The 72,089-nt window shown below is 40.6% G+C and overlaps 1 protein-coding gene across 2 annotated transcripts; it reads left to right on the forward strand.

Moving 5' to 3' along the window:
- Positions 1–6,533: 6,533 nt before the first annotated feature.
- Positions 6,534–58,199, forward strand: LOC121454383 (solute carrier family 22 member 19-like). Of its 2 annotated transcripts, none has more exons than XM_041661685.1 (10): positions 6,534–7,081; positions 8,000–8,103; positions 16,461–16,615; positions 16,694–16,883; positions 20,221–20,344; positions 45,682–45,797; positions 52,202–52,416; positions 53,654–53,762; positions 56,461–56,664; positions 57,884–58,199. In XM_041661685.1, exons 1-10 carry the CDS (start codon positions 6,683–6,685, stop codon positions 57,942–57,944), a joined length of 1,677 nt encoding a protein of 558 aa, XP_041517619.1. In that variant the 5' UTR covers positions 6,534–6,682; the 3' UTR covers positions 57,945–58,199. The 2 variants fall into 2 exon arrangements, with proteins under 2 accessions (XP_041517619.1, XP_041517620.1); XM_041661686.1 differs by having other exon boundaries at positions 16,715–16,883.
- Positions 58,200–72,089: the final 13,890 nt, after the last annotated feature.

Genomic DNA, 72,089 nt, shown 5'->3' on the forward strand with positions numbered 1-72,089 from the left:
TTCGTCCTTGTTCTTGAAGTAAAGACATGTTCCATGCTCTCCACCTGCAATGCAAGCTCTGGTGAAAATAAGGTGGCAAATCCTGACACTTGGGATCTGTACCGTCCCTGGCCTTTCCTAAACCACAATATCCATTTAGTGTCCATTATGTCAACTCCAATTTGCAAGGCTCAAACTTACAAGGGATAAAGCTATAAACCCTAATCTTATAAAGGATACTAACTTGTTGTAAATTGATAAAGATAATTAAGACCTGCAAGTTAATGCTCAGTTATCTTATAAAAAGTCTAATTCTTTAATATATCCAGAACTATGCTCACAGTTATGCTAAGTATAAATGTATTTCATTTATAGAGACAAGCTCTAGTTACCTTTCTCTATATGTTTTCAAGGGTAAGCTGAAAGCAAGTAACTAAAAACAAGTAAAGTTTATTTAACTCAGGTATACTTAATAGATGATGGCCTTTAAACTTCTCAGAGTTCTGTTGAATGTGGTATTTAAAGTTTATAATAAATAACTTTCCCATAATAGAAATACCAGCTCCTAGTGGTGATCTTAAGGTCTCCGAAGGAGATAATGGGGGCACATATGACTTTACCTGAATTTTGGTAATACTGTGTTTTGTCTTTCACTAGTACTCTGCTCAAACTGTGGATACTGTTGGATTGACTTCTCTATTCTGCCTTGTCAAAATCAGGTCAGTTTTCTCAAATTTCTTCTCCACAGGAAAATCTCTCAGACCTTCTTGATCTGGCAGCTGAAGGCCAATGCTGTCCCATGTGGCAGCCAAAGATTTCTGCCTCCAGTGAAGCCATTAAGACGACAGGAGCCTAGCATAACTTTGCAGGTAGCACCTTATCTCTGTCATTTTAATTGATAATAAACCATTTGATTATACTTCCTGCTATAATTTGTCCTTCTCAGATCTCTGGTGATATTGATGGCTATATCATAAAGGTAGCTTTATGTTAACAACAAGATAACAAGCTCCTCTTCCAAGGCTTCAGCTGCCAAGTCAGTTCATTTCATATGGAAAAATAAGGCCTTTCCTTTCCTAGAGCTACTAGGTCTCTCTTGCTGAGGAAATCAGACAGAGACACAGTTTACTTTACTGGAAGACTTCACACTCAAGGAAATAACAGATTTCAATGTAAGTTCTTACTATTCCTTTACTTAAAGCTGTAAAAGCTGATTAGATTGGAAAAATGTTTAAAGTTATGAGGGTCTATGAAAATAAATGGAAGTTATAAATGTCTAACAAAGAGATTTCAGGTATGTAAAAATTGAAAAATGTTTCAGATTTCTTTCCCTCTCTGTGCTATTATTAGATTAAGACTTCTAAATTCACAGTTCCGATGTTAATCAATGAAGTTCTGAGAATCTATTAATCTAGCCCTGGTAAAGCACAGAGAAATCAGAGCTAAAAGATTCTGAAGTCTGAAAGTAGAGACTTTTGGTATAGTGGCATTTCTCTTGTATGTTAATGAATAAAGTTTGCCTGGGTATTGGAAAAGTAAAACAGTCACACTGGTCAGTCTTACAGACCAGCCGGCAATGACATACACCTTTAATCCCAACGGACACACCAGTTTGCCATAGAAATCAGGCAATAGTGGCAGATTGCCTGAATCCCAGAACTAGAGAGAATTATAAAATGGAAGGAGACAGCTCTCAGACACAATCTCATTCCGAGATTCCTGGAGGCAGGATGGCCATTTTTGAACTGAGGTTGAAGTAAGAGTCAGTAGCTGGCTGTTTTGCTTTCCAGGTCTTCAGGTTGAACCCCAATTTCTCTCTCTGAGTTTTTATTAATTGTGCTTTATTTTGGCACCTGACTTTTGAGGCATAAATTTACTAAAAAACCATTTGCCTAAGGCTTTTTAGCCACCAGCCCAGGCCAGAGTTGAGATTGGAATTCCAGCTCCAGGAGCTGGACCCAAATCTAGCCACCTGGGTTTGGAGAAAAACTAGTGATCCCAGCTCCCATCTGCCCCGGGCTTAGCTTCCATGTAAAGATGGAAAATACACAGAGAATCTGGATACTGTATGTTATTGTGCTGTCTTTGAATTGTTTGACAGCTGAGAAAGGAGCAATAGTTGCTAAAAATCATTTGATTATAAATGTTGCTGGATTAATCCAATTTATCTATTTTGAAAATGCCTTGACTTCAAAATTTAAATCAAAAGATATGTTACTTTGGAGAAGAGGTTTTGCTTTTGTTTCCACAGGAAATGAGAGTTTGTTGATTCATTCTTGGTTTAAAAAAATGAGATTTGATTGGCTGTGGATTAATTCTTGGTTTAGAAAAATAAGGTTTGATTAAAGAAGACCCCCTGAACAATCGCCAGTGGGATGGCCCAGATGATTCAACATTTCAGAGAACCTCTGTTGCCATTTTCTCTGAGTTCTATATCCAGAACAACCTCAAGACTGCTGGCTGAGATGATCCAGCCTCACTGAATACTCCAGTAAGGACTTGATCATAATCCTAAATTTTCTTTGGGTCCCCATAAGATTATCAGTGCCCCCCATCAGCAGGAAGTAGCCCAGAAAACTATGCCCACATTCCCCAAAAATGGATTATGGATGTTTGTCTTTATTTAATGTGTTGGTTACAAGTTGTTATGGATAATGGTCAGAAAAAAAGCTAAACAAAGGAAATTAGATTTAAGGTTTTTTGTTTTAAAAAGAGAAAAAGAGGGCTATAGATATGATAGGATAAAAGGGTAGATTGTTGAATCTACTCTGAAAAGAAAAAAGTGAAGCTATAGATATAATCTTGATTTGGAAAGAAAAAAAAAAGGCCAAGCGGGGGCAGCGCACACCTTTAATCCCAGTATTCAGGAGGCAGAGGCAGGAGGATCTCTGTGAGTTTGAGGTCTGGTCTACAGAGCAAATTCCAGTACTGACTCCATGGTTACTGAGAAACCCTTTCTCGAAAAACCAAAAAAAAAAAAAATAATAATAAAAAAAAATAAAATAAAAAATAAAAAAAATGTAAAAAGGGGGCTATAGATGTGAAAAGAAAAAGGGAGAATAGATATGATAAGATTAAAAAGGTAGATTATTGAACCTACTTTTAAAAAGCAAATATTTATTTTAAATGTTTTACATTGGATTGGACTTTTATATATTGTATACAAATTTTGAGATTAATTTTGTTAAAAAATGCTGTACATACATTTCTAATATTATTCAAGGTATTGTACCTATACAACTCATTTAACAATATAATGTAAATTTCTAGTTCTTGAAAACTATTATCACCAATTGTTCAGAATAATAAGGAACCATAGGTTAGTAGTTAATCACCTAGTATAAGCAAACTTATAGTCACATTTGGTATGTTTTCAAGGTCAAACAAAGATAAATTTTAGATAAGTCATCTTCAAACACTTCAGGAATCTACAGAATATGGCATTTAAGATGTTTAATAACCTAGGTTGTTGTTTTTTTTTTTTTTTATGACAGCGAAGACATATCTGCTCCTGGCAGCACCAATCTACTTCAGAGAAGATAATGGACATCAAAGAAACTCCACATGGAGTTTACTTTCTTTGTGGAAAAAGTAAGTTCCTGTGCAAGAAAATGCCCCTGCCTCGACTGCTGACAGTATGCTGTCCTAATTAGACAAGCAGGACACAAAATATCCTGCTTCACAGAAAAGTCTGTCAGATATGCTAGGCCTGTAGGCTGAAGATGGATGCCTCATCGTTGCAGAGGAACATTGGGTAACCGTCCAGGAAGCCAGCTGTTTCTGTCATTACTCACATTTTTTGGAAGTCACTTGCTTGCATTTCCTGCTTATTCAGTTAATATTATTTTCTTCTTGGGTCTCTGAGGAAGTTGAAGATTAGATAGTTATAGTTATAGTTTACCAGGTACAGAAAGCAAGTTATAATAGGAAGTAAATTAAGTACAAGACTTTGGATTTAATAGGATAGATATAGAGTACTTTATCTGAATTTGTCAAATGCACATGGACTAGACATTGTTGATATATTTATTGCCTGTATGTAGTGCATATAGTTATTGTATTTATTGTATATAGTTTTTCTCATATTAGTTATAAACAAAAAGGGGAAATGTAGTGGCATTTCACTTGTATTTTAATATTTAAAAATAATAAAAATAAATAAAACTTGCCTGGGGATCAGAGAACTAAACAAGCCACACTGACCAGCCAGCAATGACATATACCTTTAATTCTGGCAGCCACAATGACACGCACTTTTAATCTCAGTAGACACACTAGTTTGCCATAGAAACCAGGCAGTAGTGGTGCCTTTAATACCAGAAGTAGAGAAGATTATAAAATGGGAGGAGACATCTCTCAGGTTCAGTATCATTCTGAGATTCCTGGAGGCAGGATCACCATTTTCAGATTGAGGTCGAGGTAAGTGTCAGTGGCTGGCTGCTTTGCTTTTTGGCTCTTCAGGCTGAACCCCAATTTCAGTCTCTGAGTTTTTATTAATAGTGCTTCATTTTTTGTAGAGCAGAGAAAGTTTAGATACAAGAGAGTTTGTGCAAGGGCAGAAGTTGTACCATTGAGAAAATTGGAAAATCAAGTGTGCCAACTTTTGGCCATTGACTGGACTGTTTGGAGGCCCAGCTATTTTCACTAAGACAGTGAGGCTTTGAGTCTGAGGAGAAAGAGTTGCAAAACAAACTCCCCTGTAGGAAGGGTTTCTATACGCTCCAAGAGGGAGCTGAGAGACAGAAAACAGTGTAGCTGTAAGGGACAAGGGTTGAAAATAGGATCTCCACCCAAATATCGTAGGAGTCCAGAAAGATTTAAGGAAACTGTGGGACTGCAGCTCCTGTGAGAGGCAAGGAAGTTCCAGGAAGGAATGAGAACAAGGAGAGCAAAGGAGGTAAGTGTTGTGGTAATAAGAGTTTCAAACCAGGGCATCGCCAAGTGGACTGAGAAACTCATGAGAGAGAAACGTCTCAAGTCACACAGAAGAGATACCCCCTTCCATGTGATAGAGACTTAGTAGGGCAGAGGAGTGTCCTGGCACAGGAGTGTGACTTTTGTAGTAATAGTAGACAAGGCTGGAAGCTCCAGGGTGACACTTATCCAGCAGAGGAGGATTGGAGAAAGCAGCTGTAAAGTAGACTTGGAAAAGCTTTGGGGGAAAGTGAGGGTGCTAATGAAGGGAGACGGGTCAGTGTCTTAGCTGGTTTCTCATGTGGCATAGCACTAGAGAGCATAGAGGACTTGAGACGAACACATGGTTGGTGCTCCAGAGGGCAGAGAATAGACTCCAGGAGCCAGAGAGAGGATCCTTCCCCATTGGTTGAGGATAGGTGAACGGTTAGAGCAGGTGGATGGCAGGAACAACTGAAGTGGATGGAAGGAACAACTGAAGTGGATGGAACAACTGAAGTGGGCTCTAGAGTTTGAAGCCAAATATGGTGGGTGGCAGAAGCCGGAAAAAAATGATTCATTCATACCTGTCTTAGTGTTTCTTTTGCTGGGAAGAGACACCATAACCATGTTTTATAAAAGAAAACATTTAATTGTGTGGCTTACACTTCAGAGGTCCAGTCCGTTATCATCATGGTGGAACATGGTGGCTTGCAGGCAGACATGGTGCTGGAGAAGGAGCTGAGTTTTATATCTTGATAGTGACACTTCCTTGGGGAGCCATTTTCTTTCAATCCACCATAATACCTTAGGGGAATTAAACCAGCAGCTTGTTTCAGAGAGGCTGAGTCCCTTGAAAGGGAGTTCATTTATGCTACTCCTGTGGTTTGGGCATCAGATGAATAAAAAAATGAGGGCAGGACTGCTCCAAGGTATGGCAGAGGAGAAGGGTTTACCGTAGATGTGAGGGAGAGGGCAGCTGGAGGCACCTGGAAAGAGTTCAGACTGAATCAGGCCATGAGAGGAGAGAGGGGGAGAGCAAAAGAGAAGAGAGGGGGGCAAAGAGAACACTTGGGAACCAAGAGATCGAGATGGCTGAGTTGTGTAGGTATCAAAAGCTGGGGGAAGGGAAGTGGAAGCCAAGCCCCTGCAAGGAAGAGGTTTAGAGGGAGGGGTTTAGGGTGTGGGAGGAGCCACATGTACTGAGGGAGATTTGTTCTAGGTTTCTTTGAGACCTAACACCTTGCCCCTGCTCACCCTCCTACCATCTGAGCATATATATACAGTGGGAATTCATAGGCATTGGACCTGATGCAGGTCAGGTAGCAAAGGCCAAGAACTTTTCCTTAATTCCTTTGTTTGTATTAACTTAGCTTCCCAATCTTTTCGTTAATGACATTAGCCAAGATGACTATTGAACAGATCAGGAAAGTGACAAACACCTAACTTGTGAGTTTGGAAGATGCATATTCTGTAAAGGACTGCATGTTGTATAACAGGTTAGCGCTCATTTGTTTTCCCAGCGTTTGTAGATCAATGTCTACAGGTGATGATGGGGCAACGCACAAAGTTTCTCACAAAGTAAATCTTTAACAGACTCATTACAGAAAGCAACTTAGCAGAATGTTTCTCTTCGTGACTTTAGAGGAAGGAAGCAGCTAACACCTAACTCATTAGGGGATAGCTGCCCTATGCCTCAATGCAAAAGGGAAGAGGGGTATACTAGAAGAAGAGGTCAGGTTCTATTCTATAGTGAAACAAAACTTGTTAGAACCTTTGGATTCATCTTGAACATAGTCATTTGTCTTCGATGGCCTTTCAGGATCTCTTGGATCAAGTTGGCAGCCTGGGGAGATTCCAGATCCTTCAGATGACTTTCATTTTGATCAGCAATATCATAGTGGCTCCCCATTCTCTACTGGAGAACTTCACGGCAGCTATACCCAGTCATCGATGCTGGGTCCCTGTCCTGGACAATGACACTGTCTCTGATAATGAAAGTGGGATCCTGAGCAAAGAAGACCTCCTAAGGGTCTCCATTCCCCTGGACCCCAACCTGAGGCCAGACAAGTGTCATCGTTTTGTGCGACCACAGTGGCATCTCCTTCATTTGAATGGCACGTTCTCCAATGTGACAGAGACAGACATAGAGCCCTGTGTGGATGGCTGGGTGTATGACCAAAGCACCTCCCTCACCATTGTGACTGAGGTAAGTGACTTCATTTCCTGTCATAAGTTCATGATGCATGTTTAGTAATAGTATGAATAGTGCACATGTTTTGAGCTTAGATTTCATCTTTTAGCCAACATGTGAAATACATATTCAATAATTCTAATAACTTCAAAAAATGAGAAAAACTTATTCTCCTGGTTATTTCCCTAGACAGGATGGCTACAGTTTAAGGAATAATTCTTATGTGCCAAATCAGTTTAAGCAAATAATTCATGTGTTCTTTTATAGATCTTACAAGTCAGTATTTATTTTTCAGGTTTGATTTCAAATAAGAAATATTTAGGAGGCTGAACAAAACCATAATGGACTGTCTGGGAGTATGGCTCATTGGTAAAATGCTTGTGTGGCATCTATGAGCCCAAGTTTCAATCCCTAGCACCCTAAATACTAAATACTCTAAATAATCTCAATACTTTACCTTCTGTGATAGGGTAGAATGGGGGCTACGCACAAGGCTTGTGTTCCAACTTTGGTACTGTCAATATATCTATATCTAATGCATATCTGTATCTATATCTATATCATCTCTGTCCATCTGTTTCCATCCATCCATCCATGTCAGTGCCCAAGCTCTGCTCTCAGAGTGATGAGAGGCTGTGCTCAGGTATAGGATCCAGTACATTTTAAAGGCTCATCGCACTATATGACCAAGCTTGAGAATTTCTTAGCATGGGTTACAAGTCAGTAGTACAACCAACTAAAGTCCTAGTTACTAGGAGAAGATTCCTGGAGCCAGGTGTGTTTGAGAGCAGGATTGTAGAATTCAGGTGGTATTGAAAAGGGACAGGAGTTTAGGGGGTGCTAGAATGAGACTTGAGGGTCATACTGAAGCATTTTGATATAGTCAGAGTGACAGGTTATAAATCTTACTTTGCTGGTTTCCATATTTTTCAGTGGAACCTGGTTTGTGAATCTCAGTCAATGGACTCGGTAGCTAAATTTTCATTCTTGAGTGGTACGTTAGTAGGAAATATCCTATGTGGCCACCTAACAGACAGGTGAGTGTCTCTGGTTTATGGCTTTCTCTGTGTATGAGTATTTTAGTCACCTGTGAGTCATTCATGCATTATGAAGTAGCTATTGCAAATTAAATTCTCCTAGCTTTACCCTTTATCCTAGAGAACCATAAACACAAATGGAAATTTCAGTCAGTGTGATGAGTACTGTTTGAATAGAAGTCTATGTGTTGTGTGGATACAGGAATAGCCTCTCCATGAGATATGGAGATGTTTCAGGATGAGGGGTGGAGAGAGAGTGTCACAGCATGATTGAGAGATATGAGAAAGGGTCAACTATGGGAACGAGGCAAAGATGTTCAACACATTGTTTTTGTCCTATTTGAATATTCAGATATGGAAAACAGCATTGACACTCTTGCCAGGGAACTGTGCTTTCTCCTTCCTGGACAGTGCATTGAACATCGTGGTTCACAGAGAAGGGATATCATATCTTCATTTGTCAAACACAGTGGCGGAATGTCCTTTGATGCCTGCAGTGCTATTGGTGTGTTGGAAAGCTACGTCTGTCACTTCCGTTTTTGCTTCTGCCAAAGATTATTTCTAAAGGTCACACTTTCAGACATATGAAATAAGTCATCTAATGACAACTGTCATCACGGTTTATGGTATGACTTAGATCTGGTGCCTGAAAAACACTTCTTTTTAAACAGATGACAACTTCCGCCAAGCTTGTTGCTGCTTTTTTCCGTAGCAGAAGTGTCATACACTGGGCCCTCAGTAGGGAAGGCACGTAGCTTCCTTGTGCCTCTTTTATTTTAACTTTAAACGTTAGTATCACTGTGTTACACATAATATGCGTGTGTAAGCATGCATGCCACGACTTGCAATGTGGAGATGAGAGGACAACTTTCTGGAGTCAGTTTTCTCCTTCCATCTTTACATGGCATCTGGAGAGCATACTGAGGTTCCAGGCATGGGCTGCTAGTGTCTTAGCCACCAAACCCTCTCACTGGCTCTGCACCTCTTTTATGAGGTCACCAATTCCATTCATGAGGGCCCTATTCCCCCCCCCTTTTTTTTAAAAAGAGTCTCTTTTAATTGTTCTTTGGCAATTTCACAGTTGTCAGAATTCTATCTTTATAGCCCCCTCCACAAATCCTTCTCTCCCTTCATGTAATCTTAAAAGGAGTCATCATAGTGTTGGATACTGTTAAAATACTGTTAATTTTTATATATGTGGGTGTTTTGCCTGTATGTATGTCTGTGCTCTATGTGTGTGCCTGGTGCCATTGGAGGCCAGAAGATGGTGTCAGATGCCATCCAACTGGAGTTATATATGGTTGTAAGCTGCCATGTGGGTGCTGGGGATATAACCTGAGTCCTCTGGAAGAACAACTAATGCTCTTACCCAAGAGTCATCTACTCTGTTCCACATGATATTTCAAATAACGTGTGTCCATGTGATTCTTATCATCTCTCTCCCCCCCTCAGTCTCTATCCCCCACCCTGTTGCTGCTCCCTAGATTCTTTTCCTTTTCCTGTTCCATTGTCTTTTTCCTACTCTCATACTTTCCCATCAGCAAGTATTTGACCTCTTTTTCTGTTTTTTTCCCCCCAGGTTTTCCCCACATTTACCCATGTAGTAATATGAGCGGTGGGGCTGCGTCCCCAGCACCCCAGCCGCCTGCTAGCTTATGCCTCAAAATAATTACACGGACACTGTATTCTTTTAAACACTGCTTGGCCCATTTTATCTAGCCTCTTCTCTGCTAACTCTTGCACCTGGACTAGCCCATTTCTAATAATGTGTGTAGCACCGAGGTGCGCTTACTGGGAAGATTCAAGCCTACGTCCATCCTGGGTCGGAGCTTCATCGCGTGTGCCTCAGAGAGCAGAGCTATCACGTCTGCCCGGGAGAGGGGAGCATGGTGTCTCTGAGCTCACTTCCTCTTCCTCCCAGCATTCTGTTCTGTTTACTCCACCCACCTATGTTCTAACCAATAAAATGGGCCAAGGCAGTTTCTTTATTAGCCAATGACCTTCCTCCATCATACCCACGTGTTTACATATATGCATTATAGGCTATGATCCTTATATATGGGAGAAGGTGCAGTTTGTTCTTTCTGGGATTGGGTGACCTCACTTAGTATTATACTTTTTAAATCCACCCTTTTCCTGCAAATCTCATGGTTTCTTTACAGCTGAAGAATACCCACTGTGTGCAGGTATCAGCTGAAGAGTACCCATTGTGTGCAGGTATCAGCTGAAGAGTACCCACTGTGTGCAGGTATCAGCTGAAGAGTACCCACTGTGTGCAGGTATCAGCTGAAGAGTACCCACTGTGTGCAGGTATCAGCTGAAGAGTACCCACTGTGTGCAGGTATCAGCTGAAGAGTACCCACTGTGTGCGGGTATCAGCTGAAGAGTACCCACTGTGTGCGGGTATCAGCTGAAGAGTACCCATTGTGTGCGGGTATCAGTGAAGAGTACCCATTGTGTGCGGGTATCAGCTGAAGAGTACCCACTGTGTGCGGGTATCAGCTGAAGAGTACCCATTGTGTGCGGGTATCAGCTGAAGAGTACCCATTGTGTGCAGGTATCAGCTGAAGAGTACCCATTGTGTGCGGGTATCAGCTGAAGAGTACCCACTGTGTGCGGGTATCAGCTGAAGAGTACCCACTGTGTGCAGGTATCAGCTGAAGAGTACCCACTGTGTGCGGGTATCAGCTGAAGAGTACCCACTGTGTGCGGGTATCAGCTGAAGAATACCCACTGTGAGTCGGGCGGTGGTGGCGCACGCCTTTAATCCCAGTACTCGGGAGGCAGAGGTAGGCGGATCTCTGTGAGTTCGAGACCAGCCTGATCTACAGAGCTAGTTCCAGGAGAGGCTCCAAAGCCACAGAGAAACCCTGTCTCGAAAAAAAAAAAAAAAAAAAAAGAATACCCACTGTGTGCAGGTATCGCATTTCACTATTGATTCATCTGTTGATGGACAACTAGGCTGCTTCTCTGTCCTTGCTATCACAAACATTGCAACAATAAAATGAAGAGCAGTGTCTCTTTGGCACAGTATGGAGTCCTTTGGGTATATGCCAGGAGTTATATGATTGGGTCATAGGGTACTTTTAATGTTTTGAAGAAACTTGCCACCAATTTTCATATTGGTGGTACTAATGTGTACCCTTACCAGCAGTGAATAGATGTTCCTCCCTTCCCACATCATCTTCAACACTTGTTTTCAGTTTTCCTGATGATAGCCATTCTGCCTAGGGCATCCTTGCTCACAGTGAACAAAATCTGAATGGCCCCTCTTAGTACTCTCAGACCAGATAGTAATTTTCCAAGTAGGAGTGCTGGAGGCACAGAATTCTGGAGCAGGTTTGTAAGCTGCTCTTCATGGAACAGGGCTGTGTAATGTCAAACAAGTAATTTTGGTTGGAAGCAATATTCACTCATACGTCCCAAGTCTTGTGGTATAGTCATTGCTTTTTTTGTTAATTACTGAGAGTAATATTAAAAATCTCTCACTCCACTGACATATTTTTTCCTTTAACTTTGTGTTGTGTCTTTGAAAATACTATTTACATAAATGTAAATTTGAGATTCAGCATTATAATTCGTACTTTTTTTAATTGATTTTTATTTATTTATTTTTTTCCCATTCAAAAATTTACACTTCCTTTCCTCCTCCCATTCCCCTCGTACTCTCCCACTTTCCCTCCTCCCTCCCCCTCTCTCCTTAAGAGAGGGCAGGGAACCCTGCCCTGTGGGAAGTCCAAGGCCCTCCCCCCTACAGACCTAGGAAGCTTTGCATCCAAATAGACTAGGGTCCCAAAAAGCCAGTGCACGCAGTAGAAACAAGTCCCAGTGCCTTTATCAATGGCTTCTCAGTCAGCCCCCTTTGTCAGCCACATTCAGAGAGTCCGGTTTTATCACGTGCTTTCTTTTCTCAATGAAGACTCATTAAAATATTTATTCACCTTATTATTCGTGGATTGTTTTATTTTATTTATTTTAAAGAGGGTGTCTCACTGTGTAGCACAGGCTGGCCACAAACTATGTATTTCAGGGTGGTCTTGAAATCACAGTTCTCAGGTTTCCTAACTTAAAATTATTATAACAATTTTTTGGGTTAATACACTGTTCCCAACACCAGGAACACTGAGGAAGATTAGTGAGAAAACTGGCATCTGGGTATGAGGTAATCAGACAGGAGGAAGAAGAGGGATCAGGTCAAAAAACAAAGTTGGTTCCAGCAGGTTCTAGCTGGCTCCCACAGAGCTTCTCCCTGAGGAACATTCAAGAGTCACCTTTGCCTTTCCTTAGTCAACTTTGTGAGTCCTTACACTTTTATTCATATTTGTGCTTTTAACTGTAAAAGGTCGAATTGTGGGTCAAGACAGCTTCCAAGAAAACATCTTGCCAGGAAGGAAGACACCCGAAGACCACCCCAGGGGAGAGAGAGGGAACGTGGTAATTAAGACTACTAAGTTCAGATAGCAGTGGTAGACTTTCACACTGCTGCTCCTTTGAACTATGCTCCAGATAAACTTTGACTTCTGAACACAGTGTGAATTAGTCTTCCTTAGAAGACAACAGCCAAGATTGTTGGCGGTGGAGGGAACATGGGAGGATAGATGTCCTCACAGTGTCTCACTACATAGCCCACCTTCGCAAACTCTTTGTGTGTTCCAAAAATAGTCTTCAAATAATAATAATGTTAGTGCCTCAAGACTTGTGTCTATGTACTACCACACCTGGACAAACATCTGTTCTAAAATCTATTTTTGTCTAATATTAACACAGCCTCTCCAGCCATCATATTCTTGTAAGAATATATTTTTTACTAGTTTTTGAGAATTTCACATAAGCATATGACATATTTTTGTCATATATTCATGTTACCCTCCCCCTAACTCCTTCCAAATGCAGTCCCCATCCCACATTCCTAACTTTTTCTTCTCCCCATCCCCTTTGTAAAATAAGATGTTGGTTCCAATTTGTGCTGCCCTAGGTGTGGGGCCATTCACTGTGGAATGGTCCACCTGCTGGATGGAGTCCATACCCTTAAGGGAAAAAACTGAGTCTCCTTTCTTCAGAAGTCATCAGCTGCTAATAGCTTCTCAGTCAGGGGTAGGGACTTAGGAGCTCCTGCTGACTTGATTCGTGCAGGTCTTTTGTAGTCAGTCACAGCTGCTGAAAGCTGAGGAGTGCCACGTCCGTCAAGTCTAGAAGACTCTGTTTGGCTCCAATCTTTCTGACCTTTGGCTAAGAAGCGGTCTCTTTGCTCTGTCTTCCTCAGTGATCCCTGAGCCTTTGGGGGTACCGTTTTATTCCTACAGTTCACATGGAATATGTTAATTGATCATTTTTCTTCTGTTTCACCAAAGAACTAATTAAATTTAGATCTTTGTTTTAAATTGATTCTCATTATCTTGACCTTTTCATTAGAATTGTTAGTCTTTGATTAGAATTATTTATTAGTCTTCAAGAAATGTCACAGTGTAAAGTCAATCTTCAAAACAAAGAAGGGGGAAGAGATACCCTGATATTCCAGGGTTACACAGAGAAGCCCTGCCTTGAAAAACAAACAACCAAAAAACAAACAAACAAAAAAACAACAACAACAAAAAAAAAACAAACCCCAAACCCCAACAAACCAACCAACCAACCAGCACATAAACAAACCGAAAAAAAAAATTAACCAAAAAACCCAAACCAAAACAAACAGACAACTGCCCCCCCAAACCAAAACAAAACAAAGAGAATCTGAAATGAGGGAAGAAGTGCTTATATACACATAATGATCTCTTTAAATATCAAACATCTAATATCTCTCTATTAATAAGAGATCAGTCAGGTGTGTTCCATATTAGTGGTTTTCCTAATCTCTGTTAAACTCCTGACAAGAGAAAATTAAGAAAGGATTTTTTCAATTTAAAAATTTTTTTATCTCTTTGAGAGTTTTATATGTGAGTACTGTATTTATATCACTTCTTCACTTCCTCGTCTAGCTCCTCCTGTGTTTCTCAAACTATCTCTCAAATTCATGACCTCTTTTTAAAATTATTATTTTACATATGCATATACCCACATATAAATATAACCTATTGAGTCCATTTAATTTTGCTTGTTGTGTGTATTTAGGGCTGATCACTTAGGATTGGACAATCTATCAGGGGACTCATCCCTGAGGAAGACGGATTCTCCCTCTACCAGAAGCCATTAATTGGTTATAGCTCTTCAACTAGGGGTGGGGTCTTATGAGATTTCCTCCATCTGTGTTGGCATGTCAACTGGTGCTGTCATTGTGCTAGTCTTATTTAGGTGACCATATTCTTCAGATTTTTTGGGTACAGCTCCTGTTGTTTATAGAAGATACTCTCTCACAGAAAACATTCTGGTCCTCTGGCTTTTATAATCATTCTGTTCCCTCTTCTGTGGTGGTTTCTGAGCCTTAAGTATAGTGGTTGCATGGTAGATGCATTGGTTGGGGTTGAGCACCCCACAGCCAGTTGTTCTCTAAGGAAGGATGCTAAAAAGAAATCCCACAGTAGCTCATAATTGAGTATTATAAAGGGTTATTTATTTAGGGGTAGACTCACAGACCCCAATCCTCTGCAGGAATGGGGAACAGGAACTGAATCACGCCTCTGGAAGAGAAGCTGGATGCGCGCTTTACATCAGCATATAGAATATAAGAGGCCATGCCCAAGTGTGCGGGTAACTTAAAGGCTACTGGCTGTAGGAATTCCTACAACCATTCTCTGCATTTTGCTTTTGCACATGCTTGAGGGTACAATCATCGTGATGGGAAGACATGATGGGATGAAGGCTTGGGATATGGTGACAGGAGATGGAGGCTATCTACTAGCAAAGCACTGGTGTCAGGCTCTCTACTTAGTCTTCAGACGAGCACTTCCTCCAATGAGGCCCCATATTCCAAAGGTTCTAGAACAGTGTCACCAGCTAGGGACCATGTGCTTCAACACTCTTTTTCTGTTTGTTGGGATACCTATATATCTCTGCACTTTCAGTTCATTTTTCTAATTGCTACATGATGTTTCACAGTGGGAGTCCATGAAGACTGTCTTCTAGGTATGCACAACTAGGGTACCACCAAAGACTTGCCATTGAAGAAATAGAACATTTACCAGTTTTACAGATGGCTCTTTCCTATGAGAATACATATGATTTACATGATATACCTATTTATTGTTTGACTGACCAAGTTTTACCAAAACTGTCATTTTATCATTTTATCTAACACACTTTTTTATTCATTCCTTGCTCTAAAGTGAAGTACAAACTTAAGAATTAGGAATATGTTGTATAAATATGTTTATAATAGAATGTATAACTAATATCACAATGTAAATACGCCTTTGAGAAGAGCAGCTATAACAGAGTGGTTCAGCAGTTACCACACTCTTGTGAAATCAGTACACATGCTTTTGTTCAACTGATAGGAGAGGATTCCTCTTCCAGTTGACAATACAACTCTGAATTTTGACTTTCTGAATCTTTCTGTTTTGTATTTATTTGTTCTTCATCTGGCTTAATTATTTCTTTAGACCTTTGTACTAGTTCTTATGCCTGCTTTGTGACTTTTAAATAATCTGCACAAGAAAGTGCAATGTTGTTCCAGGTCATTAAATCCAAACTCAGCAGAGAGGGCAGTCCACCATCAAATATTCACAGATGCCCAGCACAGGAGTCCTGAATTCCAAAGTGCTGATTTTGATGGCAAATATGAAATACTATGTGTAATCTATACTTGTCTTGTCTGAATGTGAAGTATCACCCACAGAATTTTTTACCCCCTAAATGATGGAAGTGTTTTGGGAAGTTGTGGAACCTTTGGTTGTGGGGACTGACTGGTAGAGTTAATTTTTCCCCAGTAGATCCTGATAAAGATACCTAACCTTCAGGGTCAAGTCTGAACGCTGCTGCCTCGATCAGTCATCATGTGAGGAACTCTTCCATTCTCCTGCCACCATGGAACCACCACACCACGCCTTCTCTGCCAAATGTGTGCTATGTGGAACTCTGAGCCAAACCCAAACCCCTTTTCCATGGAGTGGGTTTTTACCAAGTATTTTGTCATAATAGTGGAACAAGTTACTGATACATGCTAAATGAATAATTTAGTAATAGGTATTTATATTATGTTAAAACTCCAATGTTCTACACTGTCTTATGGCTTGAAATAGTAGGAAAAATACTGGTAGCAAATTGGAGAAGAAGCTTTGGTTTATGCTGTTCACAAACACAGAAAGTAGCTTTGCAGGATACACACTCTTGGTTATTTTTAAGAATTATTTATCATTTTAAAGGATATTCAATTTGTATGCCAACGGCATTGTTCCCATAATCTAATCCTTCCTTTCCCTCAGGTTTGGGAGGAAGTTAGTCTTCATATGTGCTTTACTGCAAATGGCCGTCTCTGAAACCTGTGCAGCGTTTGCTCCCACCTTCCTTATCTACTGCTCACTACGTTTCCTGGCAGGAATTTCTTCCTCAGGTTTTACGACAAATTGTGGCTTGCTCAGTAAGTCAAAGCTTTTGTGGACAGTTTCCAAGCTTTGGTTTTGACCTGGATGTTCTTCCCAGCTTATTGGAAGTCAAGATTCATTTTCTTTTCTTTCAGTGATTGAATGGACAAAACCTGAATTCCAAGCCTTGACAACAACACTGTTAATATGTTCTTCAGGGATTGGACAGATGGCATTAGCAGGCCTGGCTTTTACTGTTCAAAACTGGCACCACCTCCAACTGATGATTTCTCTACCAATATTTTTCTTACTTGTGCCCACACGGTAAGAATTCCTTTTCTCTTTTGTCTTATGGAATTCTGGCATGACGATGCACATGGAATCAGGACAAAAGAAATGCATTTGTCCTTGGTCTGTACCCGACAGTATGTGCTGACTATGGATCTGTTTAAATTATTAATTTCGTATTGGTTTGCTTTTGTTATGTTTCATGCATATAGATATTAGTCCATTTCTTTAGATTTTCCCATTCAATGAACAAGAAATTTAAAAATATTTTCTTATGATTTTTCGAACATCGTTTGTATTTGTTATAGGTTTCTCCTTTTATTTCTAATTTTCCTTATTTGGGTCCCTTCTCTCTTTTGGTTAATTCAGCCAAGAGTTTGTCAACCTTGTTTGTCTTTCAAAGTTTTTTTGTTTCGTTTTCTTAATTTTGGTCCTGATTTTGGCTGTCTATTTGGGATTGGTCTGTTCTTCTTTTTCCAAGGCCTTAAGATATACCGTTAAGTTATTAACTAGAAATCTCTCAAATGTTTTTGGTATAGGCACTTAGTGCTATAAGTCTCCTCTTAGGACTGCCTCTCTTGAGTCCCATAGATTTTGATATGTTGTGCTCTTATTTTCATGCCGTCTTAGGAATTACAAAATTTCCTTCTTAATTTCTCCCCAGTCATCATTTAAGTTCCATGAGTTTGTGTGCTTTCTGATACCCAGCATTTCTTTGTGGTCAGACAGAATAAAGGATGTTTATTAAAGTTTCCCTATACTTGTTGAGGTTTGCTTTGTGTCCTAATAGGAAGTTGATTTTGGAGAAAGTTCCATGGGCGCCATTACAAAGAATATAAGGTGTTTATTGTTGGAGTGGAATGTTCTATAGGTGTTTATTATGCTCATTCAATTTTACAGTATTTCATGTTTTTTTTATTTAGGTTTTTACATATAAATAAAACATTTGAAAACATTGGAGGTGCAACATACATATTAGCGCTTACCATTTATAACATGCTTCTATTTTAAACAGAGTGCATGATTGTGTTCTTATGATAATACCCAGGAATCTGGGTTTGGAGTGCCTATTTCTGGGTTTGTGTCTTTTGGATTGGTGTGTTGTTCCTTGGTTTCTGTTTCTTCTCTGGTTCCTTGGCCTGTATGGGCTGTGGTCGAGTGGGGGTGGGGTGGGGAGGGGAGGTCTCCACTAGAGTTGGGGGCTGGACTTCTGGTGGCCCTCTGGTCAGGTAGGGGTTCTCTACTTGATTTGGGGTCTGGGACATGGTGACAAGGAGGAGATGGAGAATTGGGAGGGCACTGAGAGAATGAGAGAGGTCTGCAGGTGGGTGATTGGGATGGCCTCTTATTCTTTTACTTTTAAAACAATTAGTTTATTTTTTGCCTTGATCTGTCTTCTGGTGTGAGTGGGATACTCACTATCACTTTGGGATTTTAGATTTAATAGTGTTTTTTCTATAAAATTGAGCGCATCTGTTTTTGGTACATATATGTTTAGAATTGTAATAGCCTGTGGTGGATTGTTATCATTATTATTATTGATTTTTATTGAGCTCTACATTTTCTCTGCTCCCCTCCCTGCCTCTCCCCTCCTCTCTTCAACCTTCCCCAGCCTGGGCTCCACCGAGGTTATCTATTTGAATTAATTAATGAGTTTTTCGTTTCAGCATCATTTCAGCTTCTTTTTCCCCCAGTAATCTTACCTCTTCACTGAATTCTGTTACTCCTTATTTTATTTCTCTCTTTGTTTTTGTTCTCTTGGAGCATACTCACATATTATTTGAAGTGCTAAATATGGTTATAATCATTATGTTGAATTATTTGTCTGGGATTTTTTCTGGTCATTTCTATTATGATCATTATTATGGGATTAGCAACTTTTGAAAGAGTCATGTTGTTTTGGGTTGAGTGGGGACTGAAGCAGCTGGAGAACTTGGTTGGTTGAGTGTTTTTTTATTTCTTCCTTTTTTGTTCAGATTGCCTTTTTTCTTTTACTAGATTGTGGGCCCATATTTCGATATGGCACAAGAGCCATTAGCCTGGTCCGAGCTGATCACGTAGCTCTGCAGACAAGCTGTCTCTGCCCTTAACAAAGGCCAGGATGCCTGCTCCTAGCTTCTTTTGTTAAAATGTGGATTACCTGAGAAGAGATGTTTGACTGAAGCTGATGACTTAGGAGTTCAGATGTTTGGTGCTTCCTTCCTTTTGTAATTGGGAAGGTGTCTTATAGAGATGCTAATTCAGGGCCTACCTGACTGCTAGGCAGACGTGACTTGAGCCCAGGCACCTGGTTGCCTAGGTGATGGCGTAATGTGTTTTCCCCCCTCCCCGCTCAATTTGGTGTGGGTATATAAAATGTTTGGAGAATAAACGCGGATTCTGGCCTTTTCCATGATGGCGGTGTAAGCTGTATCAGTTCTTTTCCTTGCGACTCCGTTCCTGCCGGGTTAGGGAATTAGGGAATTTATGTTGGACCCTCAAGGGCTCCGACACTAGAGCCACGATGTTCAGGAGAGGATTAAGTCTTAGTATGTCTGAGATGTAATTTTCTCCTTCAGATTAGTGCAGTGAGCTTCTGGCCTGCCAGGATGGGCCTGAGCAGGGGAAGCTGGGGTCCCCTACTTAATGCAAGAGGCTATGTGGGTTTAGCTCCCAGAACAAAATCATACCTTTCCTCCTTTAAAATTACTTAAAAAGTGCTACACTATTGGATCAGCAGAGACGGCATACTTGGTTAGAAATGACTGTAAGGGATCTGACAGGCTTGATACAGTGAGAGGAGTTCATCAGACAAAGAAAATCTTCTGTCAGACCCATTCATGCAACTTAAATCTTCACAACACACCAATCAACACCGTAGCACTGATTATCCCATTATATAAATGAGAAACTTAATCAGATTCCTCTGTAATGAGTGGTTAGATGCCATCAGGTGCTTGGTGTAGGAATGAACACACTTCAAATGGTATAATTACTGTGTACAATTTTCCAGAGGTCCTTAATTTAGGAAAACATTTTATGAATAAATGCTGCCTGCATTCTAACAGGGAATCTGGGAAAGTACTTTATAGGTGTCCCTTATGTTCCATTTCGGTGAACCGCATGTAAATTTGCATCCAGGTCATGGCAGGGAGACCAACATGACTCCAATTCTGCAGTCCGGAAGTACAGGTGTACTACATGGATAAATTGTTTTCTAGTACCAGATAACATAGGATTATATTTACTGCTATAACCATTATATTTTTTTATATAACCATTATATTTACTTCTATAACTGTTAAACTAATAATAAAACTATCCAAGGACAAATGTGGTACAAAAAAAATGACCACATGAAAATTAATTTTACTTTCAACATCTTCATGTGCAGGTGGATGTCAGAGTCAGCTCGGTGGCTGATTGTGACCAACAAACTTCAAAGGAGCTTAAAGGAACTTAGAAAAGTCGCACACATAAATGGAATGAAGAGTTCTGGAGACATCTTAACCATTGAGGTGAGCATAATGGCAGCTTGTTATGACACAAAGAAAGCACAAGCCTGATCAAGATGCAATATGCCACTATTAAATATATTGCATACATATATTTCATTCAAAAGGGACTTTTGCTTATTGAATTTAATTTGTAAAAACTTATCCACAGGATTTTAAAACTTTTTCTTAGCTTATATAATTATACATAATGATGAGCATTGTAACATTTTTATATATATGTGTTACATATTTTTCATATTTGTTGATTGCCTTTGGGTGGGCTACTCAGTCTAGGGGTTGTAACCCACCCTGCAATCAGTTATTCCAGGGTCACGGATGTTGTTCTTAATTCCCGCGGGTTAGACGAGGGTTACACGAGGAAAGACACAGACACGCGGCGCTCCCACGTGGGAGCACTTTTAATGGAGGAGGGACAACAAACAGGTGGGGAAGGGCGTGCAGACACGGTAGGAAAGGCGGGGAAGAGAAGAAGGGGCGAACTTGTGACTTGTTCTTGCTTTTAACGGAGGATGCAAAGGCTTCTGGAAAATGTGTCCCGCGCTTGCGTGCGCTGGAGTCCAGAGGGATGTTGGGAGTTGTAGTGTTGCAAGAGAACAACATTTCACCCTTTTGGTTTGATTAAAAAAAAATTGGGGGACCTTAAAGGGTAGGGAATGGGGGCGTAGTCCAGTCTCTCATGGCTGCTTTCTGCTGGCTTTGGGCGTTGAGGGGTCCAGGGAATGTCCGATTATCTTGGCAATGTCCCATTGGCGTTTGCGGTCGCTGGTGTAGTTGGTCACTGATGTCCAGGGTTGCTGGCTGGTGTAGTTGGTCAATGATGTCCAGGGTTGCTGGCTGGTGTAGTCGGTCACTGATGTCCAGGGTTGCTGGCTGGTGTAGTCGGTCACTGATGTTCGAAGTCCTGGCTGTCGTCTGAGGCGGCTGATTGAAGAAATCTGTGTGGCTTTTCCTGAGTAGCTGGGTCATCATTAAGATGCTGGAAGGCAAAAGTTGCATTAGTAAAAGGAAAAAAATTAAAAGAAGGGGGGGAATTTTTGGGGAGCTGGGGTGAAGAGGGGGGGGGAGAGGGTCTTAGGATGTCCGGGGTTAAGAAATGATAAAAAAAATTAAGTGATACTTATTCCTTTGTGTTTGATCCGTTGGGCTGGCATCCCGGAGCTTAAGGAAACTGTCTTAAAAGAAATAGATTCTAACCATACATCTCTTAACATTTCAGGGGCCACTGCTGCAGTCAGCGGCTGGCCTGTTACGTAAAAGAGCTTTGTAGAGGAGAATCTGCTTACCACTTGCCTTCGTATTTGATGGGGGTACCTGTAACGACAGCTAGACGGTTATTTATGAATTTAAAGAAGGGAGGGTGTGTTAACACAGCGACGGATCGGGACCATTGTTGTCCTTAGACTGTAGTAGGGGGGCTGAATCTGGCGTCCTTTGGAACTTAAGAGTACAGGGTCCGGTTTGAGTCACCGTGTATGAAGGATTATCTTGAGCTGTGGAGATAAATGGTTTAAGATGTGACAGGTGAATCCAATGAGGAATTCCTTTAAGCTTGGCAGCTGTGGGAGTTAAAAGAATTACTTTGAAAGGGCCCTGCCATTTAGGGGAAAGGGTGAAGGGCGCTGGCCTGGGGGTGAGAGTAATACCTCATCCCCTATTTTAACTGGCGGCGGACATGTATTAGCACATGGTCGAGGTAGTGAGTGATCTGTGAAGTCCCATAGTAGTGAGCGTAAGTGGAACAGGAGGGGAGTGAGCAGGTGGTCAGGAAGGGGGGAAGTCTCCGATGAGAAGCCGGGGGTTAAGACCGGCCGCCCATACATGAGTTCAAAGGGTGAGATGAGGAGGGGGCCCCTTGGAAGGGCTCGGAGTTGGAAAAGAGCTAAAGGCAGGAGCCTTACCCAGTCGAGGTGGAGTTCTTGTGACATCTTAATGAGGGCTTCCTTTAAAGAGCGGTTAGTTCGTTCTACCTTACCTGACGACTGAGGATGGTACGGTATATGAAAATTCCAGGGGATCACGTGGCAATGATTTCTGGCCTTGTCATTCCTTGAGTGGTAGATCTTGAAGGCCATCTCCAGGATCTGTGCCTGTGGAGTTAAGGGACCCTTCTCCAAACGTCTGAGCTTCGCCTTGATGTCTGAGTAGGACTGGTTGACAAAGTGGGACATCAGGAGCTGTCTGCCCTCATTGGATTCTGGATCCATGTTTGTGAACTGTAGCATAGCTTTGGTGAGACGGTCAAGGAATGCGGAAGGATTCTCGTTTGTATCCTGAAATATTTCTGCAAGTTTAGAATAATTCACTGGTTTGAGAGCCGCCTTTCTTAATCCCACCAGGAGGCAGGTTAAGAATCGGTCTCTGGACAGAATGCCCCCGGGGGAGTTGTAATCCCAGTGGGGTTCCTGTTCGGGCACCGCCTCTGCACCGGGTGGATGAGAAGGCTGGGTCTGGTGTACTTCGTCAGCATGCAGTCTCGCCTGCTCCCAGACCCGTCGGCGTTCCTCAGGAAGCAAGTTGTTAAAGAGAATCATATAAATATCATGATAAGTTAGGCTGTAAGATTGGGTTAAATATTGAAACTCTTTTGTGAAATTAGTGGGGTTAGCCGTATACGACCCTAGTAGCTTAGAAATATGTGAAAGTTCCGATAAGGCGAAGGGGATGTGCACTCGAAGTGGGCCCTCGACCCCAGCTACCTCTCGTAAGGGCAGAACGGTAGCTGGTTTGGGTTGATCAGGGTCTGCTGCTGCGGCAGCGGCTCGCGAGCGCGTAAGGGGAGGGGTGAAATTAGGCGCAAGGCGGCCAGTGGGGTTAGCGCCTGAGGGGGTCTTGGAAGACCGAGGCAGAGGGGTGGGGCGGGGAGGTGAGACGGAAGAATCCGAAGTCGATTCGGCCCGCCTGCTGCGCCTCCTGTGACGGGAAGAAATTGTTAATTGTCTTCGCAGTCGGGTTCTGCTGCGTGAGAAGTTAGGTGAAGCTGGATCGGAAAGGTTGGGATATATGAGACGGGGGGAATGAGATTTTTTGGGGGATTCAGAGGAACGGGAAGGCAACCCAGAAGGATGTTTACGCGGAACTCCTGGAGACCTAGGAATGAAGCGTTTAGAGGCGTGGGGAGAAGGTGTAGGTGACTCCTTTTTGTACCTAAAAGAAACTTTTGAAGGAGGGGGGATAGAGGAGGTGGCCCCCGATTGGGCAGGGCGGGAAGGAGTGGTCCCACGAGGTCGGGGAGGCGGGGGGTCATCAGCGGGGTCCATGGTCGGAGCGGAGGGTTCCTGGAGGGAGGGTAGAGCCAAAAACATGTGAGCCGGTGAACAGTGTGACGAGGTAGATGGGTCAGTTTTTAGAGCCATATAAAAGAAGGCCATCACGTACATTAATTCCTTCCATTTAGCTGACCGGTGACAAAAATTTGCCAGCTCCCGCAGAGTGTCAGGGTCAAATGATCCCTGGGAAGGCCAGCGGATAGAGCCTTGTAAATTGTATTTAGGCCAAGTCTTGGAACAAAGCCGTGTTAACTTGGAAAGTTTTATGGAGGGAATGAGGGCGTGGGGTTCGAGAGCTTCCAGAAGCTGCCCGAGCGGGGAAGATGGGGGGATTGGTTTAGAATTTTTTGAGCCCATGGCCGAAGTGCAGCCCAGCCGCAAAAAGGTACCAACAGAGTACCGCGAACACGGCAAGCCAAAAACGCAGGCGTCTGAGCGAATTTGGGGCGTGTTAACACTTAACTGCCCCGACCCAGCAACCGTACGGGAGAGAAAGTCCCGGCTGAGAGGAGGCGATTAAGCTCTTTAGGGCACAGGGCCCGGAGGTGCCACAAGGAGCGGCCCGAAAGCGGACAGGAAAAAAGTTAGAAAAAAAGGAAGAAAAAAGAGAAAAAGCCCGGAGCACCGAACTCTGGGTGCGCGGACTGAGCGTTTCGGCCGAGGGCAAAAAACCGGGGGAGGCGGGTTAGCAACCTAGCCCTAGCCCGAGGTGCGCAAAGAAAGCTGGCCGGACAGTCTTTGAACGCCCCAGGGGGAAGGAAGTGAACCCGGGGTAACTCACGGATCAGGATGAAGCGGTGGAAATGGCCGTGGGGAACAGGTGGCGGTGAGCGAAGGCTGTTGGTTCTTTAGACCTTGTCAGTGAAACCCAGAGGCAAAAGCTTCGGGCACCGGACGGAGAGGTCTCCGGGTCGAGGCGGCGGCACCAAAATGTTGTTCTTAATTCCCGCGGGTTAGACGAGGGTTACACGAGGAAAGACACAGACACGCGGCACTCCCACGTGGGTGCACTTTTAATGGAGGAGGGACAACAAACAGGTGGGGAAGGGCGTGCAGACACGGTAGGAAAGGCGGGGAAGAGAAGAAGGGGCGAACTCGTGACTTGTCCTTGCTTTTAACGGAGGATGCAAAGGCTTCTGGGAAATGTGTCCCGCGCTTGCGTGCGCTGGAGTCCAGAGGGATGTTGGGAGTTGTAGTGTTGCAAGAGAACAACAACGGATAGGCACTACCTGGAAGATAATGGGCTAGGAAAGCGGAATGAGGCTAAGCTAGAATTCTTGTCAAAGCCTCCCTTTATTAGAGACGGGGTACAACTTTTATAGGGTAAAGAGTTGGGGGGTGGGCGCAGGGGCCTGGGCTCTTGCCACGTGGTTCATGTTGGTCACATGGTCCGAGTTGGTCACGTAGGCAGGAGGTTGTCTTCGGTCAGGTCACTGTAGGCCAAGAAGTCACTGAGTTGACACACCTAGATCTCTAGATAGTTTGGAATGTGGGGTGGGTTCCGCTAACAGATAGCTCTCATTAACAGCCAATTTGGGTGTGGGGTAGGCTCTGTCAATAGAACTATTCCTAACACAATTAAGGGTGTGGGGTTCTCTGCAGACTCCCCAGGGTGATGGTTCCTGTAATGATTTTAGGAGGAAATTGGCTCCTGACACATATTTATCACTAATTGTTCTTATTCTTCTTTCATCCCCACTCATCCCATTTCTCTTCTTACTCAGTCCTTTTATACTTTCATGTCTTTTTTTGTGTGTGTGGGTGTGAACCAAGAAGTTAAATTAGGGTTAGCTATCGAAGCAGGGATGATATATTATTTACAGGACAGTGAGTGACTTCTAGTGGCTATTCCATTGAAGAGAATGTCTTTCCTCTCCCAGACATCATTAACTGACTGTCAATCTTGAGGATGAGTAGGCATTAATGACCCCTTTCATCTAGCAATGGCCAATGAGTCCTGAAAAAGGAGAATGGCCTTACAAGCCTCTCTACTGTCTACAATAGAAAGTTGCCTGGACCGTCTGGGCTGAGCAAGGTATTCTCCACAGGGAATGGGCTCCAAAGAGACAGTTCATGCACTAGGGATAAATATTGGTTTCACAGCTAGTGGCCTCATAAATAGCTCAGGTCACACAGCTGTCACCCACATTCAGAGGGCCTAGTATGGTCTTATGCAGCTCCCCTGCTGTCAGTTCCATTAGCTTGGGTCAGCCGTTTCTGTTGGTTTCCCCATCATGACCTTGGGCTTTTTGCTAGCAATATCACTCCTCCCTCTCTATGGCTGAACTCCAGGAGTCCAACTTAGTGCTTAGCTGTGGATCTCTGCATCTGCTTCCATCAGTTACTGGATGAAGGCTCTATGATGACAATTAAGGTAGTCATCAATCTGATTACAGGGGAAGGGCATTTTAGGTACCCTCTCCACTATTGCTTAGATTCTTAGCTGGGGTCATTCTTGTGGATTCCTGGAAATTTCCCTAGTGCTTGGTTTCTTGCTAACCCCATAAGGGCTCCTTCTTTCAAGGTATCTCTTTCCTTGCTCTCCCTCTCTGTCCTTCACCCAGCTCGATTTTCCCAATTCCTCATATTCCCCTCCCCATTCCTCTACCACCCTCTCTTGTCGCCCCACATTGTCACATTACTAAAGAGATGTTGTCTACTTCCCCTTCCCAGGGGATCCATGTATGTCTCTCTCAGGGTTCTCGTTTTCTGTCTTCTTGGGGGTTGAGAACTGTAGGCTGGTTATCCTTTGCTTTATGTCTAATATTCACTTACTGTGAGTGAGTACATACTGTGTTTTTCTTTCTGGGTCTGGATTACCTCACGGAGAATATTTTTTTCTAGTTCCATCCATTTACATGCAAATTTCAAGAATGTCAAAAATTTTTTTTTAACCGCTGAGTAGTACTCCATTGTGTAAATGTACCACATTTTCTTTATCCATTCTTCAGTTGAGGGGCATCTAGGTTGTTTCCAGGTTCTGGCTATTATGAATAATGCTGCTATGAACATAGCCGAGCAAATGTCCTTGTGGTATGAATCTTCATCCTTTGTCTATATCCCCAAGAGTGATATTGCTGGATCTTGAAGTAGTAGGGGAAGACTAGTGCACTACACTACATTTTTAATGGTTAAATAAAGAGCTAAAAGATTTATTTTCAGTAAAATTATGAATAGGTCATTTTTTTAGATTTTATTTTTTAAAAAAGAAAACAAACGTTTTTCATTTTACAAAATCAATCGTAGTTTCCACTCCTTCTTCTCCTCCCATTCCTTCTACCTTCCTCCCTGTCCCCATCTACTCCTCAGAGAGGACAAGGCACTTTGCTCCAAGGAAGGACCAAGGCTCTTCCCACTATATACAGACTGAACAAGGTATCCATCCAAAGAGAATGGGTTTCAAAAAGCCAGTACAAGCAGCAGGCACAAATCCTGATGCCACTGCCAGTGGCCTCGCAGTTGCCCCAGTCATACAACTGACACCCACATTCAGGGGGTCTCGTTTGGTCCTATGTTGGTTCCTTCCCTGTCCATGTAGAGTTGGTGAGTTCCCATTAGCTCAGGTAGACTGTTTCAGTGGGTGTACCCATCATGGTCTTGACCTCTTTGCTCATATTCTCATTTCTCCGACTCTTCAACTGGACTTCGGGAGCTCAGTCCAGTGCTCCTCTGTGGGTCTCTGCCTCTGTTTCCATCAGTTGCTGGATGAAGGTTCTATGGTGACATTTAAGATAGTCATCAATCTGACTACAGGACAAGGCCAGTTCAGGGACCCTTTCCACTATTCCTTAGGTTCTTAGCTGGGGTCATCCTTGTGTATCCCTGGGAATTTCTCTAGTGCCAGGTTTCTTGCTAGCCCCATAATGTCTCCCTCAATCAAAATATCTCTTTTCTTGCTTTCTGTCTCTGCCCTTGCTCCATCTCGACTATCCCATTCCCTCAAGTTCTCCTCCTCTTCCCTTTCTCTCCTTCTCCTCCCCTTCTGCCCTCCTTTCTTCCTTCACCCCCATGCTCCCAATTTTGTTAGGAGATTTCATCTATTTCCCCTTCCCAAGGGGATCTATATATGTTTCTCTTGTTACTTAGCTTCTCTAGGGTTGTGGACAATAGGCTCAATATCCTTTGCTTTATAACTACTATCCTCTTATAAGTGAGTACATACCATGTTCATCTTTCTGGGTCTGGGTTATCTCACTCAGGATGTTTTTTTTCTAGTTCCGTCCATTTGCATGCAAATTTCAAGAATGTCATTGTTTTTTACTGCTGAGTAGTACTCCATTGTGTAAATGTACCACATTTTCTTTATCCATTCTTCGGTTGAGAGACCATCTAGGTTGTTTCCAGATTCTGACTGTTATAAATAATGCTGCTATGAACATAGTGGAACAAATGTCATTGTAGTATGATTGAGCATCCTTTGGGTATAGGCCCAAGAGTAGTATTACTGGGTCTTGAGGTAGGTTGATTCCACTGATTTCCAGAGTAATTGTATAAGTTTGCGTTCCTACCAGCAAAGGAGGAGTGTTTCCCTTAGTCCTCATTCTCTCCAGCATAAGCTTTCATTGTTTTTGATCTTAGTCATTCTGACTGGTGTAAGATGGTTTCTCAGAGTTATTTTGATTTGCATTTCCCTAATGGCTAAGGATGTTGAACATTTCCTTAAGTGTCTTTTGGCCATTTGTGATTCTTCTGTTGAGAATTCTCTGCTCACATCTGTATCCTATTTTTATTGGATTATTTGATATTTTGATGTCTAATTTCTTGAATTCTTTTTTTTTATTGAGAAAAGGAGAAAAAAAAACAAGTTTCTACCTCCTCCCAGCCTCCCATTTCCCTCCCCCTCCTCCCCCCCTACGCCCCCTCCTCCCACCCTTCTCCCCCTCCCCCTACTCCTTTCCCCCTCCCTCTCCAGTCCAAAGAGCAGTCAGGGTTTTCTGCCCTGTGGTAAGACCTAGGACCTCCCACCTCCGTCCATATCTAGGAAGGTGAACATCCAAACTGGCTGGGCTCCCACAAAGCCATCACATTACGTAGGATCAAACCCCCGTGCCATTGTCCTTTGCGTCTCATCAGCCCTCATTGTTCGCCATGTTCAGAGAGTCCAGTTTTATCCCATGCTTTTTCAGTCACAGTCCAGCTGGTCTTGGTGAGCTCTCAATAGATCAGCTCCACTGTCTCAGTGGGTGGGTGCACCCCTCGTGGTCCCGACTTCTTTGCTCATGTTCTCCCTCCTTCTGCTCCTCATTGGGACTTTGGGAGCTCAGTCCAGTGCTCCAGTGTGGGTCTCTGTCTCTATCTCCATCCATCACCAGATGAAGGTTCTATGATGATATGCAAGATATTCGTCAGTATTGCTCAAGGATAGGGTCATTTCAGGTTCCCTATTCTCAACTGCCCAAGGAACTAACTGGGGACCTCAGCTTGGGCACCTGGGAGCCCCTCTAGGGTCAGGTCTTTTGCCAACCCTAAAGTGGTTCCCTTAACTAAGAATTGTGCTTCCGTGATCCCCTATCCAACCTTCCTTTATCCCAATCCTCCTGCTTTCCCAAGGCCCGACCTCCTTCCCTTCTAACTTTTCTCTCCCCATCTCCCCTTACCCCCAACCCACCCCACCCCAAGATCCCAATTTTCTCCCCGGCAATTATATCTACTTCCCTTAGCCAAGAGGATAACTATATGCTTTTCCTTGGGTTCCCCTTCTTACTTAGCTTCTTTAGATTCACCTATTGTAGGCTCCGTGATCCTTATTTATGGCTAGAAACCAATTATGAGTGAGTACATCCCATGTTCATCTTTTTGGGTCTGGGATACCTCACTCAGGATAGTGTTTTCTATTTCCATCCATTTGCATGCAAAATTCGAGAAGTCATTGTTTTTTACCGCTGAGTAGTACTCTAATGTGTAGATATTCCATACTTTCTTCATCCATTCTTCCATTTAAGGGCATCTAGGTTGTTTCCAGGTTCTGGCTATTACAAATAATACTGCTATGAACATAGTTGAACAAATGCTTTTGTCATATGATAGGGCATTTCTTGGGTATATTCCCAAGAGTGGTATTGCTGGGTCCAGTGGTAGGTTGATCCCGAATTTCCTAAGAAACCGAAACACTGACTTCCATAGTGGTTGCACAAGATTGCATTCCCACCAGCAATGGATGAGGGTACCCCTTCCTCCACAACCTCTCCAGCAAAGGTTATCGTTGGTGTTTTTGACTTTAGCCATTCTCACAGGTGTAAGATGATATCTCAAAGTTGTTTTGATTTGCATTTCCCTGATTGCTAAGGAAGTTGAGCATGACCTTAAGTGTCTTTTGGCCATTTGAACTTCTTCTGTTGAGAATTCTCTGTTCAGATCAGTGCCCCATTTTTTAATTGGGTTAATTAGCATTTTAAAGTCTAGTTTCTTGAGTTCTCTATATATTTTGGAGATCAGACCTTTGTCTGTTGCGGGGTTGGTGAAGATCTTCTCCCAGTCAGTAGGTTGCCTTTGTGTCTTAGTGACAGTGTCCTTTGCTTTGCAGAAGCTTCTCAGTTTTAGTAAGTCCCATTTATTCAATGTGGCTCTTAATGTCTGTGCTTCTGGGGTTATACATAGGAAGCGATCTCCTGTGCCCATCTGTTGTAGGGTATTTCCCACTTTCTCTTCTATCCTTTTCAGTGTGTTCGGGCTGATATTGAGGTCTTTAATCCATTTGGACTTGAGTTTTGTGCACGGTGAAAGATGTGGGTCTATTTTCATTCTTCTACAGGTTGACATCCAGTTGTGCCAGCACCATTTGTTGAAGATGCTTTCTTTCTTCCATTGTATACTTTTAGCTCCTTTATCAAAAATGAGGTGTTCATAGGTTTGTGGGTTAAAATCCGGGTCTTCTATACGATTCCATTGGTCGACTTCTCTGTATTTATGCCAGTACCACACTGTTTTCATTACTGTAGCTCTGTAATAGAGTTTGAAGTCAGGGATGGTAATGCCTCCAGAAGATCCTTTATTGTATAGGATTGTTTTGGCTATCCTGGGTTTTTTGTTTTTCCATATAAAGTTGATTATTGTCCTCTCCAGATCTGTGAAGAATTTTGATGGGATCTTGATGGGGATTGCATTGAATCTATAAATTGCCTTAGGTAGAATTGCCATTTTTACTATGTTGATCCTCCCAATCCAAGAGCAAGGTAGATCCATCCATTTTTTGGTATCCTCTTCAATTTCTTTCTTCAATGCCTTAAAGTTCTTGTCAAATAGATCTTTCACTTCCTTGGTTAGATTTACCCCAAGATATTTAATGCTGTTTGTGGCTATCGTGAATGGTGAAGCTTCTCTGATTTCCCTCTCTGCTTCCCTATCCTTTGTGTATAAGAGGGCGACTGATTTTTTGGAGTTGATCTTGTATCCTGCCACATTACTAAAGCTGTTTATCAGCTGTAAAAGTTCTTTGGTGGAGTTTTGGGGGTCACTTAAGTACACTATCATATCATCTGCGAATAACGAAAGTTTTACTTCTTCCTTTCCAATTCGAATCCCCTTGATCCCATTATGTTGTCTTATTGCTAGAACTTCAAGTACTATATTGAAGAGGTATGGAGAGAGTGGACATCCTTGTCGTGTTCCTGAGTTAAGCGGGATGGCTTTGAGTTTCTCTCCATTTTATTTGATGTTAGCTGTCGGCTTGCTGTATATAGCTTTTATTATATTTAGGTATGACCCTTGTATCCCTAATCTCTCCAAGACTTTTAACATAAATGGATGTTGAATTTTGTCGAATGCTTTTTCAGCATCTAATGAGATGATCATATGGTTATTTTCCTTCAGTTTATTTATATGCTGGATTACATTGATAGATTTTCGTATGTTGAACCAGCCCTGCATCTCAGGAATGAAGCCTACTTGATCATAATGGATAATTTTCCTAATGTGTTCTTGGATTCGGTTTGCCAGTATTTTGTTGAGGATTTTTGCGTCGATGTTCATGAGTGAGATTGGCCTGTAATTCTCTTTCCTGGTTGAGTCTTTGTGTGGTTTTGGTATCAGAGTAACTGTAGCTTCATAAAAGGAATTAGGTAATGACCCTTCTGTTTCTATATTGTGGAATACATTAAGGAGTATGGGTATTAGCTCTTCTTGGAAGTTCTGGTAGAATTCCGCATTGAAACCATCTGGTCCTGGGCTATTTTTGGTAGGGAGGTTTTTGATAACAGCTTCTAATTCTTCGCGACCAACAGGTCTGTTTAGATTGTTCACCAGGTCCTGGTGTAACTTTGGTATATGGTATTTATCTAAAAAAGTGTCCATTTCTTTTACATTTTCCAGTTTTGTGTTATACAGGCTTTTGTAATATGATCTGATGATTCTCTGAATTTCCTCTGTGTCTGTGGTTATGTCCCCCTTTTCATTTCTGATCTTATTAATTTGTGTATTCTCTCTCTGCCGTTTGATTAGTTTGGATAGGGGTTTATCAATCTTGTTGATTTTCTCCAGGAACCAGCTTTTTGTTTCATTGATTCTTTGGATTGTTTTCTGTGTTTCTATTTTGTTGATTTCAGCCCTCAGTTTGATTATTTCCAATCTTCTACTCCTCCTAGGTGAGTCTGCTTCTTTTTTTTCTAGAGCTTTCAGGTGGGCTGTTAAGTCTTCAATATGTGCTTTCTCTGTTTTCTTTAAGTGTGCACTTAGTGCGATGAACTTTCCTCTTAGCACTGCTTTCATAGTGTCCCATAAGTTCGAGTATGTTGTTTCTTTATTTTCATTGAATTCAAGGAAGACTTTAATTTCTTTCTTTATTTCTTCCTTAATCCAGGTATGGTTCAGAAGTTGACTGTTCAGTTTCCATGAGTTTGTAGGCTTTCTGGGGGTAGCATTGTTGTTGAATTCTAACTTTAATCCATGGTGATCTGATAAGACACAGGTGGTTACTAATATTTTTTTGTAACTGTGTAAGTTAGCTTTGTTACCAAGTATGTGGTCAATTTTCGAGAAGGTTCCATGAGCTGCAGAGAAGAAGGTATATTCTTTCCTCTTTGGGTGGAATAATCTATAGATGTCTGTTAAGTCCATTTGCTTCATTACCTCCATTAATTCTCTAATTTCTCTGTTAGGTTTCTGTTTGATTGACCTGTCCATTGGTGAGAGAGGATTGTTGAAGTCTCCTACTATTAGTGTGTGTGGTTTGATGTCTGCCTTGAGTTTTAGTAATGTTTCTTTTACATACGTGGGCGCTTTTATATTCGGGGCATAGATATTCAGGATTGAGACTTCATCCTGATGAATTGTTCCTGTTATGAGTATAAAATGTCCCTCTCCATCTCTTCTGATTGATTTAAGTTTGAAGTCAACTTTGTTAGAAATTAGTATGGCCACACCTGCTTGTTTCTTAGGACCATTTGCTTGATAAGCCTTTTCCCAGCCCTTTACTCTGAGTAGGTGCCTGTCTTTGTGGTTGAGGTGTGTTTCTTGTAGACAGCAGAACGTTGGATCCTGTTTTCGTATCCAATCCCTTAGCCTGTGCCTTTTTATAGGTGAGTTGAACCCATTGACATTAAGTGATATTAATGACCAGTGGTTGTTAACTCCGGTCACTTTTTTAGTAGTAGGGTTTGTGTGTTTCCCTTCTTTGAGTTGCGCTGGTGAAAGGTCTCTAGATGACTGAGTTATTGTGGGCATTGTTGGACTCCTTGGTTAGTGATTTTCCTTCTATCATTTTCTGTAAGGCTGGATTTGTGGCTACGTATTGTTTGAATTTGTTTTTATCCTGGAAAATTTTATTTTCTCCATTTATAGTGAACGAAAGCTTGGCTGGATATAGTAGTCTGGGCTTGCATCCATGATCTCTTAGTTTTTGCAGTACATCTATCCAGGACCTTCTGGCTTTCATGGTTTCCATAGAGAAGTCAGGTGTAAGTCTGATAGGTTTACCTTTATAAGTAACTTGGCCTTTTTCCTTTGCGGCTCTTAATATTCTTTCTTTATTCTGTGTATTTTGTGTTTTGATTATTATATGGCGAGGGGATGTTTTTTTTTGATCCAGCCTATTTGGTGTTCTGTATGCTTCTTGAACCTTCATAGGTACCTCTTTCTTCAGGTTGGGAAAGTTTTCTTCTATAATTTTATTAAGTATATTTTCTGTACCATTGTGCTGCACTTCTTCTCCTTCTTCTACTCCAATTATTCTTAGGTTTGGTCTTTTTATTGTGTCCCAAATTTCCTGAATGTTTTGTGATGAGAATTTGTTGGTTTTGCTGTTTTCTTTGATCAGTGTGTTTATTTTTTCTATGGTATCTTCAGTGTCTGATATTCTCTCTTCTATCTCTTGTAATCTGTTGTTAGTACTTGTTTCTGTCATTCCTGTTCTTTTACCCAGATTTTCCATCTCCATTCTTCCCTCGGTTTGTGCTTTCTTCATTGCTTCCATTTCATTCTTCATGTCTTGAACCGCTTCCCTAACCTGTTTGATTGCTTTTTCTTGTTTCTCTTGGTTTTCTTGCGTGTCTTTGAGTGATTTATTCATTTCCTCTACCTTTTTGTTTGTAATCTCTAATTGTTTATGGCAGTTTTTCACCTCCTATTTAAGGTCCTCTATTATTTTCATATAGTTCACTTTTGAGTCGATTTCTTCTATTTCTTCAGGAGTAGGGTGTACAATTCTTCTTATTTCGGGATCCCTGGTTTCTGGTGGTGTCATGTTGCCTTTCAGATTGTTGGAGGAATTCTTGTATTGGCGCCTTCCCATCTCTTCCTTCAAATGGAGCCAGGAGAGGCCTGGTCTCTTGGTCCAGACTTTGCTGTGATTGACTCTCAGGGTATCTCTTCAGTGTAGAAGCAGGAACCGTTCCCGTCCAGATGGGATTCCTCCTTAACCGTCCTGATGGGATTCCTCAGCAACTAAACAGGGCCGCCGGTAGCCCAATGATCCAGGGCCAACAGGATGAATGGAGCAAGGGGGGGGGGGTATCCAGGAGCGCGCAGGAAGCCTGGTGCCGGAGCTGAAGGTGCCTGGCTCCCTTACAGGGGACCCTGAGGCCTGCCCGGCTGGCAGGCACTCACCGCTCTGGGTGGGTCGCCTTAGTTTAGGAGCTTAAGACTGTAGTTGAGCACTGGTCCTAGCATACAGCGGGGCAGGGTTGGGGAGGGGTGCTGGGTCGTGCGAAAGAAAGACAGCCCTGCAGAAGGAGCTGGGGGAGGGGGTTTGTGCTCTCTTCCGGGACAGTCCGCCCGCCCCTGGGTAGCACACACTCCTTGAATTCTTTATATATTTTGGAGAACAGTCTTTTGTCTGATGTGGGGTTGGTGAAGATCTTTTCCCATTCAGTAGGCTGCCTTTTTGTCCTTTTGACTGTGTCCTTTGCTTTACAGAACTTTCTCAGTTTCAGGAGGTTCCACTTATTTATTGTTGCTCTCAGTGTCTGTGCTACAAGGGTTATATTTAGGAAGTGGTTTCCTGTGCCCATGCATTAAAGGCTGATTACCACTTTCTCTTCTGTCAGGTTCAATGTGGTCAGATTTATATTGAGGTCTTTAATCTATTTGGACTTGAGTTTGGTGCATGGGGATAGATATGGATCTATTTTCATTCTTCTACATGTTGACATCCAGTTATGCCAGCATCATTTGTTGAATATGCTTTTTTCCCATCATTTATTTTTAGGTTCTTTGTCAAAAATCAGCTGTTCACAGGTGTGTGGATTAATTTTCAGGTCTTTGATTTGATTCAATTGGTCAACCTCTCTGTTTTTATGCCAATACCAACCTGTTTTCATTACTGTAGTTGTATAATAGAGCTTGGTGTCAGAGATGGTGATGCCTTTGGAAGTTTCTTTATTTTACAGGATTGTTTTGGCTATCCTGGTTTTATTTTTGTTTTTCCACATGAAGTTGAGTATTTTTCTTTCAAGGTCTGTGAAGAATTATGTTGGAATTTTTGATGAGGATTGCATTCAGGGTATAGATTGCTTTCGGTAGGATTGCCATTTTTATTATGTTGATCCTACCTATTCAAGAGCATGGGAGATCTTTCAATTCTCTGGTATTTTTTTCAATTTCTTTCTTCAAAGACTTAAAGTTCTTGTTGAACAGGTCTCTCACTTCTTTGGTTAGAGTTATGCTATTTGTGGCTATTGTGAACAGAGATATTTCTCTGATTTCTTTCTCAGCTTCTTTATCATTTGCACATAGGAGGGCTACTGATTTTTTTGAGTTGATCTGGTGTCCTGCCTCATTACTGAAGGTATTTATCAATTGTAGGAGTTCCATGGTAGTTTTCGGGGTCACTAATGTATATTATCAGCAAATAAGGAAAGTTTGACTTCTTCCTTTCTAATTTGTATTCCCTTGATCTCCTTATTGCTACAGCCAGAACTTTAAGAACCATGTTGAATGCATATGGCGAGAGTGGACAGCCTTGTCTTGTTTCTGATTTTGTGGAATCATTTTGTGTTTTTCTCCATTTAATTTGACGGTGGCTGTCAGCTTGCTATATATTGTTTTTTTAATTATATTTAGATGTGTTTCTTATAACCCTGATCTTTCCAAGACCTTTATCATGAAGGTGTGTTGGATTTTGTTGAATGCTTTTTTTAACATCGAATGAGATGATCATATGTTTTTTTCTTTCAGTCTATTTATATGGTAGATTACATTGATAGATATTCATATGTTGAACCAGCCCTGCATCTCTGGGATGAAGCTGACTCGATCATAGTGGATGATATTTTCGATGTGTTCTTGAATTTGGTTTGTCAGTATTTTATTGAGTATGTTTATATCAAGTTCATGAGGGAGATTGGTCCGTAATTCTCTTTCTTGGTTGAGTCTTTGTGTGGTTTTGGTATGAGGGTAACTATAGCCTCAAAAAAAAAAAAAAAAAACAGAGTTTGGCAATATTCCTTCTGTTTCTGTTCTATAGAACACTTTGAGGAATATAGGTATTAGCTCTTCTTTGAAGTTTTAGTAGAATTCTTCACTGAAGCCATCTAGTCCTTGGCTGTCTTTTGTTGGGAGACTTTTTTTTTTGATGGCTGCTTCTATTTCTTTGCTGGTTATAGGTCTATAAATTATTCACTTGGTCTTGATTTAATTTTGATATGTGGTTACTATCCAGAAAATAGTCCATTTTTTTTTTTTACATTTTCTAATTTTGTGGAATACAGGTTTTTGTAGTATGACCTAATGATTCTCTGGATTTCCTCAGTGTTTGTTGTTATGTCCCCCTTTTAATTTCTGATTTTGTTAACTTGGATGGTCTCTCTCTGCTTTTTGATTAGTTTGGATAAGGGTTTGTCTGTTTTCTCAAAGAACTTGCTCTTTGTTTCATTGGTTCTTTGTATTGTTTTCTTGTTTCTATTTTATTTATTTCAGCCCTCACTTTAATTATTTCCTGTTGTCTACTCTTCCTGGGTGAGTCTGCTTCTTTTTTTCTAGAACTTTCAGGTGTGCTGTTAATCACTAGTGTGAGATTTCTCTACTTACTTTATGTAGACACTTACTGCTAAGAACTTCCCTTTTAGCATTGCTTTCATAGTATCCCATGTTTGGGTACTTTGCACCTTCATTTTTGTTGAATTCAAGGAAGTCTTTAATTTCTTTCTTTATTTCTTCCTTGACCCAGGTGTGGTTCAATTGAGCACTGTTCAATTTCCTTGAGTTTGTAGGCTTTCTGTAATTAGTGTTATTGTTAAATTCTAATTTTAAACCTTGGTATTCTGATAAGATACAGGGGCTTATTCCAATTTTTTTGTATCTGTTGAGTTTTACTTTGTAACTGAGTATGTGGTCAATTTTAGAGAAGATTCCATGATGTGCTGAGAAGAAGATATAGTCTTTTGTGTTTGAGTGGAATGTTCTATAGATGTCTGTTAATTCCATTTGAGTAATGACATCTTTTAGTTCTCTTATTTCTGCGTTAAGTTTCTGTTCATTGTGGAGAGTGGTGTGTTGAAGTCTCCTACTATTAGTGTGTGGGATTTGATGTACAATTTAAGCTTTAGTAATGTTTCTTTTACATTTGTGGATGCTCTTGTATTTGGGACATAAATGCTCAGTATTGAGAGTTCATCTTGATGGATTATTCTTGTTATAAATATAGTGTCCTTCTCCATCTCTTCTGATTGACTATAGTTTGAAGTCTATTTTGTTAGATATTAGAAACCTGCTTGTTTCTTAGGTCCATTTGATTGGAAAATCTTTTACCAACCCTTTACTCTGATACAATGTCTGTCTTTGAAGTTGATGTATGTTTCTTATAACAGTAGAAGGATGTATCCTGATTTCATATCGATTCTCTTAGCCTGTGTCTTTTTATAGGTGAATTGAGTCCATTGATATTAAGAAATTTTAAAGAACAGTGATTGTTAATCCCTGTTAGTTTTTGGTTTTAGTGTTTGTGTGTTTCCCTTCTTTGGGTTTTGGTGGTCTGAGGTTATCTGTTGCCTGTGTTTTTGTGGATGCAGTTAGCTTCCTTGGGCTGGAGTTTTTCTTCTAGTACTTTCTGTAGGGCTGGATTTGTGGAGAGGTATTATTTAAATTTGGTTTTGTCATGGAATATCTTGTTTTCTCCAACGATAGTGATTGAATGTTTTGCTGGGTATAGTAGTCTGGGCTTGCATCCATGGTTTCTTAGTGTCTGCAGCACATCTGTCCAGAACTTTCTGGCTTTCCTGGTTTCCACTGAGAAATTGGGTGTAATTATGATAGGTCTGCCTTTATATGATACTTGTCCCTTTTTCTTTGCAGCTCTTAATATTCTTTCTTTATTCTGTATGTTTTGAATTTTGATGTAGGGCCATATATTATACAGGCCCATATGTCTACATTGTATGGTGGCCAGACTCTCAGTCCATAGTTTGCACCTGCCCACCCAGAAGGGGGTCACTTAGCCTTTACAGACAAATTGTCACTATCCCTAACAAAGGGACAGTATATGCTAATGTTGTTCTGCTCCTTCTTTGTAATTTGGAGGATGCCTGGGATAGAGATGTTAATTCAGCCTCCATGACAGAGCTGGCATACAGAGCAGGAAGATAGGAAGATAGGAAGATGTGACAGAGCAGGCATAGATAGGTGTGGAGGTGACCTTAGACATTCACCTGGCTTCCTAGGAAACAGAATGCTAATGAATTTCCCCCTCAGTTTTTGTGTTGGTTTAAAAGCTGTTTGGAGAATAAATGCTGGGAGAATTTTTCAGGATGTGAATTTAGGATTTCATTAGGAATCACTGAGAATCTCCCTCCCGATAAAGCCATGTGAGTTGTATCTTTATTCCCAGGCCTCCCCGCTGGTCTAAGAGATAATTTATGTTGGGGATGGACCCCAACATTTTGATTATTATATGGTGAAGGGACTTTTTTTTTGATCCCTTCTATTTGGTGTTCTTTAAGCTTCTTATATCTTCATAGGGATGCCTTCTTTAGGTTGGAAAAGTTTTCTTTTATGATTTTATTGAATATATTTTGTATGACTTTGAGCTGGATTCTTCTTCTTCTTCTTCTTCTTCTTCTTCTTCTTTTCCTTCTTCTATCTCTATTATTCTTAGGTTTAGGTTTGGTCTTTTCATGCTGTCCCAGATGTGCTGGCTTTGTGGGAGCCTAGCCAGTTTGGATGTTCACCTTCCTAGATATGGACGGAGGGGGGAGGACCTTGGACTTTCCACAGGGCAGGGAACCCGGACTGCTCTTTGGACTGGAGAGGGAGGGGGAGAGGAGTAGGGGGAGGGGGAGAATGGTGGGAGGAGGGGGAGAAGGGTGGGAGGAGGGGGAGGGAAATGGGAGGCTGGGAGGAGGTGGAAACTTGTTTTTTTCCTTTTCTCAATAAAAACAAAAAGAATTTGTTGGACTTAATGTTTTCTTTGACCAATGAATCTATTTCCTCTATAGTATCTCCAACACCTGAGATTTTCTCTTTCTTCTCTGTATTCTGCTGGTTATGCTTGCCTCTGTAGTTTCTATTCATTTATCAAGGTTTTCCATTTCCAAAATTCCCCTGGTTTGTATTTTCTTTGTTGTCTCTATTTCAGTCTTCAAATCTTGAACTGTTTAAACTGTTTACTTCACCTGTTTGGTTGTTTTTTTCTTGGATCTTTATTTATTTATTTAGAAATTTATTGATTGCTTCCAATTTCTGTTTTTCTTTTCCTCTATTTCTTTAAGGGAATTTTTCATTTTCTCTTTAAAGGTCCCCATCATCCTTATAAAGTTATTCAAAATTGTTTTCTTCTTCTGGGTTAGGATGATCAAGTCTTCCTGTTGTGTGACCACTGGGCTCTGGTGTCACCATGTTGCTTTTTAGGTTGTTGAATTAATTCTTGCATTAGAGCCTACCAATCTCTTCCTCTAATTGGTACAAGCAGTGTTCTTGCCTCTTGGTCTAATCCTTGCAGTTGCTGTCTGTATCTTTGGGAAATGTTCTTAGTCTGCTCTGTACTGTTGCTGTTTTTGTCCCAGGGAGCTGCTGAGGTTTCCTTTGGCTTGCTCTCTTGGTCCACTCTCTTGTCCTTCTCTTGTAGTTTACTCCCTTGGTCCACTCTGTGTCATCACAGCTTGTGCTTCAGAGTTCCTCTCTTGGTCCTCTTTGTTTAGTTGCAGCCTGTGTTACAGAGTTCCTCTGAGGTCTCAGGGAATAGGAAGGTTTGGGGATGGAGTGGGTCTTGTAAGCCTATCTGAAGGAAGCTTACCTGCTGGCTGGCTAGAGAAGCTGAGATAGGCAGGGTTCCCCTCCCCGCCCCCCCCCCCCCCCCCCCCCCGTATGGAGGACCTAGAAAGTACAGTGCCCCACTTGGTGAGTGGTCATTCATTTTTTGGTCATCTCTGTGTAGCTGCAGCCTGTGTTTCTATGGATTGATTTTTTTACTTAGCGTGTAGTTTTTTTTTTTCTCCCAGCATGCACAGAGGAGGATATCAGGTAACTAGGCAACCTATGTAAACAGTCAGGGGGAAGTTAATGGCTCTTGATCTGATAGTACATTCACAAGACACTGCAATTTTTATGGGCCTAGGTCTGGAGTTTATACTTACTGTTCTAAGTGGTAGAAACATAGAGGAGACCCAGTCCTCTAAATTATCAGTTCCAGGGTATGTTGTTATCAGTTGTTCTGATTGTGGGCATTGTGGGTCTTTCTCTGGGTTGTAGTTAATTATCCCTTCTGCTGTCCTTGAGAGTAAAACACAAGCAGTAAGTTTCCTGAACTAAAATTACCAGTAAACTGAGGTGAAGGTGAGTGTATGAAGTTAGGATTGTTTTAAAGTGAGGTAAAACCAGGGCAAGCTTCTTTTCTATCTGAGCAGCTATGAATCAGCAGCTTTGGGCAGGTAGTGATTCTATGTCATTGGATATCTGAGAAAATCTTAAATGGGATGCTCTTGCCTGGACCCTAAACACTGACCAAATGCCTGCTGATTGCAATAATTGCAGGAAAGTGTTGATTGCCTTGGCAGGTTACTTAGTCTAGGGTTAGTAACCTGCCTGGCAGTTCAGTTATTCCAGGGTCATGGAGAGGCACTATCTGGAAGATAAATGGGCTAAGAAAGAGGAAGGAGGCTAAGCGGGGTTCTTGTCAAAGCCTCCGTTTATTAGAGATGGGGTACAGCTTATATAGGGTAAGGGATTGGGGGATGGGCACAGGGGCCTGGGCTCTTGCAGCGTAGTTCACGTTGGTCACATGGTCCGTGTTGGTCACGTAGGCAGGAGGTTACCTTCGGTCAGGTCACCTAGGCCAGGAAGTCACTAGTTGACACACCTAGTTCTTTAGATAGTTTGGAATGTGGGATGGGTTCCGCTAACAGATAGCTCTCCATTAACAGCCAATTTGGGTGTGGGGTAGGCTCTGTCAATAGAACGATTCCTAACACAATTAGGGGTGTGGGGTTCTCTGCAGACTCCCCAGGGTGATGGTTCCTGCAATGATTTTAGGAGGAAATTGGCTCCTGACAGGAAAGCAGATCTCTGTGTTTGCCTAGGAGAGAGGAACAAAAGTCTGACAATGGGAAATTGTTTTCACATATAGCTAGAAAAATGTGAGCAGTAAGCCCCCAAAGCATAGGGAAACAGTTCTGAACTGTGGAAATTAATTCTCAAAAATGTAGCAGAAGGGGAGTCAGCTATAGTGAAAATCTACAGCATAAACAAGTCTCTTTATTCATAAAACAATAATGCCAAACACCTTGCCTTTTGGTTTAAAACCTTTACCCAAAGCCCCTGGTTCTGATGAGTCCTTGTGAAGAGAAGACTGATCAATTATTGTATAATGTTGTGGCTTGTAGTACGTTCTCATTCAGATTACCACACTTCCTCTCTAGGGGCTATAATGTGTACAGCTGTGGTTTTCACTAAGGTTTGATGTACCAGATAGGAGTTCTCTCCTGTGGTACAGGCCTCAACTCCATTCAGATTGTCTTGTTAACTCCATGGCAGTGATACCAACATTGCACAATCAGACACACCCTCCCTGGCATGTTATAGTATGGCGCAAGTATTTACAGCTGAGTAAACTGTTGATGAAAGTTGTGCAAAGATTTGCATAGCACTTTCCAGTCCTGTGAAAGCTTTCTTTGGGGAGAGAGTTTCCAGCTTAACTTTAGCTTGATTTATCTATATCCTGGTGGCAAAGTATGTGGTCTATTTAGTAATATATTCATACTGGTAGTTCTGGTAAGAAATTATAAGCAATGGTATGGTTAACTTGACAAGATCTAGAATCACCTAGGACACAAATCTTCAGGCATATCTGTGAGGGTGTTTATATTAGTTTAGTTTCTGAGCACAGCTCTGAAGGATCATCTCAATTAGGATGAACAAGGAAGACCACCTTAAAAAGGGCATCATCACCCTGTGGGCTTGTGCTCTGGACAAGATAAAAAGAAGGAAGCTAGAAAAGTGTATTGAAACATTTATCTAATTATTCTTTATCAATAAAAAACCAGGAGTCAGGTGTTGGGGTAAGGATCTAAATGATAAGAGAAGTGGTAGAGAATACACTAGTGACCTCCTGTCTCTTCTCTTCCTCCATTTAAAAAGCCTGAGATCCTTTCTCAGCCCTGCCTCACTACTTCAAGTCTCCTATCTGTCCTCAGTCCTCCAGAACTTCTATGGTTAATTTTTTTTAAATATATATTTATTTATTATGTATACAGTGTTCTGCCTGCTTGTGTGCCTATACACCAGAAGAGGGCACCAGTTCTCATTACAGATGGTTGTGAGCCACCATGTGGTTGCTGAGAATTGAACTCAGGACCTTTGGAAGAGCAGGCAATGCTCTTAACCTCTGAGCCATCTCTCCAGCCCTTCTATGGTTAATTTTGATCAGCTAGTGGTTAGCTCTGCCCTCTGACTCAAAGCAAACTTTATTGTCAGAATGAAATCAAAATATCACAAATAGTATACTAGTTACTTTCTGTTGCTGTGACAAAATAGTTTATTTGATTTATGGTTCCAGAGGTATAGTTCATAATGATGGGGCAGGCACGGCAGCAAACACGCATAGCAGCAGGAAGCAGAGAGTGAATTGGAAGTGGAGTGAGGTTATAAACTTCTAAAACCTACCCTCAGTGATATACTTCCTCCAGCAAGAATCTACCTCCTAGAGGTTCCATATCATCCCCATAGAGCATCAACTGGGGACCACGTATTCAGCTATATGAATCTATCGTGGGCATTTCTCGTTGAAATTACCACAGTCTGCTCTCTGAACTCCATGGGTTCATGGTCATATCATAATGTAAAATTTATTTAGCCTAACTTGAAAAGTCTCCTTAGTCATTCACAGTCTTTAAAACTATTTGAAAGTCTAAAGGATAAACTCAAGAAAATCTCTTTCCTATGACCCCCTATTAAAAAAATCAGATCAAGTCACATAGTTCTAACATAATGACCCATAATGTACATTCCCATTTCAAACGGGAGAAATGGGAGCATAGCAAAGAAACACTGGACCAAAGCGAGACCAGCATCCAGCAGGACAAACACCAAATCCTGTCCACGTCCAGTGTCTAGATATTTAATTTCAAAGGATATAGATTGGCTTTATGATTTTAGACTTGCCACCTGCAACATACATCTCTTTTAGGTTTGTTTAACTCCCTGTGTTCTGCTCTCCTCGGCAGATGTCTCATGGTCCTGGCACTGGCTACATCTTGGGGTTTCCACTGAAACCCAGGCTTTCTAGTCATAGCTTTATGCAAAGGACTCTGAAGGCCTCCTGTTCTCTAAGAAACTTCCTGTGGTGACTCCAGAACTGACACACATTGCTGGCCCCACTGGCTCTCTGAAACCACAGAGGAAGAATCCTTGACCCCCTCACTCTTGCTTTTTTAATGCCTCCAAAACCAGCTCTGTGTGTATGATATTGCTAAATTCGGCTGTGCCAGCTTGCGATGTACCCTGGCCATACTTGGACTACAGCAGCTTTTTTATGTTGAAACAAGTGTTATTTCTCTTAGTCCTTCTCCTTTCACAAGCTGGAAGCTTAGCTGGTGGGGTCTTGCTCTTCAGCTCATTTCCCACTGTTCAAAGAAGAGCAAGAAGAGGTTCTTCAATGGCTCCAATCTCCTTAACAATTATAGCCTTTCTTTAAACACATGCTTTGGTTGCAAAGCATCCTAGTGATCTTTTATTTTTTTCCTCTGCAAACTTTACATTTTACATTTCTTTCTGCTCTACTTGCTCTTTTTCACTGTAGACCTGCATAAGTTTTCAGTAATAAAAACCACATGGCAGACTCAATATTCTGTTTTGCAACATTCTTCTAAAGAAATTAGTCTATTGGTTGTTAATTTAATTCAGTGGTTCTCAACCTTCCTAATTCTGCAGTCTTTTATTACAGTTCTTCATGTTGTGGTAAGCATAAGAATATTTTTGTTGATATTTCATAACTGTAATTTTGCTACTGTTATGAATCAAATGTAAATATTTGATGGTCTTAGATGACCCCAATGAAAAGATCATTTGAATTTCAAAGGGGCCATGACCCATTTGTTGAGAGCCAGTGATTTAGTCTCATGCAGATTCTCAGGATACGGTCAGAAAACAGCCATATTCTTTGTCAAAATTTCATTTCAGAGGTCTGTAGCTCAGCTGCTAATATTGTTCTCCTCTGAAACCTCGTGAGTTGGGTCTCCAGCCATCTGCACTATTCTCAGCACTGCTGTCTTCCAGACTCCTGTTAGGACAGCCTGGTAAGAGCTCTGTTTACAGCAGTAGTAGCATTTGTAGTCCAGAGCTCCAAAGTCTTTAACGTTCCTCCAAAGAACAACATGGTCAGATTCCTTAGGGCAACAACCTACTCTCTGGTGTCTTCTGTACTCGTTACTTTTCTGTTGTTGTTATAAAAATATCATGACAAAAGAAACTTCTAGAAGTTTACCCGAGCTTACAGATCCAGAGGAGAATGCATAGTGGTAGAGGAGGCATGACAGCAGAGAGCTGGAGCAGAAAGCGGAGAGACAGTATCTTTAACCGCAAGCAAAAATCAGAGTGTGCCAACTGGAAGAAGGGTGAGGCTGTGAGTTCTCAAAGCCCTTCCACCTCTGAACAGTGCCACTGACTGGGTACCAAGTGTTCAAATACTTAAGCCCATGGGGAACATTTCTCTGTCAAAACACCATAGACCACAATCTAAATGAGTCTTTACTTCCTGATCTGTGTCTGATGGACACCCTGCCTTCAGCGTTCCGAATCTATCTATACTTCCTTGCTTAATATACCTTACTGAAGAAGTCACTTGAATTTCTTTTTTTTAATATTTATTTATTTATTTATTTATTATTTATACAGTTAGCCAAAAGAGGGTATCAGACCTCATTACAGATGGTTGTGGGCCAACATGTGGTTGCTGGGAATTGAACTCAGGATCTTTGGAAGTGCTGGCAATGCTCTTAACCACTGAGCCATCTCTCCAGCCCCCTTGAATTTCTTTAAGATGTCCTGGGTTCACATTTCTCACAACTTTTATAGCTGACCCTGCTTCTTTGATGTTTGTATTTGTCACTAGACAGAAACAATAACTATTGATCTAGTTCCCCGCAGGTGCCCAGTATACCCACAGTGTTCATCATTTTGTGACAACTGAACAGTTCATTCATGTTGTTGTTGCAGGGTGTGAGAACCACTATGAAGGAGGACCTGGAGGCCTCACAGACAAAATCTTCTCTGTGGGACTTGTTCCGTACACCCATCCTACGCAAGCGAATGTGTCTCCTGTCCCTTGTGAGGTAGGCTTTACGTAGTGCCTATTAAACTAGTTTGAAGGTAAATTTCTCACTGATATATTCGGAGATAAAGATGAGGGATTTCTGGAGCTGGAGGTAGTCAAAGCGTTTTGAACAGGAGCATGGACTAGTTGTGCAGTGAGGAGTGTGTTCATCCAACCACCTATTGAATTTAGCACTAGAGACTGATGCTGAGAACTTTAGTCATGGTACAAACTTGGTCCCTGAGTATGTTGGTTTGTCTGTTTTAATTTCAAAATAGATAAAAATCTCAAAATTAAGGTGCATACATGTGAACATCTCAGTGAATACATACAGTTATATAACCCTCAACCAGCTCAAGATAGAATAAAAATTCTAAAACTTTGGAAGGACTCATTATGTATCCCACAAACTCTACTATACCTATCAGCATACAATGATTTTATTATGACTATAAAATTTTATTTATTTGCAGTAAATATTCCAGAGAACAAATTATAAACATGCACAGAAAAACTAACAAGCACAGCCATTCTCTGTGGAGAGAAAGAATAGTTTAATAAAAAGTTCTTGTCCAGCTAGCTGCTTTGGACAGTAGAAGATAGAAGCAGCTGCAAAAATCTTATTTTTCTATGGGGTGATGGCAAGAGGAGGCTGCTCAGGTGGTTAGCTAGGGGAACCAGGAGGTTAGCTTGGGGATTCTGTCAGACAGATTAAGTGCTGAAATTTTGGTCGTACAGCTTTTACAGCTTTTAAAGGCTTTTGAGGCACACTCCAGGTTTCTGTTTCCTAGCAAACCCCAGCTCAGGTGGGAGCCAAGTCACTGCCATCAGCTCTGCAACTTCGGAGGCTGCTTTGGGGAGCTAACGTTCCAGCCTTTTGTTGATGATAAAGCAAAATTGTTCTCTGACGACTTCCATTTGAGTAGGGACATTGGCAAAGTGGGCCTGGAATGTTGGGCCAAAGCAAGGGGTCAAAACAAGCAGGTCATGGTATGAAACCTGAGGGAATTCTGGGTCACTGAGCAATGGGTCTGTTAATTCATCCTTTTCTGAAAATAATCTGAAGAGACAGGGGGCAACTGTTACTCTGACTAGGATAGAGGTCTGAGGGCTGAGGAGAGGCTTGAGGCAAGAGTTCAAAGGAAAATGCAGTGATGGTCCTGCATTGGAGTCTGTTCCCAGAGGTGCAGGTTTGTGTGTCAGTTCATACAGGTTCTTTCTAATTTTATTTACTCTCCCTCTCTGTCCCACCCCCGTTTGACCGTCCTGATCCCACATGTTCCCATCTCTCTGTCCCCCCGCCCCCCTTTAACCCACTCCCAGTATACCCAGGGCATCTCATCCATTTCATTTTCCCAGGGAGACCCATGCATCCCTCTTAGGGTCTTCCTTGTTACCTAGTTTCTCTGGGGTTATGGATTGTGAGCCTGGTTATCCTTTGCTTTGCACCTAATATCCACTTATTAGTGAGTACATACCATGTTTGTCTTTCTGGATCTGGGTTACCTCATTTAGAATGACTTTTTCTAGTTCCACCCATTTGCCTGCAAATTTCATGATGTCATTGTTTTTTTTCCACTGTGTAGATGTACTGTATTTTCTTTATTTATTCTTCAGTTGAGGGGGCATTTAGGTTGTTTCCAGGCTCTGTCTATTATGAATAATGCTGCTTTGAACATAGTTGAGCAAATGTCCTTATAGTATGATTGAGCATTCTTTGAGTATATACCCAAGAGGTTCTTAATACTCTTGCTTACAAGGTTGGTTTACATAATAACAGAATTTTTCTTTATTGAAGAAGAGACAAATGTTTCCTTTCTCAGCAGTCAGCAAGTCAAGGATCCTCTGGCTTTGCAGGATCACTGAAGCTAGAGAGGTGAGCTGGTTCTGGAGCAATAGTAGAGCCAAGATTGATTTCTGGATAGAATTTGCCAGTTGGGTAGAAATCTGCTGGGATAGGTAGAAACTATGGATAGAAGATAAAACTAAGGAACTTAGAGGAATCTTAGACATATATTTGAAATTTTTAGTTCTGTCACATAGTCTTGGTGGTTGGGAGGGAGAAAAGGAACCTCAAGACCCAGGGTAGGAAAGGACCCACCCTCAGTGGCAGGTGGTAGGCAGGAGAGCTTAAGCTGACAGGAGTACTTATCGGACAGACGAGGGATCTGGAGCAGGTCTGAGCTGTGGCAGATGGAGCAAGTCATGATTCCCTGAAGCTTACATGAGTGTTGATGAGAAGAGGGCATCAGTACCACTGCCTGTTTTCATCTGCACTGGAATCCTTGCTGTAGGATAAGGGGTTAATACATGTCTGCAAACAGCTTAAGCAGGTGTGCGCCTTTGAGTCATAGCAAAAATAAAGCCTGAAAAATTACCAACAGAAACATGAATGTTCATCTATAATAAGACAAAATCTTCCTGGCAAAAAAGAGAACAAAGAGGAGAGAGAGCTTGAGGGCCTAGAAGATGGTTCTAGGACAGAAACACGGGCACTCTTTCTTCTGGACTATTTTCTTCACATCACCACATGAAAGGGACTGGGTAGACATGGGTTGGACAGAGTTGTCTCCAGCACAAGGAGAAGCACTTTTTAAAAGTCAATTAAATTTTTTAAAATTTATTTTACGCCAGGCGGTGGTGGCGCACGCCTTTAATCCCAGCACTCGGGAGGCAGAGGCAGGCAGATCTCTGTGAGTTCGAGGCCAGCCTGGTCTAGAAGAGCTAGTTCCAGGACAGGAACCAAAAGCTACGGAGAAACCCTGTCTCGAAAAATCAAAAAAAAAATTATTTTACATCTTGACCACAGCTTCCCACCTCCCTCCTCACATTCCCTCTATCCACTTCCCCTCTAACCCCCTCCCCAACTCTTCCACCTCTGTTCAGAAAGGGGCAGATCTCGCAGAGGTGCCAGCAAAGCATGGCATTATCAAGTGAAGTAGGACTAAGCTTTTTTTTTTTTGTATTAAGGCTGGAAAAGACAACCCAGAATAGGAACAGGTTCCCAAAAGCCAGCTAAAGACAGCCCAGAATAGGAACAGGTTCCCAAAAGCCAGCTAAAGACAGCCCAGAATAGGAACAGGTTCCCAAAAGCCAGCTAAAGACAGCCCAGAATAGGAACAGGTTCCCAAAAGCCAGCTAAAGCATTAAGAATGGCCCCACTCCCACTGCTAGGAGTTCCACAGGTAGATCAAGCCATGCAACCATCACACATGTGCAGAGTGCCTAGGCTGGTCCTATGCAAGCTCCCTAGCTGTTGGTTCATAGTCTGTGAGCTCCTAAGAGCAGGTCAGTTGCTTCTGTGGGTTCCCTTGTGATGAGCTTGACCCTCTTGTCTCATACAACCCTTCATCCCTCTCCAAACAGGATTCCCCAGGTTTGGCTCAGGGCTTGTATCTATTTCCATCAGTTACTGGATAAAAGCTCTCCAATGGTGTTTGGGGTAGTTACCAGTCTGATTAAAGGAGATGGCTAGTTCAGGCTACCTATCCACTGTTGCTAGGAGTCTATGCTGGGGTCATCTTTATAGATTCATATGAGTTTCTTTTGCATCAGGTTCCTACCTGACCCCAAAATGCCCCCCCTTGTCAGGTCATCTCTTTCATTACTCTCCCCCTCCATCCATCCCTCAACCCAATCCTTTTAAGCTCTATATTTAGAAAAGAAAACATCTAAAGGAAGTTTAAAAATTTTGAGCCAGTGACTGATAATTTTAATTATCTTGAAAAAAGGCTTTAGTTGCCAGTGCTTTCAACTGTTACCAAGACTAAATTGATATATCTTATCAGAACTCAATTGAGTAATACATTAAACATTGGATTTTCAAGTGTCATATGTATTATTTTAGGTCTTATTTTCACATACCTTAAATCACCTTTTTAGACTATTATAACTTACATAAACATTTATTCATTTGCTATAATTCCATAGGTGCTTGATTATTGAGATTAGTCACTGAAAAGGCAAGTATTTTTAAATCATCACTGGAACATAAAGAAATAGTAAAAAAAAAAATCAGCCAGTACCTATAAAAGTATCAGGAATATGAGGTTCTTTTAAAAATGAGGCACATCTTTTATAAAATGTACTTCTATAAAATATCACAGTTTCTCGTATGACTCAATTTATCCAAATAAACTGGGAAGTGGTGGTGCATACCTTTAATCCCAGTACTCAGGAGGCACAGGCAGGCAGATCTCTGTGAGTTCAAGACCAGCCTGGTCTACAGAGTGAGTTACAGGGCAGCTAGGGCCACACAGTGAAACCCTGTTTTTGAAACAAAGCAAAACAAAAACTATCTAAATAGTTAAAGTCAAATACACTAACACATAAGTTGCTAGACACGTATCTTTAAGTTATAAGTGGTTAGGCAAATATCTTTAAATTAGTTCCTGTTAACCTGAATAGATCTTTATAACCTTAAGGAAATTATAATTCTTAATTATCAAACATATGTTATTAGTAAATCCTATTTCATATAAGCAAGAATTTTAATCCAAGTTACATATATGGTATGCTGTATAGATATTTTAGTTATCAACTAAGTTATAAAATTCAAATTAGCTTTTTTGTTACAGATTTTTTTTAAACCACACCCAATGAACTTACAAATCCTGAGATAAAGACAGTTTAAATTTTAGCAAAAGTTTCAAAGATAGTAAATAAGATCAAGGGAAAAAAGTTGGGGGAAAAATTCAGAAAGTTAAACATCCATAATTATACTTCATCATTTGTAACCTCTATTGGAGACAGTTTGCCTCTTAGCTTTTCTCAAGCACATAGTGTCTTTTTCCTGGGCTGTTCTGTTTTGCTCTCTCTTTTTTCTGTTACATTCTCAGGTGGCTAGCCTGATACAGGACAGAGGCATTGGAAGAAACTTTTAAATAAACATGCTTGGGTCTAGAGCAGGCCAAATTTCAACTTCAGAGTCAGCTTATTAGTAGGGTAGAACAAATATGACAATATTTCAATATCATCCAAACCCAAAAGACATTTGAGTCCCTGTAAGGCTGAATCCAGTGCTCAGAGGGAGGTGCAATTAAAGAGAGCACAGACAATGGCTTGGAGAGAAGGGATTTTCTAGAGTGGAGAATAACAAAGGCATTTAGTCATTTGCTTCGGTGGTGGCAGAACTTGTTACAATTTGTGAATTTGGAAGCTTGATGTACTATCTTTCTGGCCATTGAGACAGATTTTCTAGTTTTTAGCAAAAATAAGGTAGTAAGGCCCAATGAAATTTGAAGTCTGAAGAGGGAAGGAGATTGAGAAAGTATGCAGGAGAAGTGGCGGCATCTGGCCAAGAGTGGGAGGATTCTATGGTTGATGAGATGATGGAGAGAAGAGAAAGGGATGGCAGAAAAGGAATTCTACCATCAAGAGCTAAAAGTAGATAGAAAATGGTTAGGAAAAGTCTTTTCTTCCAAGTCCAGATACTGGCAACTGTAACTAGAAGATCTGTTAGAAGGAGGAGACCAATGACATAAACAAGTACAAAGATTTAAGGATAACAGTTCATAAGGATGCAGAAGGGAACAGTGGGGGGTAGGGTGGGGGCAGGGTGGGATGGAGTAAGTCCCTCTGGATGGAAGCTCAATCCAGAGGTTGTCCCCTAGTGAATTGGAGTTTTCAAGTGAATTTGCAGATTTTGAGAGATGGTTGTCCCCATCCAAGTGAAAGGTTCTAGGGGCGAGGGTTTGAGAGACTGCCTGGTGTACAACAAGATGTAACAGGCTTCAGTGAGTGTGATAGAAAATTTGAAGCTGTCTGAGAGAAGGGCACTTGCTCAAGTCTGTGAGAAGTAGGTAGGAATTTAAGAGAAATGAGGACAGAGACGCTAGTCAAATATGATGCGTGGCATGGGCAAATGGTCTGTACCATGGAAGAGCCCAGTGGCAGGGTTTGGTTTGGCTAAAGGAGGGACTGGTTCCCCAACATGGGTACAGGTGTCTCTTGGATTTTGACACCAAATATAAGCAAGCACAATGAGAAACAACCAAACATAGTCATTTTTGGTAGATAGAAAGAACCATTTAATTAAAAAAAAAAGTGTCAAACTGCCTCAGACTCTTGAGGACAGCAGTAGCTGCAGAAGCTTGTTGGGTTTTATGTGGGTGCATGGAAAAGGATGCTGCTCAGAAGATGGAACAGTCAGGTGGTTAAAATGGGAACTCTGTCAGACAGATGAGATGCTAACAGCTACAGTTAGGAGCATTCAGTCAGATTTTAAGGGCTTCTGAGAAATGCTTTAGGGTTCTGTTTTCTAGTAAAACCCAGCTCAGGTGGATGCTGAACCACTGCCAACATCACTGACACTTTGGGGACCTAATAAAGCTATCCCTTTATATTTTAACAACTAAAGCTGACATTAACTTTGCTTTGAAATAAATTCCAAACTCATGATACAACTTTCTTTGTTCTTTACAGATTTTTGACATGGATATCTGTGCTTGGCCTGCTGGTCAACCTCCAGCACCTAAGGACTAATGTCTTCTTATTGCAGTGTCTTTTTGGCATAGTCATCATTCCAGCCAATTTACTTGGAATGGTTTTGCTGAATCACATGGGCCGTAGAATAAGTCAACTGTTAATCTTATCCCTGTTTGGAGTTTCCATTTTGGCCACAGAATTTGTGCCTCAAGGTGAGGAAAGAACACAGGGTGAGCAAAGAAATTATCTCCTCCTGTTTCCTTAGGACTTTTGGGCCCACCTATGAAATCAGAACAAAATACAGTCTAAGGATTTGTTGTGACCAATCTGGGCATTTGGGGCATACTATTCCTTTAAGATTCCCAGAGAAGAGCCAATAGTCAGTCATGTTTGGTTTTAGTAGATGGATGTTTATTATACTCAAGGTATATGTGGAAACTGGTGCCAATCATTTCCAAGTTCTGTTAGTTCATGTAAGACCTTATATCCTGATTGAAAATGACCACAGTAGACTGTTTCCTCATCTGTTTAGCTCTGCCTCCTCACTTCAGCCTTAGTAACAACTTATTTTCTGAACTCTGTACAGTTAGAACTTATGAGCCTGATAATATGAGATCACAAGTACCACCTCATTTGGAAATTCTATCAAGAAAATAAACATCACTTGTATTGAAGTACATGAAAGTATTAATGAACTAAGCATCAAGACTGTTAGAACTGACTCTGTTGAATGAAATGGACTTATAACAAGTGCTGCACAGTGCTGTAACTCTCAAATTTAGCAATGCTGTCTTTTTTTGCTCACTTTTTTTGAATATTATGTGACACTGACCTGAGTAGAAAATGACTTTCTGAAACTTTCCTTGAGTGATTTCCAAAGTCTGATATGTTTCCTAGCAGCCGTCCTTATTCTCGAGTCTTGAGACATTATTTTATATATATATCTATATATCTATATCTATATATTTATATTTAAAATAACCAAACCAATCTCCAGCTTGCACACTACTGTAGGACTTCTGTCTTTTCATGACATGATTCTACATCAATAGTGGACTTAAATTTCCTGAGACTCTGAATGAGCGTGTAGGCCTTAGTCATTTCTCCATGTTGTTCCTACATTCTGCATGAGCAATTGCTGAGAAACCGGGTAGAGAAGATGAAAGTGAGCTCTTTTTGAACTCACCCAGTTTTCTACTTCTTGAGCAAATATCAAGAGATTTAAGGCATATGAATCCAGTTCTTGGAGGCTTTAACTCTCCATAAACTAATATATGTAGTAGACAAGCCACCCTTTTTTAATTATTAGCTACTGAGGAAATTCTGCCTCTGCACACTTTCTGTACACCATTTTACATCCCCAGTAAGGATGTTTTCCATTTGAGATTTGGGAAATGCAAATCTCCAGAGCTCCGATTTCATGATGGTTCTTGGTCTTCTTCTCTCTAGAAATGCAGATTGCACGTTTGGTTTTGGCAACTGTGGGAGGCACATTTTCTTTTGTCGCTGCTAGCAGTACCCTTGTGCATGCAAATGAGCTGCTCCCCACCACAATCAGGTACAAGACTCCAGACTCAAGGTTCACTGTCAGGGTTAGAACAAACTTTTCTTAGCTCATCCACTCCTAAATATTTTTTGACATTTACCTTTAATTAATTAAATTTAATTAATTAATTGACTGTGTGTGCATGTGTGTGTACGATAGGTGTTTATGTAGGTATGTGCTTGCTACCATCTGTCCGTAGAGATCAGAAGATAACTTTCAGGAACTGATTCACTTCTGGTCTCAGGGACTGAAATAAAGTCATCAGGCTTTATTGAAGGCTTTTAAGGTCCAACCTTAAAAGTCTTTGCTCAGGGTTCAAGAGGCACTACAATAAGGAAAGGAACTAGTATCTAAGGGCTCATGCAAACAATCTGCTCACCACATGTAGATAAGTCATGTACCCTTTATTGTTCACTCTTTATTCTTCTGCCTCTATTCTAATTCTTCTGTCCTAATTGTCTATAATCTTTCAGTTCTAATTCTCTGTCTCAATTCTAATTCCAATTCTCAGTTACATCCTCATCCTCTTCCTCCTCCTCCTCCTCCTCCTCCTCCTCCTCCTCCTCCTCCTCTTCTTCTTCTTCTTCTTCTTCTTCTTCTCCTCTTTCTTCTCTTCTTCCATTCTTATTTTTCTACATTCCTTATTCTTTCACATTTTTGCAAATTTCTGCCAGCTTCTACTCCAGCTTCTGCCTCAGAATCTGCTAACTCTCTTTGTTCTACCTAGCTTATATAAGACCCACAAAATCTTGAAGGCATCCATCTGCTTCTTCAGTAAATGATAAGAAACAGAGTCATCTCAGCAACTCATAGTGCAATAGATCCAGATGGAAAGAAAAGAGCACTTTCAGTTTACTCCCTAACTAGTGGGCTGCAAACGTGGCTGTAAAGGGAGAAGTCTTTTTTTGCTATCTTATCTATAGAGGTAGGCTTATAGAACTAAACTAATAAGAGATATAAGGAAATGGTGTGTTCTAACCTATACTTTAGAGTATAAAATACATCTTAAAAACATTTTGTGATTAGTGGTCATAAGGCCAGGCTTTCTTGGAAGGGGGAATTGTTTGTTTACAAATGGGTCTTCAGAGAGAATGCAGCAGCTCAATCTGCAGGAGCAAGGGGCAGAGGAGCCCATTCAGCACATGCCAAAGCACAATGACATTAAAAATATTTTGAATCTTAAGATATATTTTTCTGTCCAGTATGTATCCCTAGACCATAGAAAGGCAGACTTGTAACTCTATTTTGGGGCTATGACGTTTGCATTTTGTAGCTAGCCCTGGCCAGTCGGAGACTCCTGTCCCGTGGTATCTGAACAAAGATCATAAAACTGAGGTTAGGAATCCATGCAGAGAGTTAATTATTGTCCCTGGTACTGCAATTAGGTTACTTGGCACTATTTACCTTGACTCAGCAAATCATACAGATGTCTACATGTCCTAGTAAATAAGATTGTACTCTTTTGATAATAGTTTATCTTAAAATCCAATTAGCAAAACACCTGGAATGATCTAAAAGCCACTTTAAAGTTTTATATCAGTTGATAGTGTATGGTTATCTTGGCTGCTGGGGAAATTGCGGCTGTTTTATTAAGCTGTGCTCTAGGACAGCTTTTAATGGAAACTGAAAACTCCTGAGCTGGGCAGCATCTCTTTGTATTTGTTTTATTTATCAGAAGTCTGTGTAGGCTAACATTATCCATACACAGCTAAGGAACACAGCTAAGGAAGAGCCATCTTCTTGACAATCCACAGATAAAAATGCCCAGTAGATCAGGAATGTATTTATGAGATACACATGTATACAGGTTATGGAAAGAATGTAACTAGCACACAGAACATTACAGGCAGAAGCAACAGATATTCTGGAGTCTGTATTTCTGGCAGGCCTTGTGAGGCAAGTTTCCTTCATCAGACATTAATTTTGGTGAGTGTCACAGAGTCATGTTGTTGGCTTTTTAGTTCATTCAATCTCATTGATAGGATAGTTATCTTAAATAATTGATTGTGACAATAACAACAAAGTATGTCCAAAGTTTCCTCAAGTCACTTTTTTTTTGTTAGTTACTGCTAAATCTACTAATGTATCACTAATTAAATCTAAAATAGTATTTGGAACCCAGAAAAGGCAACTATATCTACTTTAATTTTTCTTTTTACTTTAAAAAAATCAGTTTTAAAAAGCTGATTTAAAGGCGTGAAGAATAATAGGCTTATTATACACTTTCACATCCACCCTGTTTTGGTTACTCTGCTCCTTTTGTCCCTCAAATCCCCTTCTGCTAGTTACTTCCATCCCTGTCATTACTGCCCTCCTCCTTCTGTGTCACGTGTGTGCCATTGACCTCTTTCTCACTTAAGATAGTTTCCTTTTCCCTCATTGTCCTCACTCTAGTTTCTTAGCTTCGACCCTATGCTTCCGCCCCATGCACACATATACACAAAAGCTAACGTCTAGGATCAGCATAGTAGAGAAAACTCGGGGTATTTATTTTTCTATGTATGGTTTTATAAGTGATAAGTGGGTGATTTAATGTTATGATCTTGACACTATCAAATGAAACAGAAATGGGAAAACAAGATTAAAGTTATCAACATTTTTTTATGCCAAAATACACTGCTGATTTTCATAAGCAATGTAAGATTCTAAATCACAGATTTCAAATGTGCATCCTCATGCAGTTATTTCTGCATTCTGTTTTGTGCTCAAGGGCAACTGCTTTAGGAATCATTGGAATTTTTGGAAGTATTGGGTCAGCCCTGTCTCCTCTGTGTATGATCCTCAAGACATACTTTGACTACCTACCATGGATCATCTATGGAGCCTCTCCCATCCTCAGTAGCCTTATTGTCCTTCTTCTTCCTGAGACCAAGAATAAGCCTTTGCCTGACTCCATCCAAGATATAGAAAAAGAGTGAGTAGAACCCTGCTGTGAAACAACCTTGTCTCCCAAATCACTCTGTTCCAGGCAGACTAGTAACTAGGTAGATTCTTTTTCTGTTTACACATGGAAATTGTGTTTGGTATAGGAACCCTTTGCATATCCATTTATACAATGGTTTCATATGTGTCTTGAAAGTCACTGGATAGCAAAGACCAGTTCTATCTAGACTGTATTGGGAGATTCACATATAAATAGGACAAGAGTATGTGTCTTTTGCCCTCTCTGACCTTGTATGAAACATATATCCTTGATGATATTTCACAAGCATGCTCAAATACAAATATCATTTCATTTCTCATATCTAGAAAGTGCTGGAAGCTGTCTAAAACTGACAGTATCTATATGCTTGAGTGTGCAATGGTCACTAAATTATTTAAAGGAAATTACACATAGGTCTAAAGGACCTGCCACAGATGACATATTTTAGAGAGAAGGACTCTTGTTTTTTCCATGAAATTCAGATTATGTGTTTCATTAGGAATGAAAGAGTTCATCAGTGAGAAGAAGGGACTGGTTAATAAAGGGAACATAGAATGTGAAAAAATGGGCAAGATTTCAAAACTGTTAGTGCGTTTCCATTACTTTCCCCCAACTAAACCTCCTTGGCGAATTCCATAATAAGCAAGGTAGAAAGTGTCCTAGTTTGCCTCTCTGTGACTGTGATAAAACACTGACTAAATGCAGTTTAAAGAAAAAAGGATTTATTTTAGTCTATAAGTTAGTGTCCATCACTGAGGGAAGCCAAGAGAGGATCTTGAAGAAGAAACTAACCAAGGAATGTTACTTACTAGTTTGCTTCCTCTGGCTTGCTCAGATACCTTTCATATAGAGTGCAGGTTATCTGTGTAAGGATGGTACCACCCACAGTGGGCTGCGCCCTCTTATATTAATTAGCAATCAAGAAAATGCTCCAAGGGCATGCCACAGGCTAATCTGGTGATGAGTCAATTCCTCATCCAAAGTTCTTTCTTCTCAGGTATGTCAAGTTGACAACCAAAACTGGAGAGGTTGCCAGAGTGGTTGGCCTTTTATGCACAAGGTGTATTTAAGTCATTTGTCAGAAATAATGGATGTTTTAAGGAGAAGTTGGGTGAAGGATGAGTTTGCTCTAAATAGTGCAGAGGATGTCAGTTTTCTGTGTCCTCAGTTTCACTGTTATGTGATTTGATGTTCGCTGTATATGTTACAGAAGGAGAATCTCCAGACAAGCAAAGCAGAAAGATGCTTTCATCAAAGTGACACAGTTTTAAGGAACTGGAATCTGAACAAGAAGCAAGATAAGAAAACTATCACTCAGATTTATGATGATCCATGATCACTCTGAATATAGCAAACATTTTCAGCAAATAGCAATATAGTGGAAAATTTGTATAAAATTTAAAATTGCCATTTTCAATTGATACATATATTATCCAATAGCAAAATTAAAGAAACTATAACACAGTGAAATAAACCTTCAGAGATATTTTTATTTTTATGTATTTTTTAAATTAAATTTATTTTTTAAAAACAGTCTTTTCTCATTTTACATACCTCTTTCAGTTCCCACTCTCTCCTCTCTTTCTGCTCCCCTGTTCTTCTGCCCACCCCAGCTCCCTATCCATTCCTCAGAGAGAGTAATGCTTCCCAAGTGGAGTCAAGTCTGACACATCACTTTGAGGCAGGACCGAGTTCCTCCCCTCTATATCTAGGCTGAGCAAGGTATCTCTCCAAAAAGAATGGCTTCCAAAATGCAAGTTCAAGCACTAGGGATAAATCCTGGTCCCACTACCAGTGGTCTCACAGACTTCCCAAGCCACAAAACTGTCTTCCACGTTCAGTGGGCCTAGTTTGGTCTGGTATAGGTTTCATTATCAGTCCAGAGTCAGTGAGCTCTCACTAGCTCAGGTCAGCTGTTTCTGTGGGTATCCTCATTATGGAAATGACATTTTTTTTGCTCATATTATTATTATTGTTTTAATTTTTAATTTTTTTTTAATTGAAAAAAATTTCTGCCTCCTCCCAAGCCTCCCATTTCCCTTCCCCCCCTCCCGCCCCTCTCCCCCTCCCCCAATCCTCTTCCCCTCCCTCTCCAGCCCGAAGAGCAGTCAGGGTTCCCTGCCCTGTGGAAAGTCCAAGGTCCTCCCCCCTCCGTCCATGTCTAGGAAGGTGAACATCCAAACTGGCTAGGCTCCCACAAAGTCAGAACATGAAGTAGGATCAAAACCCCATGCCATTGTCCTTGGCTTCTCATCAGCCCTCATTGTTTGCCATGTTCAGAGAGTCCGGGTTTATCCCATGCTTTTTCAGTCATAGTCCAGCTGGCCTTGGTGAGCTCCCAATAGATCAGCCCCACCGTCTCAGTGGGTGGGTGCACACCTCGTGGTCCTGACTTCCTTGCTCATGTTCTCCCTCCTTCTGCTCCTCATTGGGACCTTGGGAGCTCAGTCCAGTGCTCCAGTGTGGGTCTCTATCTCCATCCATCACCAGATGAAGGTTCTATGGTGATATGCAAGATATTCATCAGTATGGCTATAGGATAGGGTCATTTCAGGTTCCCTATCCTCAGCTGCCCAAGGAAGAATTTCATCTTCTATCTCTTGATCAAAGTCAAAAGACCTTGGACATCTAGATGCCTAAAGAAGAAAAGATGCCTATCCAGAAAGAATCACTAAGTAAAGAGAAATCCGACCTATGATACCAATATCTTCTGCAGGGTAAAATATCACTACCTAAACATACATATCTCCTTACTTCTCAGTATAATGATAGTCATGACTTACTTAAAAATCAAAGCTGGCTTTGAAGTTGAATGATGGCTCTCTAAATCCAAGTATGTTGCCAAAAATGTTCAGGCTGGGCAGTGGTGGCACATGCCTTCAATCCCAGTACTCAAGGAGGCAGAGATGGGCAGATCTGTATGAGTTCAAGAGCAGCCTGGTCTATAAGAGCTAGCTCCAGGACATGCACCAAAGCTACACAGAGAAACCCATCTTGAAAAACCAAAAAAAAAAAAAAAAAAAAAAAAAGAAAAGAAAAATTCGGAGTTCCAGGAGCGACCTGGTGTGGGACAGAAGGAAGATAAAATCTAGGGACTAAGGTCATCAAAACTCTGCTTTCAAAAATTTTACTTTTCCCCATACCTATTTTCATCTCTATGGTACCTTTCTTTAAATACATGTCTGCTGAAATTCAAACTTTCTATTTTGATATAAATAATGTTTAAGTTTTCCACAGTGAATAATAATTTTCCGACTGTAATTTTTGAGGTCTCCAGGAAGAAGATGTTACCCTACAATAATTACATCTTGTTCTTATGATGGCATTCAGCTGATAGTAACACTTAAAGATAGACTTTGAACTACAAACTGCTCAGAAAAATTTTGAAGTGGCTAGCTGAGATGATCCAGCCTTATAGACTACTCTAGCAAGGATTTGAAACAAGCCGTGCATTTTTACCTAATGCATAGACTGAATGATACAGCTACCTCTTCCAGGGCTTAACAATGAACAATTAAGCCAAATTTTTCTTTTAGGATCCCCTAGACAGCAGGAAGAAAATTTAAGAATGCAATGCCTACATTCTCCTGAGGTGTGGTGGGTAGTTTTTGTCATTCAATGGATTATGCGTTACAGTATAGTTCATGCGCTACTATACTGTTTACAATCCTGGCAAAGGTCTGGAGATTGAAAGAACACACAAGAGACATGGGTCATTTATGAGGAGATAATGCCAAATGATGTTTTATTCAAGCTTAGGAAAAACCTTTTATACCTAGCTGCTGTACAATGGAATTCCCTCCAGGCAGGTGGGAAATTACCACACCCAAGATGGAGTAAACAATGCCCTATAGCTAATCACCAAGGGGGCAGAGGGAGCACAGGAACAAACAGGATATTTATCCAGAAAATGCAACAAGATGTCTGGCCAGAAACTGTTCTCAAGATGAACCTTGGGAGGAGGGGTAGACCTGTGGGTCCCACAATTATGGTTATTATAGATATGATAGGATAAAAGAGTAGATTATTGAATCTACTCTGAAAAGAAGTGAGGATATAGATATGATAAGATAAAAAAGTAGATTACTGAATCTACTTTTAAAAAGCAACTATTTTAAATGTTTTACATTGGACTGAGCTTTTGTACATTGTATATGAATTTTGTATATTGATACAAATTTGAGATTTATTTTGTTAAAACATACTGTACATACATTTCTAATCTTGTTTAAGGTATTGTACCCATACAGCTCAATTAACAATGTAATGCAAATTTCTAGTCTATGAAATTTATTATTACCAACTGTTTAGGATAATAAGGAAATATAGGTTAGTAGTTTATGACCTAGTATAATCAAACTTGTAGTCACAGTAGGTATGTTTTCAAGGTCAAACAAAGATATAGATAGACATGTCATCTTCAAACACTTCAGAGATCTATAGAATATGGCATTTAAGATGTTTTAATAACCTAGGTTCTTCTTTTTTTATGACAGTGAGACATGTCTGCTCCTGGCAGCACCAATCTACTTTAGAGAAGATAATGGGCACTGAAGAAACTCCACATGGAATTTACTTTCTTTGTGGCAAAGTCACTGGGCAAGAAAATGCCCTTGCCTTAACTGCTGATAGTTTGCAGTCATAATTGAACAGGCAGAACACACAAAAGAAAGTGACTGCCAACATCATCAAGACAAAGTAGGATAGCCCTTCAGAATATCCGGATTTATAGAAAATTCTGTTGGATATGCTAGGCCTGTAGGCAGAAGATGGATGCCCTGACATTGCAGCCAGTTGTTTCTGTCATTACTCACAGGTTTTGGAAGTCACTTGCTTGCATTTTCTGCTTACCCAGTTAACATTATTTCCTTCTTGGGTCACTGAGGTAGTTGAAGTCTAGATAGTTTAGTTATAGTATCCCTCGTTTATGAGACCCAGAAAAGAAATTCACTAAAGAAATCTAAAGTATATAAGATTGAGAGATATCAAAAGATAGTTTTGGATGGTAATGCAAATTGTGGTTGAAAGTAAATTAGGTACAAAATTTTGGAATAATCAAGATAGTATAAATGTGGAGTATTTTCTCTGAATTTGTCAAATGTAAATGGACTAGACATTAATATGTGTATTGCCTGTATATGTTGTATATTTGTTGTAGTCTATGTATATATATATGTATATATATATATACACAGTTTTTTGTATTAGTTATAGTCTTTTGTATTTTAGACAAAAGGGGGAAATGTAGTGGCATTTCATTTGTATTTAATAAATAGATCTTGCCTAAAGAGCAGAGAGTAAAACAACCCCAGTGGTCAACCTTATAGACCAGGCAGTGGTAACACACACATTTAATCCCAGTAGCCACACTAGTTACCATAAAAACCGGGTAGTAAATGCCTTTATTTCCAGTGGTGCATGCCTTTAATCCAAGCCCTAGAGAGGATTATAAAACTGGAGGAGATAGCTCTCAGTCTCAATCTTATTCTGAGGTTTCCTGGAGGCAGGATCACCATTTTTGGACTGAGGTTGAGGCAAGAGCCAGTGGCTAGCTGCTTTGCTTTTCTGGTCTTCAGATTGAACCCCAATATCTGACTCTGAGTTTTTATTAATTGTGCTTTACAGCCTTGCCTTGTTCCTGATTTTAGTGGAGTCACTTTGAGTTTCTCTCCATTTAATTTGATGTTCACTGTCAGCCTGCTGTATATTGCTTTAATTATGCTTAGCTGTGTTCCTTGCATCCTGATCTCTCCAAGACCTTTATCATGATGGGGCTTTGGATTTTGTCAAAGACTTTTTCAGCATCTAATGACTAGATCATGTGTTTTTTTTCTTTCAGTTTATTCCTATGGTGGATTATATGGACTGATTTTTGTATTTTGAACCATCCCTGTATCTCTGGGATGAAGCCAACTTGATCATGGTAGATGATTTTTTGATGTGTTGTTGGATTTAGTTTGCCAGTATTTTATTGAGTATTTTTGCATCAATGTTCATGAGGGAGATTTGTCTGTAATTTTCTTTTTTAGTTGTATCTTTGTGCGGTTTGGGTACCAGGGTAACTGTTGCCTCATAAAAAGCATGTGGCAATGTTCCTTCTGTTTCTATTGTGTGGAACAATTTGAGGAGTATTAGTATTAGTTCTTCTTTGAAGTTCTGGTAAAATTCTGTGCTGAAACCATCTGGCCCTGGGATTTTTTTTGGTTGGTAGACTGTTGATGACTATTTATATTTCCTTGGGGGTTATAGGTCTATTTCAATTGTTTACCTGGTCTTGATTTAGTTTTGGTACGTGGTACCTATCTAGAAAATTGTCCATCTCTTTTAGGTTTTCCAATTTTGTGGAGAACAGGTTTTTGAAGTAGGATCCAATGATGCTTTGTTTTCCCTCAGTGTCTGTTGTTATGTACCCTTTTCATTTTTGATCTTGTTAATTTTGGGTGTTTTCTCTGCCTTTTGATTAGTTTGGAAAAATGTATGTCTATCTTGTTGATTTTCTTGAAGAACAAACTCTTTATTTCATTGATTCTTTGTATTGTTTTCTTGTTTTGGTTTCATTGATTTCAGCCCACAATTTGATTATTTCCTGTCATCTACTCCTTCTGGGTGAGTCTGAAAACACTATCCCGAGTGAGATAACCCAGACCCCAAAATATGAGTATGGTATGTACTCACTCATTAGTGGATTCTAGCCATAAACAAAGGACATTGATGCTAGAGAAGCTAAATAATAAGGTGAACCCAAACAAAAACATATATAGATCCTCCTGGAAATTGGAAGCATACAAGATTGTTGGGCAAATGTTGGGAGCGTGGGAGTAGGGGTAGGGTGTGGGAAGGAGAGAGGGGGAGAGAGAAGGAAGAAGGGGAGGGTTCAGGAGAGCTTGGGGGGAGTGGGATGGTTGAGATGGAGGAAGGTTAGATATGGGAGCAGGGAAGAAGATATCTTAATTAATGGAGGCATTGTAGGGTTGGCAAGAGGCTTGACTCTAGAGGGGGTCCAAAATGTCCACAGGGATGTCCCCAGGTCAGACCCTGGGCAGTGGAGGAGAGGGTGCCTGAACTGGCCCTGTCCTGTAGTCAGGCTGATGACTATCTTGAATATCACCATAGAGCCTTCATCTGGTGACAGATGGAGATAGAGACAAAGTCCCATATGGGAGTACTGGACTGACCTCCCAAGGTCCAGCTGAAAAGCAAAAGGAGGGAAAATATGACCTAGGAAGTCAGGACAGTAAGGGATGCATCCACCCACTGAGACGGTGTGACTGATCTAATGGGAGCTCACCAAAGCCAGCTAGAATGGGACTGAACTAGCATGGGATCAAACTGGACCCTCTTAATGTGGCTGACAATTGGGAAAGACTGAGAAGCCAATGATAATGGCACTGGGATTTATTTTTATGGCATGTACTGACTTTTTGGGATAATAGTGTTTTTGGATGCATACTTTACTAAGCCAGGATGGATCAGGGGAGGGCCTTAGACTTCCCACAGGGCAAGGTACCCTGCCCTCTCTTAGGATTGGAGGGGGAGAATGGGAGGATGAGTGGGGGAGTGTGAGGGAAATGGGAGGAGGGGAGGAAGTGGAAGTTTTGATTCCTAGTATTAATAAATTAATAAAAAATAAAAAACAAAAAAAGAACCCAAGAAGCTAGACATTAAAATTCTAAACAACCCAATTAAAAAATGGGGTACCGAACTGAACAGAGGATTCTCAACAGAAGAATTTCAAATGACCAAAAGATACTTAAGGACATGTTCAGCTTCCTTAGCTATCAGGGAAATGAAAATCAAAACAAATTTGAGATAGAAATATAGAGTTTAACACAGCTTTTTGCTATTTGCTGGTGGGGTGCCACAGAGAGAATTTCCTCACTCAGCAGCCACAACAGGAAAAAAGTGGTGGTTTTAAAATACCGGTTTTCTCGGACTTGCTGAACATAGCGGACAGTGAGGACTACTGAGAACTCAAGAACAATGGCAATGGGTTTCTGATCCTACTGCACGCACTGGCTTTGTAGGAGCCTAGGCAGTTTGGATGCTCAACTTACTAGACCTGGATGGAGGTGGGGGTTCCTTGGACTTCCCACAGGGCAGGGAACCCTGATTGCTCTTTGGGCTGAGGAGGGAGGGGGACTTGATTGGGGGAGGGGGAGGGAAATGGGAGGTGGTGGCGGGGAAGAGACAGAAATCTTTAATAAATAAATAAATTTAAAAAAATATGGGTTTTCTGGGCTGTGCCGTCAGTACAACCTCTGACTCTTTTGGGTGACAGAGCATTTGAATGGGGTTTGTGAGCAGATTGCTGCAGCTTGCTTAATGGCAATGTGGACCAGCTTTGTGCCTGGAAGTGGGGCCAAGTGCTTGGCTCTCAGAGGTACAAGAGGCTCTGCCATGCTGAACTGTGCTGATCTCAGGCAGTAACTATTATATTTATCATAATAACAGCGTAGTTAAGGTTATACTGTGCAGGAAATAGGTGGTACCGTATTACCCCTACATGGCACAACTTCAGTTTTTAAGAAGTGTTTAGCATTTTAAGAAGTGCTCCTGGATAATAAAAAATTACAGATTCACAATAGGAGAGTTTCAGATATAAGTGACTTCTAAATGGGTCACCTTGCTGGATAAATGTATGTAGCCTTGGGAGATAGAAGAAAAATAATATACAAAGTCATAAAATAAAGTTAATGCTTAAAAAAGGGTAAAGTCTTTAAAGAGACAGGTCATGGATTAATAAATTAAAAAGAGTAAAAGAATAAGCTATGTAGAAATGAAAAATTCACAAAGTCTGGATTCTGTATATCATTGTGTTTTCTTTAATTTTTTTTGACTGTGAGGAAGCTAAGTTCAGAGACACATCTCATTGTGTGGGCTGCTGAGCTAAACCAAAATGTATATTATAAAGGTATTATGACTTCAGAATTTGGGTCTAAGAATATGATGTTTTGGAGGAGAGGTTCTTCTTTTGTTTTCATAGAAGATGAGAACCTGTGATTGCTTCTATACCTATATGGTTTCATAGACTAAGGCCTCCAGAACGATTGCCATGAACGCCCTCCAAAAATTAATTCACTCAACTGCTGACTGAGATGAACCTAGCACATAGGATATACCATAAAAGACCTGATTAACAGCGTCCCCATACAGCACGAAGCAGTTTAGAGAGAAAAAGCTGTGCCCATATTCCTAAATATTGTTTATGGATATTCTTTTACATTTAGAGGGGGATATGATATGGATATAAATAATTTGTATTGGTATGGATTTTGCTTTATTGATATAAATTTTAGGTCAATCTTGTTATATGTATGTGTCTGCTCTTGATTGAGGTATTGTGATGTGTAGTTCATTTAAAAATGTAATGTATAATTAAGAAATATAGGTTAATAGATAATCATCTATAATAGTCAAGTTTGTAGTCATGTTAAATTTTTTTAGATGTGCCTAAATATATTTCAGATGGACAGGCATTCTTTATATCATTCAAAGGCTACAGAATGTGGCATTTAAAATGTTTTAATAACTTGGGGTTTTTCATGACAATGAGACACATCTGCTCCTGGCAGCACCAGCTACTTCAAGAGGAAGATGAGCATTGAAGAGGCTCCTTATAGAGTTGGTTAGCCATTTGGGCAAGAAACTGCTCTTGTCTGGACTGATACATAAACTGGACATGAAGAACCCACAGAGAGATGACTGCTGAACTTGCCTAAAGCTGAGATGATCCTTCGGGGTTCATGTTTCATGAAAAAGTCTGTGAGACATTCTGCAGGACTCAAAAAAGTAACTAAACTGTTTAAAATTTCCTGCTTCATGAAAAAGTCTGTTGGATACTATTGGCCTGTAGGCTGAAGATAGATGCCCCAATGGTACAGAAGAACTTTGGGTAAATGTCAAGGCAGTGAGATGTCTCTGTCAATTCTAGAGTTTTGGAAGTTGTTTATAATGCACTTCTTGTTTTCTTAGGTAATATTATATCCTCTGGAGTCTTTGATAGACTTAAAAAATAGATAGTTTTAGTTATAGTTTTCCTTTGTTATGATAAAAGATAAAATCGATATAAATATTGTAACTGTAATTCTTGCTTGATAACTGTTTTGTTATATGTAATTTTACTATGTTAATGTTAAAGCCTTCCTTTTTGTTTAAACAGAAAAGGGGAAATGGTGTAGGAATTCCTTCTGTTTATGTGTTGCTTTCCTTGGCTAATGAATAAAGAAACTGCCTTGGCCTAGTTGATAGGACAGAACTTAGGTAGGCAGAGTAGACAGAACTGAATGCTGGAAAGAAGGGCAGAGTGGCAGAGCCATGGATCTCTTGCCTAAGAAGGACGCTGGTTAGAATTTTGACAATAAGCCACAGTCACATGGTGATACACATTAATGGATATGGGTTAAACTAATATGTAAGAGTTAGTGAATAAGAAGTTAGAGCTAATGGGCCAGTCAGTGATTTAATTAATACAATTTCTGTGTGGTTATTTTGGGTGTGAGCTAGCCAAGCTGCCGGGACAAACAAAGGACCTGCTCCCTGCAACACCTTAGTTTGATTATTTCCAGTCTTCTACTCCTCCTAGATGAGTCTGCTTCTTCTTTTTCTTGAGCTTTTAGGTGTGCTGTTAAAGTCTCTAATGTGAGCTTTCTCTATTTTCTTTATGTGGGCACTTAGTGCTATGAACTTTCCTCTTAGCACTGCTTTCATAGTGTCCCAAGGGTTGGGTATGTTATGTCTTTATTTTCATTGAATTCAAGGAAGACTTTAATTTCTTTCTTTCTTTCTTCCTTGACCCATGGGTGGTTCAGTAGTTGACTGTTCAGTTTCCATGAGTTTGTAGGCTTTCTGGGGTAGAATTGTTGTTAAATTCTAACTTTACTCCATGGTGATCCAATAAGACACAGGTGGTTACATTTTTTTTTTTTTGTATCTGTGGATGTTTGCTTTTTTTTACTGAGTATGTGATCAATTTTCAAGAAGGTTCCATGAGATGCTGAGAAGGTATATTCTTTCCTGTTTGGGTGGAATGTTCTATAGCTGTTTGTTAAGTCCATTGGATTCATTACATATGTTATTTCTCTGTTGAATTTCTGTCTGGTTGACCTGTGAGAGAGGAGTGTTGAAATCTCCTACTATTAGTGTGTGGGGCTTGATGTGTGATTTGATTTCTAGTAATGTTTCTTTTACATATGTGGGTGCTTTTATATAAGGGGCATAGATATTCAGGATTTAGACTTCATCCAGATGAATTGTTTCTGTTATGAGTATGAAGTGTCCTTCTCCATCTATTCTGATTGATTTTAGTTTGAAATCACTTTTGTTAGATATTAGTATAGCCACACCCGCTTGTTTCTTAGGTCCGATTGCTTGGAAAAACTTTTCCCAACCCTTTACTCTGAGGTAGTGTCTGTCTTTGTGGTTGAGCTGTGTTTCTTGTAAACTTAGAATGTTGGATCCTGTTTTCGTATCCATTCTCTTAACCTGTGCCTTTTTATAGGGGAATTGAGTCCATTGATATTAAATGTTACTCATGACCAGTTGTTGTTAACTCCCGTCATTTTTTTCATGGTAGTGTTTGTGTGTTTCCCTTCTTTGAGTTGTGCTGGTAGAGGGTTGTCAGATGTCTGTGCTATTGTGGGTGTTATTGGTTTCCTTGGGTTGTGGTTTTCCTTCTAGTACTTTCTTTAAGGCTGGGTTTGTGGATATGCATTGTTTAATTCTTTTTTTTTTTTTTGTCCTGGAATATCTTGTTTTCTCCATTGATGGTGAAAGAAAGCTTTGCTGGATATAGTAGTCTGGGCTTGCATCCATGGTCTCTTAGTGTCTGCAGCACATCTATCCAAGACCTTCTGGCTTTCATGGTTTCCATTGAGAAGTCAGGTGTAATTCTGATAGGTTTACCTTTATATGTTACTTGACCTTTTTCCTTTGCAGCTCTTAATATTCTTTCTTTATTCTGTATGTTTTGATTATTATATGGTGAGGGGATTTTTTTTTGATCCAGTCTATTTGGTGTTCTGTAATCTTCTTGTACTTTCATAGGAATATCCTTCTTTAGGTTGGGAAAGTTTTCTTCTATAATTTTGTTGAATATATTTTCTAGGCCTTTGAGCTCTAATTCTTCTCCTTCTTCTACCCCTATTATTCTTAGGTTTGGTCTTTTTAACCATAAAAAATCCCAGATTTCCTGGATGTTTTGTGTTAAGAATTTGTTGGATTTGTTGTTTTCTTTGATCAATGTGTCTATTCCCTCTATAGTATCTTCAGCACCTGAGATTCTTTTTTCTACCTATTGATTCTGTTGGTTAAACTTGTCTCTGTAGTTCCTGTTTGCTTACCCAGTTTTCTATATCCAGACATCCTTTAGTTTGTGTCTTCTTTATTACCTCCATTTTGGTCTTCAAGTCTTGAACTGTTTCGTTTACCTGTTTGATTGCTTTTCTTGGTTTTCTTAGGTATCTTTGAGGGATTTATTAATTTCTTCTAACTTTTTGTTTGTTTTCTCTTCCATTTATTTACAGGAGTTTTTCACTTTCTGTTTAAGGGTCTCCATTATTTTCATAAGGTTACGTTTAAAGTTGATTTCTTTTACTTCTTCTGGGTTAGGGTGTTCAAGTCTTCCTTTTGCGTGTTTGCTGGATTCTGGTGTTATCATGTTGCTTTTCAGGTTGTTGGAGGAATTTTTGTATTGGCGCCTGCCCATCTCTTCCTCAAATGAGGCCAGGAGAGCCTTTGTGTCTTGGTCCAGTCTTTGCTGTGGCTGACTGTGTACTTGGAAGTTTTTCTTGGTCTACTCTCTCTTAGGTCCCCTCAGCTCTGGAGCTGGCTCTCAGAACCCCTCCATCTGAAGCAGGCTGTGCTGGGGGTTCTAAGGACCCTGCAGATGAAAAGGAGTGCCTGGGGGCAAGATGGGATGCGGTAACTAGAGAAAGCTAGTAGCCAGGGGTGGGGCCCTGGTGAATGTTCAGGAATGTTTAGGGAATTGGAGGGGGCCTGGACTCTGTTACCCAGGACCATCTGGCTGAGCAGCCACTCACTCACCACTCTGGATCTCCTCAGAACAGGATCAGGGCCTCTTGCTGGGCTTTAAGCACCTCACAGACAAAGGGCGGGCTTGCGGGGAAGGGTGGTGTGGCACAAATAAGCCTCAGTGGCAGGACCACTTACCACTGGCTCCCCAAACCCCCAGTCCTGAAGCAGGCTGAGTTGGGTGGATCCAAGGACCCCACAGATGAAAAGAAGAGCTTGGAGGCAAGATGGCACAGGGTAGAGAAAGCCAGTAGCTGGGAACACAGTCCGCTGGATGGGCAGAAAATTTTAGGGAATTGGAAGGGGCCTGAACTCCATTCCCTGGGACTGTCGGGCCCAGCAGCCACTCACTCATCACTCTGGACCTCCTCAGCTTGAATTTTCTTAATGCTAATGAGAAAGGGACAACAGCAGCAGAGAGACATTGGATAATAGAAAAGTCTTCTGAATTAAATCAGCTGGTGTATTTCAAGGATGTGTTGACCTCACAATGGAAGTCAGGAGATGTGCTATGTTGGGGAAGGGGTTTTTATCTTGTTTCCACAGGAGAAGAAAAACTATGGATACCATCAAAATTAAAAAAAGATTTGCTTTGAAAAAGAGAAATCTCCTGAGAAAGAGAAATGACAGCTCATCCACAATGGTGACTGGTAGTAAGGAATCCATATAGGGTTGGGGCAGGGTTCTGCTCTTGTCTTTACTGGAAAATATACATTTTCAAAAATTCCAGAGACCCTGAATGTTTGGATGCTGATAGAATACAATGTAAAACACGCATCTGGCCTCTTTTCCAGCTGAGGGATTTGGTTGCTGTTCTTTATTCCAGCAGAGAATTGTGATCTGTGTCTACCCCTAAATTTATAACCCTCTATTATACTAAGTTCTGAGCTAGTGTGGGATTTCTTTTAAGCATCCTTCTTCATGTTGGAGAAAGTTAATCATAGAGGAATTTAAAAGATTTAATGCCTGTTAAAAACAGCACAATTTTGGATGTAATCAAGCACAGAAGAGCTTCAATAGCTAAAACAAGAAATCCAGGAGAGACTAGAAAATAAGTATTTTGGCAAACTGCTATGAAGGTTCAGAGCCCAAAGCTCAAATTACAAATAGATGGCACTATAAACAAATAGATGAAAGGTTTAGTAGAGAAGAACAGATGTAACAATAATTTCACTAAAATCTTGTCATCTAGATTGGAGTCTTTAGGAGGTAAATATTCATCTTTTAGTAATTGGAACTTTATCTCAGGTAACAGAAGTGAAATATGGGGTCAGTGTATAGGGCCAGAAGGACAAATAGGAACATTAAAGCCATATATGGCTAATATAGCCACAGATTTATGGTGACATGATTTGTTACAACAATGGAAGACAGAGATTAATATTCCTCAACTCTCAGAAACAAACAATAAAGTAAAGAATGCTTCTGAGATAAATACTAAGAGGTATAAAGAACAATTACATACTCTTCAGGTTGTACATAAACAGGACACAAAAGTTACTGATCTTTCAAAGTTACCAGTTTCAGTACCTTTAAAATGGTTAATCAACAAACCTGTGTGGGTGGAAGAATGACCTTTGACATCAGAAAAATTACAGAAATTAGAACATCTGGTACAATACAGCTAAATGCTCAACACAATGAAGAATCAACAAGTCCTCCAAATTCTCCCATGTTTGTCATTAAAAAGAAATCTGGAAAATGGAGAATATTAACAGATTTAAGAACCATATAAATAAGGTGATTCAGCCAATGGACTCTTCATAGCCTGGAATTTCCTTGCTTTCTTTATTTCCTAAGGGATAGTCTATTATAGTGACTGATATAATATATTCTTTGTTACTATACCTTTACAAGGACAGGATACAGGAAAAATTTTCTTCAGTGTCTACTGATAAAAATGCTCAATATGTTAAAAGGTATCAAAGGAAAATTCTTCCACAAGGCCTGTTAAATAGTGCCATGTTGTGTCAATATTTTGTACAACAGCCTATAGAAATAATTCATAAAAATCATCTCTGATCTAAAATATATCATTATATGAATGATATCTTACTGAGTGATTCAGATGTGGAAACCTTCGAAAAATATTTGATGAAATAAGGAGAATTTTGCCTTGCTGGGAATTATAGATTGCTCTTGAAAAATACTAAGAGGAAATAATTTTATCAATTATCTAGGACCTCAGGAAGTACAAATCAGGAGAGAGCAATTTCAAACAATTAATGATTTTCAAAAATTTCTGTGAGATATTAACTGGATATGGCTCACAATTAGATTAACTATTCAAGAGTTAAGCGATTTATTTAAAAACTTACAAGGTGTTAATGATTTAAATAGTTCGAGAAAAGTATCAGCTGTACCTCAGAAAGAACTATCTCTGGTAG

This window comes from Microtus oregoni, unplaced genomic scaffold (genome assembly GCF_018167655.1).
Source record: "Microtus oregoni isolate MIOR12 unplaced genomic scaffold, Mior012 000012F_ref0000307, whole genome shotgun sequence".
Taxonomy (NCBI): domain Eukaryota; kingdom Metazoa; phylum Chordata; class Mammalia; order Rodentia; family Cricetidae; genus Microtus; species Microtus oregoni.

Excerpts from the sequence above, each read along its gene's own strand:
- LOC121454383 (XM_041661685.1), top strand. The coding sequence starts at position 6,683 with ATGGCCTTTCAGGATCTCTTGGATCAAGTTGGCAGCCTGGGGAGATTC. Across the intron at positions 7,082-7,999 it reads CCCTCACCATTGTGACTGAG|TGGAACCTGGTTTGTGAATC; the intron begins GTAAGTGACTTC and ends CATATTTTTCAG. Across the intron at positions 16,616-16,693 it reads GACAAATTGTGGCTTGCTCA|ATTCATTTTCTTTTCTTTCA; the intron begins GTAAGTCAAAGC and ends TTGGAAGTCAAG.